The sequence below is a fragment of the Protopterus annectens genome, chromosome 2.part1 (genome assembly GCF_019279795.1).
Source record: "Protopterus annectens isolate FY-2018-M chromosome 2.part1, PAN1.0, whole genome shotgun sequence".
Lineage (NCBI taxonomy): Eukaryota > Metazoa > Chordata > Ceratodontiformes > Protopteridae > Protopterus > Protopterus annectens.
The window spans coordinates 292,103,409-292,175,497 of NC_056729.1; the positions used below are offsets into that span (position 1 = coordinate 292,103,409).

The following is a 72,089-nucleotide window of genomic DNA, read 5'->3' on the forward strand; positions in this document are numbered from 1 at the left end:
GTGCCATATATATGTCATGCACACAAGGCAACTAGCCAGCATTGTCCATACTGTCACATACAGGTATAGCAATGTCCCCCCTAACACCTCCTGCAGATATTACTGTGCCAGGACAGTGTGGGTGGTTACCCTCATAGAGTGTGGATGTATCATAATAGTTGCTCAAGTGTGTGCATGCATGCTCATGTCTTATCACTCCACATCATATATATTATATCAGCATGGGATAGTGGTGGTATTATTCTGATATTGTCTATGATTGTGGCTGGTTCTTGTGATGTTTTCCATGATCCTTTACCTGTGGCCACATTGCTGTAGACCTCTGTTGAGAGTATACTCATATTCAGGCATATCAGTTTACACAGCTTCACAATATGACCCTAAACCAATTGCGTATCAGATCCCTGATAGATATCCTCTTCTTTATTCATGTAAGGATGCTTATCTCACACAGACATCCTCCCTCATTGTTATGTCACCTTACAGACAACATAATTTCACTGCACAGTCCATACTGTACCATATAGATATTTGCTTGATATTGCTGCTAAAACTATCTTCTATTGACATATCCTCTTCTGCTGTACATGAGGAAGTTTCACCTGTAATCTTTCTCAGTGTTCATTCCTATGATTCATCTTTGTGTCCCTATTCAATACTTTACTTCCCCTGAGTCATCATTTTACATGGCAGTCCATATCCTATTACAGACCATTAACACAGCTTCAGTACAGAATGCCAGTAATGGGATATCACAATACTCTGCACTGTAGGTGTGCTGTTCTGTACTGTGTTTTGAATATGTGCTTCACTTCATACCTCTCAACTGTCCAGATATTCCCAGAATGTCTAAATATTTACCTTATCAAATTTGTGGCTTTCTATCATATCACTGGGATGATCTCTGGACTGATGTGTCTCACTATTACATACGTTTGAGTGGATACCTCTCAACTGTCTTGATTTGTGCATAATGTCACGTTTTGTCACATATTTGTGATCTTTTCCTCATAACATTTTTTTCTGGCAAATCATTGTCATGTCATTGCGGAGTGAAGTCAGAAAATGATGACTAATATTTGAGTTTCAAACGTCATGCTCTTCAGAAAGTTCATGCTAATGTACAACATATTTATTCTATCAACTTTCTAAGCATGCAAGTGCAATATTAAAAGCTGTCCCTATTTTGGGCCTTTGGCCCTCCATTATATATGCCTTTGTCCACATATATTGATCAAACAGGATGACAAGTATGTTTGAGTTTCATTCTACCACGTCTATGCCAAAATCTATGGCAAATATGTCCTTATTTCTGGTTAAATATCCCAACATCATGTTGATCTTTGTGGAAATATGTTGCAGTAACACATTGACAGCCATCTGTGAAGCCCTGGTGATCATTGTGACATTTCATGTAAATCCACGGACCGTAGGTGCTATGCTTTAAACAGAATCATATCCATGTTTGCTTATATGGTTTTCTGGCTGACAACACTGTTGCCAGCCACACAACCTAACTTAGACATGCCATGTGTTATTAATATGCATTGCACACTACCCCTTGCCAGGCACTGTTGCTCAAACAAGTAAACTCTGTGAAGGCTCTGTACAAAGCCTACACAGAGTTTTTTGAATCTTGGGGAATGACTTGCAATTAATATCAGACAGCATACAAAAGGAAAAGAAGTAAGTAACAGAATGGTATGATGGGGAATTCAATAAAGCCTACATGGAGTGATTTTCCATGTAGGCACAGTGGAACAGCCCCAACACGGACACCGGCCGGCGAGTGATCCAATAAAGAGAGCTGAGAGGTGTGCATGAGCGTGCGGACACAGAAGTGCTTGTGGAATGCAAATCACATCATAAGCTGGTAAAATCCATGTAAACGAGGGTGATTTGTGATCCAATAAGCAGAAAGGCACCCATGTAGGTGCCGTGTAGGTGTCAGAAATGTACATGGAAAACAAACATGTACCAACATGTAAAATTTAAGCAGGGGCTGAAAAACTCAAAAAGAAACTTGGATGTTGCACTGTAAGCATACAAACGGCCAAAACTGTGGCCAATGAGTCTAAAAACTAATGCAAATCAATAAGAAATACATTTTTAATATATATATATAATATAATATATATATACATATATATATATATAGATAGATATATATATTACATTTGTACAGCATGCAGCAATGCCCAAACATTTCATAATGCAAAAAAAAAAAAATAATAATAATAATAAAATGTTTAAAAAACAAAAATAAGACATTTGCAAAAATAATGCATTATATAGTGCCCTGCATGCAGTGTGTACAATAGTAGGTTGCAGTGGTTGCTAAGGAGGTAGGCCCTGGTGTAGTGAAGTATCCAGGGTATATTCAAGTAGGTGTATGCAAATGGGCTGGTGTTACTGAATAGCAAAAAAGGCCACTGTGTCCGCAGCACAACCCATGGTAGGGCTAGAACCATGTAGGTAGTAGTAGAACAGGCAGCTGACATCAAAAGGGGGTGTCTCATGCTATGTTTAACCAGATTGGAGCTCAGCAGCACCTATTTGCACTCAGCTAAGCACAGCTAAGCGGGGGGGTGTCCAATGCTACTGAGCTCTGTTTAGTCCCATGGCACAGTTTTAGCTGGTTTAAGAAAAGCTGAGCATGCCCGTGCACAAGGGAGTGTCCAAACTGCTGAGCACTGTTTATATTAATGCCACAGGTTTGCACACCATGCCCCAGTGCTTAGCAGTGAAAGAATATAAAAATACAGTCCCACAGTGCCGGTTCCAATAAAGACTATCCCTCCTGTGTAAAATCCCCTGTTTATTGGAACCGGCACTGTGGGACTGTGTTTTTTTTTTTTTTTTTTTTTTGGTGTTTTCTGCCTTTCATGTGAGGTTGTTGGTTATTAGAATATAAAAATAAAAAATAAAAAAAAAGAAAATAGCTAGGGGAAGCCAATCAAGTAGAAATGACTGATAAGCCCTGTTCAACAGACACTGGCCCATTCAACCCCCCCAGTGATATATCTGTCAGGTGAAATGCATCATAGTGAACCAATCATACAGGCTGTATCTGCAGCATACCACTATAACGTATGCATACACCCTACAATCTGATTTTTACCACATAATCTGCACCATTGGAGTACACACTTGGGAATTTTAACTGACAGAATGCTAGGGGCTGCTGCTGCTCTGCTACATTTGCATGTGCTAGATGCTGAGGTCAGTGCTGATGCTGCTGCAGACAATAGGCCTAGACTGAGAAGGAGAAGAGTGTTCAGGCCTAGGGTAACCTTCTAGGGACTATATGAGCTGGAGACTGTAGAGTACTACAGGTTGGACAGGGACATACTACAAGAACTCACGGATCTCTTTCACCCTCATTTCAGACCCAGAGCCATCAGAGGGGAACCCATCCCACTAGAAACAAAAGTATGTGTAGCCCTTAGAATATTAGCTACAGGTACTTTTCAAAGACCAACTGGGGACATAATGGAGGTGTCACAGGCATCTGCATCCAGAGTACTCCGCCAGTTCCTGGATGCCATGCAAGCCCATGCCAGTGAGCACATTTATTTACCCTGCAACCCTGAGGAGAGGGTCAGCAATATGCATCTCTTCCACTGTGTAGCACACTACACTGAGGTGCTGTTTGCCATGCCATCAAAACACCACCCAGTGAAGAGGGTAGAGCCTATGTCAACCACAAGGGGTATCACTCCATCAACTGCCAGGTCATGTGCAATGCCCAGGTCATTATCATGAATATGTGTGCTGGCAGTCCTGGCAGTTATCATGACTCTCATATCTGGCAAGCATCACAGCTGTACCAGATGTTTGCCGGGGGACATCCCATACAGCCATCTACTGGGGGATGCTGGCTATTCACTAGAACCATGGATGATGACACCCATCAGAAATGCACACACACCTACCGAAGAACGCCATAATGAGGCATATGCACAAACTAGGAACATCATAGAGCGTGCGTTTGGGCTGATCAAATCATGGTTCTGCTGCCTCAGTATATCTGGTAGAACCCTGCAATACTCTCCAGCAATATGTGAACACGTGTTCACGGTATGTCCCATGCTACACAATATGATCCTGTGGAAACAGCTGTGCCAGGAACATCACAGGGAAGGGAGACACAGTCCCTGCACAAGTGCCAAGGTCCACACAGTCACAGAGGGACACAGAGGAGGAACCCCCTGACCCTGTCCATACAGGCAGACATAGGAGTGCCTGGTATGCCCTGGTCTTGGCAAAGATGCAACGAATAGCACATGCACTGACATTCTAGGGACCTAGGACTGACACCTCACTCCAACTCACATACATACTAAAAGTATGCTAGCCACAACACACAACCTGTACCTTAACATGTATTGGCTGTGTACTGCATGCATCTCACAGAGTCAGCCCTGAAGCACCATTATATTTACTGTTGCAGGCACAAGGTAAGTCACTGTTTATTACAACAAATATATGGGATACTACATTATGGTAGCATAGGTATGGACCTGCTGCATGTATGCAAGGGAATAGAGTGGGCTACCAAGATATCTACAGACAACTGACAGCTATGTGGGACAACAGGAAGTCTCTGCTCAATACTGGCCACCCCATAATATGCAGTAGGCCCCAAGCCAGTAAAACCCACAGCAGTATGCGAGGGAATTACAAACAGTGGGATTATAGGACATCTGCTTGACTGTCAATGCTAGAGTAACCTATCCCCAACACACCCATGTTCCCATACAACAGCAGTAAGATTATGTTAGCAAGGTAATATCAGCAGACCACACAATTCCAGGGCTGTCCCATTCAACCTGGTGACATGTTCCATTTCCACAATATGCAGGGGGCGCTGTGCTATGTATGTCTGTGGTTGATAGTGTCAGGAATTAAACTGTACTGTCTGGTGGCTGTCATGGCTTAGTGGGATAAGTACATTACCATGGTTGATGGTGCTCATGGTTCAAGACTGGCTGCACCTACTGTTTTGCATGTGAGCTACACCTATGGTAGGTGCTCTACAGACTGTCCATATGTCACTATTTCTTACTGCAAGAAAGCTGGACAAAGCCAGAGGGAATGAAGGGACAGGGGGCCACAGATAGTTTTGAGTTACCTACATGGTGGCTATTAGAACAGCAGGTTGTAACAAGTCAGAGTAGCAGCAGGATGTCGAGGCCATCATGTAACTGTGTCAGTACTTACAAGTCAGTGGGTACCAGCATACCCCTCAAATGTAAGAGTGTCACAGAATGTCCACATTTTTGCCTCATATATATGGTCTATTTTTCATAACATTGCATTTTTTGGCAAACTAGTGGCAAATCAATAAAGGCTGACATGAGAAAATAATGACAGACAGTTGAGATGCACGCTTCATTCCCATTAGAACAATCATGCTAATACAAAATCTGAATTCTACCAGTTATCTAAGTTTGTAAGAGCAATATTAAACACTTGTCCCTATGTTTGTGCCTGTGTCTGTCCCACTTTTATACATGCATTTGTCCAGATCTCTGGCTGCAAAAAGTTGAGAGTCATGGGCACCATGTAGACTTATAATAACAGTACAATGCAAAACATCTGAGGACCAGAGCAGACATATGGGGTGCAAGGCTGGACATACTGCAAAACAGGTACAGTCAGAACTGTGAAGTCTGTAACCCTGTGTGTGGTGTTACATCACATGCCCCAGTCACAGCATACCTACAACTACACAGAGCAGCAACTGTGGAGAAAGCCAGGAACTGGAACAGGGCAGGACAAAGGCCCACATATAAGGAGAAGGAGGAACTACTGTCCAGACCAATGTAGAAAGTGCAGAACAGAACAGTTCATGGAGTAGCATGGGTTCCAGGCAGTGTATGGACTCAGTAACCCAAATGGCTGTCAGCAGTTCCTCATGTCAGTCTACAATGATCTGCCACTGATGTACCAGGAAATCACATTGCTATGTAAAATGTACCAGACGTATGATGCAAAACCCTGTTCAGTCTAATACACTCAGTACACATACTAGATATGAGACAGATATCATGCACAGCACACAGCCAGGAAATCCCTCGGTCATCATATCAGGGAGGTGCTGGACTATTTAATCAGGTGCAGCAGTCAGTTGTCTGTAGCACACAAACTACTGGACTAGAGTACCGGTAGGTCTGACCTGGAGTCCCGTTGTAAGTACCGTGGACACAATGGGCATACTCCTACACTTAGCTAATTTCAGCCCATGTCTGAAGGCACATCTGACTATAGACCTGAGATGTTCATTTATCTCTGTACATAAAGACAGCTATGTATAGCTAACTGTCTCTCCCTATCCCCATTAGACATAATTGCCCTTATCTATCAGTACGTGGCACACATAAGATATATATGGATTTGTAGAGTTTTATATAGATACACATTTTATACATATATATATATATAAATATATATATATATATATATATATATATATATATATATATATATAAAAGCACACATTATGTATATATATATATAGAGAGAGAGAGGGGGGGGGAGATACACACACACACACACACACACACACACATACACATATAGAGTGATGTCGTGCTGCACCCACTTGCATACCAAGTGTAACCAGTGGTGCGTGCAATTAGTACAGTGAGCTGAAGTGTGTAATAGTAGGTAGGTTGGGGTTCTAGTCTTACATCAGCCACTGTGTGTGTGTTGTGTGTGTGTGTGTGTGTGTGTGTGTGTGTGTGTGTGTGTGTGTGTGTCTGGGTGGGTTTGTGTAGATATTCCACATACAGCAGTAAACACATGCCCAACAGGCCTACGTCTGTGAAATGGTCACTATTTTTATGGTCCTGTGACCAGTGTCCTCCACAACAGTGGTCTCCCTGTCAACAGCTGCTGATGTCATCCACCTCAACAGCAGTGGCAGACACTCCAAATGCATAAGCTTCATGTTGCATGCATTAATGGCCCTGTTACCAGCGTCCTCCACAACAGTGGCCTCCCTGTCAACAGCTGCTGATGTCATCCACCCCAGCAGTAGCAGACACTCTCCAAATGCGTAAGCTCCATGGTGCATACAATAACTATGTAGCATTACAGTATATACAGCTAGATAGGTAGTGTGTCTAATCCCAGCAATGGCAACTCAGTGAGTGTGTAGTGTAAGTATATCCCCTTGTAGCAGAGTGTCTGTCTTGCCTATGTGTGTGCAAAGCCAATACATTTTAAGGTCTGTGCCTACCTGTTAACCCTCATTGGTTTACTTTACAGTGCCTGCTGTCATCCACCTTAGAAGCACAGTTAGACACTCTCCAGACACATAAGCACATGCAATAAGTATGTAACACTATAGTATATATAACTAGATGGGTAGGGTATCTAATCCCAGCAACGGCAACTCAGTGAGTGCATATGGGTGTGTGTGTAAGTATACCCCCTTGCAGCAGTGTGTATGTCTTGCCTATGTGTGTGCAATGCCAATAGATTTTAAGGGCTCTGCTTACCTGTTGACCCTCCCCAATGGCAGTAAGCAGAGCCCTATACAGGACCTGCTGATGTCATTCACCTTAGAAGCACAGTTAGACACCTTCCAGGCACATAAGCTCTATGGTGCATGCAATAAATACATACTACTATACTATATTCAACTAGATAGGTGGGGGCTCTTATCCCAGCAATGGCAGTGTGTGTGTGTGTGTGTGTGTGTGTGTGTGTGTGTGTGTGTGTGTGTGTGTGTGTGTGTGTGTGTGTGTACGTGTAAACCTGTTAACCCCCCCAGGGCCTTCTGATGTCATCCACCTTAGAAGCACAGTTAGACACACTCTAAACACAATAGCTGCGTGGCACATGCGATATGTATGCACTGCTATAGTATGTACAACTAAACGGGTAGGAGTTCTACTCCCAACATGGACAGTTCATGTGTGTATGTTCGTATATCCCCTTGCTGCAGCTTGACTGTGTTAGGGCTACCACCAGTCCCACTGTGCAGATTGCATTCCATGTTTGGACAGTTGTATCCTGTGAAAACATCTAAAACAATACATATATTTCCCAAGAGTGTGAGACAACAACCATGTCCTACATTTGTGTAATAGGTGCATAAAGCAGTCATTTTACATTAGAAACACATTAATGTTATGAGAAATGGCATATTCTAGACAAATGCTACAAAAATTAGCTGTCATAGTGGCAAAAAATGAGAGGTCCTGTCCTTTGCACTTGCTGTGGGTATAGTTTGTCCTGGCATCTCTAACGATACTACAAAAAGTGTCCCACATTGGCCATTTGATAAGGTGGCAACCTTAGTCTGTCTTGCCTATGTGTGTGCAATATGTATACATGTTGAGGTCCTGTGAGTAGTTTCTGCCCTTATATAACCCACATGTATCCAGGCATGAATGCTAACTGCCACCACCCACATTTGTAGGTACTGACCAAGGCTGTGGTGACTGTAAGTTGTGAGCTGTCTGTCATTGACACACCAAATGATGTTAACACACTGCAACAGGGTTGCACACCAAGTACGGACTGGTGCCAAGGTCCTGGCCTCAAGCTAAACACAGAAAACTGTACCGTCATACCCTCCTAAATACACAACCTGTGTTGAGAGACCTGGGTACTCAGGTTGATAACAATGTCGCACTCAACCATCATGTAGCGGCAGTGGTCAGAAAAGCCTTGTAAGTGGTTCACCTCATAGGTAAAGAGATTGCATCAAGAAAAAAGGTGGTCATTACCTCTGTATAGTCCGCAGTCAGTAGACCAATATTTACTACAATGATCTGTATGGCATGTACCTATCCAGACATCTGCACCAACTGGAAAGGTCATGTTAATACCCACAAAGATAATCCATGGCCTCCAACACCTGTTCCATGCAGATGGGCATGAATCAGTAGTGCTCCACTCGATATCGGACAGGTTGCCCAGAGGTGGGCTGTGTCACATCTACAAGGCAATGTTGGACCCTGCCCTTCAACAGCTGTCCCATATATGTGGACCTAATTCCTCACACATTACCTGCATGCTGGGTGTTGTCACCAAATTCCCTAGTGATGTGGACATCCTCCATCCGCCAAGAGGGTCTCATGAAGACACATGACAGATGCCAAAAACATGGACTCAGGCTGCATACCATCATCTCCTTTGGAGAGAGTGACATCCCCACATATTATCACGTACTGACAACATCCTAAGCATGCAATTGGTCGAGAGTGATTTGTGCACACAGGTTGATGGCAACATGACATTTGACCACCATGTTGCTTCCGTTGCAAGAATAGCCTTTTATGTGGCCCACCTCATACATAAAGGTATGTCATCCAGGGACATGGGGTTCATAACATCCCTGTATTCCCCCCAATAAGGCCCATTATTGAGTATAATGCCCCTTTCATCATGTACCTCAGAAAGCACATGCAGCAGCTGGGAGATCACAGAGATTTCTCACCAGGGAATACCAGGGCCTCAAATGTCTACCATACACAGATAGGCTATAAGCCCATCCCACTACCCACTTTCATACAGACTCCTCAGAGGTGACCTTTGTCTGGCATACAAGGTGATCATGGACTCCACCTTGATGGGACTGCTGCACAACTGCAAGACAAGCTCCACTCTATTAACCCATACACATTCCCTCAACCTAGTCTGTGACATCAACAGGACTTGTTGGCAGGTCAGATGTGTGTCCCACACACTCATCCAGCTGTGTAATGGACGACCTGTCCAAATCAGGCAGAGTACCTATTTACATCTTTTCAAGGGAAACCTGGATAAATTGATGGTTAACAAGACATACACCCTTGGGATACCATCTGCGTCCCTGTTGAACTATGGCATCAGGTGCTGGCTTGCATACACATGGGCTAAACTCTGACCTAGGCTTATGAGAGACTCATGGCCAATAGCCTAGTAACCTCGTATGATCCTAGGTATACCAGTCATGGCCCTGTGTGCTGTGATGGACTGTGTTGTTATCTGTCCACACCTATCACTGCCATTTACTGTAGTGTGTCCCCTATGGGCGACAGTCCAGTACCATGTCATACAGCCACCATCTGACAAATAGGTGAGTGGTACTACAGGTGTATGGCAACAGTTCAGCAACATCTGTGTGAAATAATTACAGACTGCACTGCAAATATGTTGTAGAGTCTCCTTCTTGTAGGTGTCCAACATCCGAAGTACACAAGAGTTTGCAGAATGTGTACATGTGCCTGATATATGTGGACCCTCTGCCAGACAAATGAGGATGTCTGGAAAACAGTTGGACAATATGTAATGGTTGTTTCCAGACTGTGGGGAATCTGGCTGTCACACTCCCGACACTTCAGAAAACAGTTATGGTACTTTAATATCTGGTACTGTATTCATTCCCTTTCATTGCATGCTCGATATGTACACAGTGTTGCTGAGGTGCAGCCTGTGTCCCCACTACTACTACTGGCTATAACATGCTGTCCTGCTGTAGGGGGTCTACAGGTATGCTAGCCATAGCTATCAGGCAATGAAATACAAGTGTTTTGTACACAGTGACCTAGCCAGAGTACATCAGGAACAGTCAGGGACACCTGGACAATGTTTGACCTGTGTGACATTCACAGACTGAGAGAAGTAGACTGACAGCACATTATGTGATATGCCAACTATATCCACCAGTACTGACTGTCACTATTGTTTAATACACAATCCAGTAGCATTCCTACATGAGCTGACCATTGCTGGGGGACTTGGGGGCCAGAACTGTGATCAATGTCACAGCAGACAATGGAAGCCTGTAGCTGCTGGACAGCTAACAGCAACATGTAATTCCAAGATATGTACCACAGACCGCTAGTGAGGTAATCCCTATTTCTCATGACTGCATTCATCCATCTGCATCCCATTACATGGGGAATTCTATTACTTACCTGGTGTAGTGCTGTATTCCTTTATGTGCAGAAATCCTGTGGTAGAATGCTAGGATAGCACAGTCTGTCTTCATAGAGGAAGTCACAGACCTGTGTACTATAGCCTGAAGCTTGCCTTTTGTAGGTAATGCTCATGAACAGCTGATTGCCTATGCACCAGTCTGTGTCTCAGACTTGCTAATTGCATTCAGAACAGCTGGGTTGCATTTTCATTAGCCAAAGGCATGGCAACACAGTGTTGTATTTGAGGCCTTCATGTAGGCTTTGGCCCTTTTCCTGTCCTGTGAGAAGGACATTATCAAGGTGTGGGAATATAGCATCACAGACGGTAGGTTGAAATACTATCCACTGTTTGGATTTATGTCATATGTCCACAGTTTTGCATGCTATGTTTGGCCATTGTGAACAGACTTTCTGATTATGTGTCAGTTTACTGTCTAACAATGTGGGTTGAGGTCAGTAAGGAGACAAACAGATATGAGTGCCATACGTCATTTGCATTAGAATATGCATGCTGTTGCAGTAACTGCTGGTCTATCAGCTGTGTATGTTTGTAGGGGAAGACTTTGACACATGTCCCTGCCCCTTGACCATTCCCCCAATCCCTTTATGTATGGGTGTTGTGTGGATTCCCTGTTCTAGGTGTTTGGAAGATATGGTAGGTCTGTAGCAGGTTGCTGAACATACTGATGGATATGTTGCAGGCTGCAACTGTTGCATTCTGCCCAGGAGTCATACTGGGGAGTGTGAACACACTGGGGGACAGCAAGCTGTATATGTGAGTGAGGTAGCAGTGTCAGCTCTGTTATCACAGCATAGCCAGGGTGAGGGTGCCCAAAACAGTCCAGGTGAGGCATGTGCCTCTGGTACATATGTTATGTAATAGCACCATCCAGAGGGTGGTAGACAACATTTGGGACACCTATACATATCTGTAAAGAGTGTCCCAACCTACAGGCCTTAGATGTGCTAATATGGGTGGCAGTGACTGCAGTTGCAGCAACCAATTATGCTTAAAATTGCACAGCTCAGTCATTTAATTATTTTGACAACTATGTACTTGGCATGCAACACACTGGAATGGAAGGCAGGACTGTGGGTGGGAAAATATTAAGCATGCCAGGAATGTAACAGGTTGAGCTACAGAGTCAATACTATAGCAGGCGTATTTGCAAGACATATGCGCATGCATATAGTCTGTTACACAGAATTTGCATGAACATGTGTGATCAGATGGGCATGATGTGTGACACTGAACTGTCTGTCATGCTTTTCTAACCTCAATGTGTACTGACTTGCCAGTACTTCAGCACACAGCATAGGTTTTGTGACAACCATGCTGTGGACATTCCACAACAGTCTGTGCAGTTGTCAGCTCTACCTGATATCCTAGGCCTCATGTACATCCATCAACATTTATTTGGCTGTGTACTGTTTGGTGTCTGTATCACAGTACCAAGTATGTCATTTTTACCATTATATGCACAAGCAATGTGTCACTGGCAATAAGGATATGTTTATGAAAACACCTTTTCTACCTTAGAGTTGAGGGGCCTAGTGGGCTAATGCACTGTGTTGTAATTGTCAAGGTGCTGGGTTTGAGACTTGTCAGGGGTGATATTTTTGCTGATGTGTGCTATGTTTATAGAAACACATACAATTCCTCAGAGCTGAATGGCCTAGTGAGTTAATGCACTGTATTATAGTTGACATGGTCCTGGGTTTGAGAATTGGTAAGGATTAATTTTTTTCTGATGCACATCACTGATACTCAGGATATGTTTAGAGAAACACCTGTTATTTCTCAAAGCTGAGTGGCCTAGTGGATTAATGCACTATGTCCTAGTTGGCAGGGTCCTGCATCCAAGACTTGGAAGAGGTCATCATTTTGTTGATGTGCAGAACAGTGTCAGAAAGAGAGAAGTTGATTAAAGCAGTTTTAAGCAGTTTTAAGTGGGTTTGCATGATGCAACATGATGCGGTGTGGTGCTTAGCCCCACTTAAACACACGCTATTTCCAAAAAAAGAAAAGAAAAAAGGGGTGATAGGAAAGTGGTGAAATGGGGACATGCAGGGGGGAAAACAATGTGAAAGGCAGGTAGGGATGTACAAGACGGGTGTAGGAAAGGACCATAGTTCTCCATTTCGTGTACAGCAATAGCTGTGCAGGTTATGGACAATTTGGAATTTGGAGCCTCACATCCCAGAGGGAGGGGTGTGGGTGACATAACTTTGTTGGTTACTTGCTGTAATGATTGATTGTGGGCAGTGTAGGTGTGGGCTAAATGGAGAGCTATGTATGGAGCAATATTTTTTTTTTTGTGGGACAGATGCCCATTTTTATTTTATTTTTTTTTTTTTTAAGGAGCGACTGTAATGTTGGGGAAGAGATATAGGGACATGTGGGGAGATAAGTTGGGTAGGAAAGGTAGCATTTGCAAACAGACAAGACAGACAAGACAGCAGACAGGGGTAATGTATGACACATTAGGGGGTAAACCCCTTGGATGGGGAGGATGTTGTTGAATCGGAGAACCAGGTGACCCCAGACTGCAGGAGTGGGACTGAACTTCTCTCCCATTGGCAGTCACCACTGCTCCTTCATGGCCCCAAAGGTGGCTGTGTTGCAGGCTGGGTGCCGGGGCAATCCTGCTCCTCCAGGTTGGCCAGTCTGCCCTCAATCTGGTGCAGTCACTTTTCCAAATCATGCTGGACAATCCTGCGCACTATCCCTGGTAGCTGTTGCTGGGTGACCACTCCCTCTCTGCACCCACTCCCAGGGAGGACGGGTCCCAAACCCTGGCAGTTCCACCACTAGGTGGTGCAGGACCAGCAGAGGGGGGCAGCTCCAGGTTGGGTCCCAGATGTGCTGGGACTATGTCCCATGGCTGGTTGAGGTAGGGTAGGTGGATTCACGAGAACTGGCCTACCCAGTCGAGCTATGGTGTTGAGGTTTTTCAAAGTGTATAGGTTAGTAATGAAGAGAACATGTGGTTAATTGTAACAGCATGCAGAACAAATCACATAACCCAGTAACGTAACATGCCATAGCATATAGAACACAACAATAATTGGGACAACAGTTAGTATTGTAACAGCATGCCAGTAACAGTTATGACATAAGGACAACAACATAGGTAATTCAACAAGGTATCTTAGTATGCAACCATTATAATACATAACAATAATGAAACACAAGGTCCAACATAACGTTTTATGAATAAAACAAGTCCAAAGTAAACCATACCCAATGTATAAGAATAATAATTTATGATGTAGATAAGGGGTGGGGGGAGAGAGAAAATCATGACATTACTACCAGTATCGGCTATATTGTTTGCAACAGAAATCTTCCATACTCTACAGGTCTGCCCTTACTTTATGTATACAAGTGCCCTGTAGCTTTCTGTAGTACCTACATAACTCTCAAGCTATCCGCATGGGACATTATGGGCCAAGCTTTAACACCTACAGGTACACAACTACAGGGACTATTACATATCAGGGGAACATATGTGACTACCAAGTAGTACTGTGGACTAATGTAGTGTGACTGTGCTATTGAGATAAATCAAGTGGCTGTTAAATCTGTGTCCCAGGGATTTGGCAACAGTGATCACAGTCCATGACAGCGTGATGCTTGATAGACATGTATTGTGCATTGTACAAAGAGTTAATGCTTATCATGCCATCTTTGGCAGCCATGGGGTTAGACTATCAACAGACATTTGCAGACACACCAGACATACAGCCGTACCAAGATTAAACACTTTTATGTGTTTTAATAACCTGTATTAGTATTGTAGTTGTTGACTTCATTTACTACAATCCTATCACCTTGCTGAGCATTGCTGTTAACACTCTGGCACTTCTGGACACACAAATTAGTAACCCTTTTAAACAAATAATACAGCCATTTATTTACCTATAATTAATGTGGGGAGAATGTCTGTTAACAATATATGTTGTTTGTCTTTTTGGCTTTTCCTGGTTAGGGGTCGCCACAGCGGAACTCTGGTCCACTAATGATCGGCAGTAGAGTTTCACGAACGCCGAGGTGCCAGCTCGATGTCCAACCTTCAACGAAGGCACGCCCATTTACGCATGTCTTTCGAACGCCACCCAACTGTGGGGAGGACATGAAGACTCCACACAGAAGGCACTCCCCGCACCCCAGCCGAGAATCAAATGGGAGAACCTCTTGCTGTGAGGCAACCATGTTACCACTGCACCACTGCAACAGTTTCTATTAATATTTAGTAGCACTTGTCCCTGGATTCAAACCCTAGTCTTTGTGTGACAAAATGTATATCACATCTAATGTTTATCACGCTGAGCTACTGAGCCATTGTTGGGTTTTCATTGAGTAATATATACCTAGAGCTCACCTGGTAAAATGTATGACCTGGTAATAGATGTAGAGTGTCATACAAGACTACAGTTACACTTGAACACACATGCATGAGATTTATGCCTGACAGAGATAGTAGGTGAACTGTGTATTAATACTTGGAATACAGGTGTACACATTTAACCCCTAGTGGATGGGAATATGTTTGATGTGTACTGACCATATTGGAGTGCTGGGTTGCCTACCTGACCCATATACAGTTGCAGATCGTATATTTGCAGTCTACAGCATACTTGCCTGCAGCAGCATAACTATGTTCAGGAATGTATATAGCTGAAATGCAATGGTTAACACAAGACAATCCTGAGATAAGCACACTATAATACTGTAGCCATTACTATTCTAGGTTAAGATCTTAGTGCAGAACAAATATAATAATGCATTACATTGTGAAGCACAGCTCTACATCTACAGTTTAGCAAAGCAATTCTTTATCCGCTAACCTTTAGTCACTTCATGGTATTATTCCCGTGTTTACTTCACAGCACTTGTAATACTAATTTCTTGTCCAACAGCCCAAAATGCACACAGCATTTGGCATAGCAGAGCTTTATTAGGGGGTGACATGAAACAAAGATTGGTATACATCTAACAGTTTTTATTGATGGACACTTTAAATAATGCAGGCATTGAAAGACAGCTGTTATTCCACAATGTATGCGGTATTAACTTTATTTCCTTAACAATTCTGAATGCAGTTGTACTTTATTTCCTTAAAAGTATTTTATGTACCTAAGCCTATATAGTAAACTCAGACCACTTCACTCATCCAATAGACTAAAGGAACAAACATTCAAATCCAACAACTCGTTTGGGGATGCCTTGTTTGCCAACATGGTTGGCAAAACCTGGGACCAACTCCCTGCTGAACTTACTCTAGAATCCTCACTTAGACTACTCAAAAAACATCTTAAAAAATAAATTTAAATTGTACTGGCTATGTCCTTACTCTAATCCTGACTGTCATCATCTCGAACTATACCACAATTGTATTATGCGTTCTAATTGTGGTAATGTCGGATTTTATAATTCTATCTTCTATCTTGTTGCCCTATACTTTTATAGTGTTCATTTCTGATTCAAAGATTGTATGAACAGTGTGTCTTATGTATTATATAAACAGTGTGTCTGCTGTACTGTATATATCACTTTTCTGTGCTTATGTGTGGTACTTTTCTCCCCGGGCCTCCGCTGAAAATGGACATGTATCCATTTGGACTATACCGGTCAAGAAATGTAAAATAAAATAAAATAAATAAGTATGAATGCAGTTGATTTATGCCCTTAACATTATGAATGCAGTTGTACTTTCTTACCATAACATTATTATTAATACAATATACACTTTTATTTCCTTAACATTATTAATGCAATAGTAACTTTCTTTCCTTAATGTTAACAGGTTTCATGCTTTCATCTGTATTGAACTGTACCTGGCATTACTCACTTTTATCAGTCCAGGTATATGACCACATTCATTGCAGTATACTCAACACAGAATATATCTACTGGCAGTTACTAATATACTCTTTCTTATTTATATTAGTATATATTTCAAAATATATCTGTACTCACCACATGCTCAGCGCAACCTAGCCAGATGCCCTGCATGGGCCTCGAGGTTGTGAGTTCTCTCCTCTGTAGCTGTGGGGAGAGAATAACACCATTATGTGTACCTGTCTATCACATATTCATGCTAGCATTTGGCAAAACAGTCTTACAATACTTACAAACTTGTGGGGCATTGTCTGCCCAACCATCTTTGATCCAAGTGCCCAAGAGAGCCCCCTTTCTACACTTAAGGTCATCATAGTGGTGACACACCTAGCTCATCTATGAGGAGGAAATCAGTTGCATCAGTGAGGTCACATGCCAGTTGGTCCCAGGCCTCTGCCTTGTACTCTGATCCCTGGAACTGATCCTGCAGCAGCTGGATGTCAGGGTTTTAACAAGGAGTCTAACCATGACCCTGGACTCCAAAATGCCCCACAGCTGCAACTGGAAGCATGCACCCTCTTCAACTCCTGCCATAGTTCCTGTACAGGTCAAAATCCAACATGTTCTGGCTGTATTCCCACCTGTTCAGCTTAAATAGGTGATTTTCCTGCCCTTTGCTGCCATTGGGCCATTTTTAAAAATGAGGTGCTTTGCTTAGCATCTCTCAAACCCACTAAGCTCAACTGAGCAGTGCTTAAACTGCCAATGCTTAGAAATGCTTAGTGGTACACATAACCAGCTTAGCTGAGTTGAGGACTACTTAAACTGAGATTGCTTAGCAGTTCTCAAACCAGCTTAGTGGAGCTGCACATTGCTAAGTACTGCTACTACAGATCCTGTTTAAGCACTGCTTAGCTTGGCTTAGCAGTGGTTTGCAGAGCTTAGCTATGGGCAAACAACATTTAAAAAGAAATAAATAAACAAAGACTAAAATTATATTATTTATTCATTACTACTACTTTATTATTCTGTGTATGTATTGCACTTCTATATTTCCTGATCTTCTATGTTTTAATTTTTTTATCTTAGAGTGTGTAGTTTAGGTATTGTGGAACTGTGTGTATCCGGATCCTTTCTTTTCGGGTCTCCACTAAAAATGGGTTTCTGGCCTAACTGGACCAACCCGGTTAACATATGTCAATGCATACATTATTAATAAAATAAAAAATGTTTAATATATTGCTATCAAATATAAAAGCTGAATGGTCTGTCTATGTATTCAAACCATGCAACTACTGCACACAGGGTCATAACTCTAACCATTCAGCTACAAGGATATGTTGCTAACTGCTATACATTTCTATATATTTCTCCACTACATTTAAGCACCACTAAGCACTGGGCTGTGCCATACAAACATATTTAGCTATGCTTAAACATGACTTTTGAAGTTAAAATTAAAAGTATCCGGTTTCCATTTTTAGATGTCTAGTATGTGTCCATTGCTAAGTGCTGTGCCACATCATGCAAACACGTGGAAAAAAAAGGGAAATAACTATTTTAATTTTATATTTCAGTGCCATCCAGTACTTTAAAAGTGCAGGGTGTGTGTTGCTTATATCAGGACACTGTAACACACCGGCTACACTGATTCTGTAACCGTATTACATAGCTGTCTCTCAGTAGTGTTCCTTCGTTGATAAGCAAGAAGGCATGCTGCCAAGGGGGACCTGCAGATGCAGCCACTATTCCTACATGGAGTTTATTAAATCCTCACCATAATGTTTTGTTAATTTTCCTGTTTGTCCTAATTTTCCTAATTGTCCTGCAGGGGACATGTTAACTGCTATCTGTCATTTGTTATTCATACTTTCATATCTAAGTTCCTAGTTTCATAATTTAGATTTACATGTTATTGAAAGGAATGCTGAGAAATGTCATGCAGGGGGGCAAATAATACTCTGTCAGTGCCCAAGCTTAATATACTGCACTGGAGATATTACTAGCCATTTGCTAATAATTCTGAAGATATGCAATATTTACATATGTAGAACAATATTTCCAAGGTCAAGTAACTTACATGCTTCTCTATGGCATCAAGTAAGAACTTAGATAATATTGAAGAAACTGTCATTGATAATGGCACTGTAAGTTGTACAGCTTAAGAGATAGTGCTATTTATATTATTTATACAAATAAGTATAGTGTTTCATTTACTGCTGTAAATATATCAATAAACTACAACTCAGAAAATAATTTCTTGCTGTCTAATGAAAGTTCAAGCCTATTTAAACAAAAGAAATCTGATGTTTTATATATATTTAGGTTTAACAGTTTCAAGATATGAAAAATTGTCTGTGAAACATTAGTGTGAAATAAAACTGTAGGTCTGTGTGCAGTATAACTTATTACAGTGCGGATGTAATGACTGTGAGTGCTGGATATTGCTATTGTAAATAAAACTTTTTACTGATAAAGTTGTTTGTACCTTTTTAATAATAGTGACTATTCACAGGATATTTATGTTTGTTTGCCTTATGCTCTTTAAGCTGACTTTTTAGAAATGCTCTGGAATGCAAAGGAAGTCTGTAGGTTGCTAGAGGTCTGAAATTCCACAGCACAGAGGACTTAATGAGGAAATCAAATTTTTGCAGATGGATGAATGTAAAATAAAAAAAATCAGAAAAGTGATACAAAAAATGTTTGCTTGATATACCTTTATTAATTCTAATGTATACACCAGATAGATTTAGGTAAAAATAAAAAAAAATCAGACAAAACATCAGATTTTAAAAAAAGAAGCAGGTTAGACTGTCAGGCAAACCTAAATTTAATATGGATGGAAAGTATACATCAAGATCAACAGAATACAGAAAAAAGACATACCAGCTCTTCACTTTTTGTAAATATTTGTACACAACCGATAAAACAACAATAGACAATAAGCTCATAGAAGCAACTAATCAATTACCCCCTCAGAAAATTCCTTGGAGATTACACACCATCTTACTACTTCCATCCTGTCACCATCCAAAATGTAAACAAATAGGTAAAAAGATCTCTCCCCCTCCAGTTATGGATCAACAGGTTCTGATAAACTATTACCAAAATTTATGAAAGCATACAGGCCCATCATCTTCCTGTTTCTTCAGCAATTATTAGTGTATTTTAACCAGTGGTAATTTTCCAGACCTCTGCTACACCTTTCCTCCTGCTCAAGGTCCTCCAAAATGGTTTAACTTCTTCCAGTCTGTTCCATTCTTATTTTCCCTATAAATTCTTAGAAATGTCTACTCAAAAAACAACTGGATGAATAAAGTTTATCGAACAGAACATTTCGTGAATCTGCGGGTGGGATACGTTTTGTGGTAGAGAATGACACTTTGCATTCTTCATATGGCTGACGTACCCCCAGTCCTCCTTATTGTATTCTGTGATTACACAACTGCAGGGAAAAGAGAGAAGCACTAAGCAAGGGAGAAATGGCTCACACGAGAGGTGATATACATTAAAGAGTAAGAAATAATACTGGAGGAAAAACTGTAGTAAGAGTGAAAGAGCAAAATAGTGATCATTGCGAAGTGAGTGGAGTACAATATAGAAAGACAGGGAAATGTATAAAGAATAAACAACAGAATAGTTATGAATGGAGTAGAAGAACATTTTCATGATTAACTGAAAAATATGGAAGAGCAAAAAAGGCAAGCAAGCAAAAGAAATGCGAGGTTAGAAGCATTACAAAAATGGGACTTTCCCCTTTGAATAATAAAGTCATATTTTGTAAAAAAAAAAAAAAAAAAAAAAAACCTTGATCACAACTAATCAAATGCATAACTTCCCCAAAATACACTTAATATAATTGCAAACAAACATTTTTACTGGGTGGCAATTTGGACACCAAATGAGGAGCTTCACCTTCTACCCATTTCTTATATATACCGACATCATGGTCAAGCACTATGAAAAGAGATAAATTCCCCACAGTGGTACATAGCAGGCTTGCAAAAACAGCAATTTGACAGTGCCTGCATTACAAGAAGAGGACCTACAGGCCAGTATAAATTTGTGAAAAATGACACAAGACACTTAAGACATGCTGAAATTGCCATCAATAGCTCATAGGGAAGGTGATATGAGAAGGCAATGAAAAGGGAAGAGTAATAAATGGAATAATCCAGGGATGAGATAGGCCATGCAGTGCTGGTAAATTCATTAACTTCTAGTGAGACAGTTTGTGATAAATATAGCAGTAAACGGTTAATTATAGTTACCACACCAGTTGCTTAGCAAGAATTAACAGTTTTCTCTGTTACATCATGTTACAGAAGAACTTTGTTTAGATGGCATACGGTATATGTTCCATTGATTGACTACATGAATGGAGAGCTGTGGTTTTTCACTGTTTATTTTTAGAAAATTTAACAGACCATTTGCAGACAACTACCTTTATTAACCTTCTAGACATTTTAAAACATATAGCTGCTCTTGATAATTATTTTTCCTTCTATTTAAGTTCTGACGTTAACAGGTGGTGTTTCTAATGAAGTAAATATTGTCAACCAATGCCATGGATTTTTATGGATATTGAACCAACAGTGTGGTTTCTTCTAGATTTTTTCATGTTTTTTCCTTTCATGTCCCTGCAAACCCTAAGGTGACATCTGCAGTAATTGACATCCACTTGTGCCCTTTATAAGTAAAAATGTTCTATGTCATGGCTGTCATCCAAGAAGCCATTACAAGGATTTTACTTAAACATTAACATTCCCTGTGTATGCGTAAGAAGGCCATAAAACAGTGCTATGTAAGGGTATACCACCCACTTCCAATGAATGATGTTATCCACAACTGCTCTGCCTCCTTATAAGCTGATGCATCTATTTCTATTCTCTAGTGAGAATGAAGGATGAGGTATGGTTCCAGGGAGGGTCAATATCAGTTTATCAAATGGCTATTCAGTAAATAGCCATTTGTCAAACCCCTATTTATCGAAGCCGATCTTTGTTGAATGTCAAATTCTAACTAGGGCAAATCAGCAGTTGGCCACCATCTGGAATTTGCCCTCTTCCCCACTGTAGTGCAATCTCTGAGCTGGTATATTAAGTTAGCGAGGTGTGGGGGGCATAGCCCCCCACCTTGTTAGGTTTTAAATTTTATGTTTTTTTTATGGTGTCTTGGTTGTCCAACTGCTAATTTGCTCTACTTAAAATCTGCCTTTCGATGAAGAGCAACTTTGATAAATAAGGGTTTGACAAATGGCTATTTGCTGAATAGCCATTTGATAAACTGATATAAACCCTTCCAGGGACACACACACTATAAAATCTCCTCCATGGGAGAGACAAGTTGGTTTTGCCTTATCTAATCTTCTCTCCCACAGTGTGACTCATCAGTGGCCCAGGTTGTCAATCCACTTATGTAATTGGTGGGTATCCTGTGCAATAAGGCTGGTATTGTTTGGACCATTTTGTTCTTCATCTGCTATTATTTTGAGTATAACACCTTTTTAATTATTTTGATAAGATGCTGAATTACAAAACCTAGCAACTCTGGTTGAAATTCCTGTTGAGACTGCACACAGAAGTGGATTACAAAGAAGGTAAGAAGGTTTTGCAGCCCAAGGATTGTCAAGTTATTCAAGAGACTAGGTCCTGTTATTTGTATGTTAAGTTTTATGTGTGTGAATGTGAGCATGTATATGTGTGTGTGTGTGTGTGTGTGTGTGTGTGTGTGTGTGTGTGTGTGTGTGTGTGTGTGTGTGTGTGTGTGTGCGTGTGTGCGTGTGTGTGCATGTATGTATGTGTGTGTGTGTCTGTGTGTTTGTGTGTGTGCAAGCATACGTTATTTAATTTAAATGGAAGTCAGGAAAGGGGTTGATGTAGCTTTCAACCTTTTTTCATTTCTGACTTGCACCATCAACAATATATAAGTAAACAGTGTAAACTGTAAAGGTAATCATACTATTACTGCACAAAGTAACTGAGTACTAAATAGTAAACCAAGTATGGAAAGAATATTCCAGTTAAAGTACAGTTGTCTATTCTTCAACTTCATATATTTCTCTGAGAAGATACAGTATTGCTTTCAATTTCGACCTGGTTGACCTGAGAAATAGAATCATTGTTGCCGGGATACATTCCAGATGAATTGCTGTCTAAAAAATGTTGAAAATATATGAAACTGTTATATTCTGACTTAAAAAGGATGATGTATATTTTAGGGGCAAAGTAGCCCCAGAATATACCATATGCAGCCATGAGTCCTGAGTATGCTTCTGCATACTGAACAGATATTCCATTTGCAGTGGCGTATATTGGGATAAAAAAAATCCAGGCAAGAAAGTATATTAATATAACAAAACGGATGCTGTTGGCCATATTGTATGTATTTTCTGAGTTTGCAACAAGGAAAACACATGCAGCACAGATGGTTGCTAAAATCCCACTATAACACAGCATCATAACAAATCCAAAGATACTACCTCTTGCACACATCAGACTAATGGCATCTGGGGACTCATAAACTTCGTTAACAAGGTCAGGGGATAAGTACCACCATATAGTACATATTCCAGTATGGATGATAATGTTTATAACCATTAGAATATAACCCTGATAATGCTGTACACATGCTCTTTGAAACATATATATATTAGCCAATTGGAAAGATTTAGCTAAGGGTACAGACATAGAGATTGTAAAACTGACAGAAAACACAACCTGTCTTAACAAACAAGAAAACTGAGTTGGCCTGGTAATGAAAAGACAGATACTGCAACAGCTGCAAACAAGAGAGAATAGCATAAGGAAAGACAAATATCCACCGCTGGCCTGGACAGCGGCAGTACTGTAATTTCTGGCAAAAATTAGTACTGCAGAGAGTATCACCACTAACAAAGCACCAGTGAATATCATCAGTATAATGCTTCTAACATCTGTCCATTGGAGGAAGTCAACGGTTTTATTATAGCAGGCTTTGCTGTTCACTAGTGACCACTCTTGCCACGAGCATGTTGCACATGTATCTACAAGAAAAAATAGAATATTTATAATGATAGAATACAATTATGATTAATTTCTTTTTATATTTAACATACTCGATAATAGCATGTGCAATCGTGATTAAAGAAAAGTAATTAAAAGATACAGGAAACTAGTTCACCCAATGGCATAACTACAGTATTGTTAAGGCTGCACTTGTCATGGAATTACAGAAATGTGGAAGACCATCATATTACAGTTACTTTGAATTTCTCTGAAAGCAACCAGAATGAAAAGCACTGTTAGAACGAAATATGAAATTTGTCTTTAACTTCCCCTTTTCTTGTTGAACTCAGTTGTAAAATCATCAGAGCTAGTGAACTGTAACGTTTCTGTTTCTAGTCTAGAACATTTAGGTAGGTTTTAGGAGTATAGTCTTGGTTTATAATATTCTAAATCTGGACTCACAGTTTTTAGTTGAACCATCTATAACAAAGGTTACCTAGAAAAATATATATAAAACAGAAACATTTGGTTCATAATGAAAATACAAAGAATGTACTGATAAAATTGAATCACTCCACTATAGAAATGCTACAGAGATATTTCTCTTTACTTGAATCTGTAAACCCTCTTTTGCTGATATCCTGATGGTCTGCTTTTACTCTCTACTTCCGAACAGACAATGACATTTACTCCTACTGCTCCTAATCAAACTATTTTTTTTAATATTTTCTTCTTTTCTTCTAGACTTGCTATTCCCATTATTTATATCCTCTTGTCTTTCTTTAGTGGAACTGCATGCCTTTAAGGTACTTATCCTTGGTCTTCCTTCTTCCTTGTTTTTCCTTGCTCAATACAGTTATTAAACCACTTTCAGCTCTGAGTTAGTATTCATGCACAGAAAACATTGATTCAGTGCATTCAACTGTCTCTTTAGTGTGTTTATTCTATAGAAGTATCCGTGAAAGCAAATAGATATTTATGTAACAGTGAAGTCTGCAGTTTGAACAGCAGTCTGTGGGGTGTATTTTTTATGTAAATTATAACTATTATGGAGCCTACAACAAAGAAGTTTGTCCACCACAATAGCTCCGTTTTCTTAGCTCACAGCAATCCTATTGGTACTTTCTCTTTTAAATGTGCTCAATTCATTGTTTTTATCAGTCCGCTGTCTCCCTTCTTTAAGTTTATTTCTCTTCTTAAAAACACAAAATGCACCCAAGTCTCAGCACAGTAGCCAGCAATTAGGGCTAGTAACCAGATATTCCAAACACCACAGAAACGTTTTCCAGATGCAACACAGTTTTAATATAATTATTTATCTTCTTGTGTTACCACCGAGTACTGAGCTAGTAACTTTCCACAGCTGCACTACTGCATTCTGGCTTACTTTTTCTCATTCTTTTTCTAATCTGTGGGGGTTGGGTTGGTCTTTGGACTTTGCATTTTAAAGTCCATAGAGACCTCCTTACATTATACAGTTGTTCAAACAGTCAAGTGCAATTTTTTACTGTTATCATTATTAGTCAGGTCAAGGTGATATTCAACTAACTCTCCTACAAAAACTGTGTCCTAGAGCAACAAAATTAAGACTTCCATCTACTAACTCAGAGGTTTTTTAAACTGCATTGTTTCTTTTAATTATCTTTCTCAGCAGATTTGTGGCTGTTTACGTTAAGTCACTGATTGTTTTTTTTTCTCTGTCTCTTTGCCAAGTTTCCAAGCCACTTTATTCACCCTCACTAATGCTTGGGCTCACTCCACTCCCTTATCCTACCCCCAATTCCTGCCCACCCCCTCATACTCTGCATTTATACTTCCATAGTATTACCCACATATTCCTCAAAACAATACCATCAGTTTCCCCAGAACAAAACAATTAATAAAATTTTTGCCAATAGTAACACCCACTTTTGTCCATCACCCAAGACTCTCTATCAAACTGTCTTAATCCTTGGACCCTATAACTATCAAATTACATCTCTACAACTAACCCAGTACACTCCTAATGTTTTGTAATCCTTATTTACAACAAATATATAATACAAATGAAACCAAAAGGAGCAACTAGGCTGATGCAGAGTCACAAGTAGAAATGAAAGGCAAAATCCTCAGGTTAAAATCCAAATGAAAGGCAAAATCCTCAGGTTAAAATCCAACTTTAATTCCACTGCAGGTCAGATAAGCGCTTTCACTCATTCATTTGAGCTTCATCAGATCATGTAACAAAGACCTTCAAGTACATAGGCTACATTTATACAGTTAAAACATCTCCTATTGGCTGCTTCTTGTTACATATTCATGAGTTAATCTAAGCTTAAAGATATATGCACATATAAACATGCTAAGATGTATAAAATGACAAAGTGAATATAAAAACATATAAAAACATATAAAAACTCTCCATGAACACTCAAGATGCTCTAATAAATATGTATATATAAATATATATATATATCAAAAGAAATCTATTTCAAGGGGTAAAACATATATGTTCCATCATGTATTATAAAATCTACAAACATTCCTCCGTTTGTTTAACATAGGTTTAATGGAGGCTCTCTCATTGAGACCTAAATCCTATCTGCTCTCAATCTAACTATCCACATACTCTCCTTACTCTCAGTATGGTTCCTGATGTCACCTCCTCGTATACTGGGTTTAATATTCTCAAGAGCTCTAAATAGGAAATAATGTTCAGGACCTGCTTGGGCTACGTGCTTAGCTGAGGCATTGTGAGGTGAAGCCTTCCTAATGTGGTAAAGATGTTCTCTTATCCTGTCTTTAAAGCGACGATTGGTTTTGCCAACATAAAATGCATCACATATTTGGCTCACTGCCAAATAAACTATATGAGTAGTATCACAGGTAGCTAAAGTTAGTGTGCATGTCAGGATGTTCAAAAAATGGACTGGGGTCAAGAGAATTACAATAATTACAGCGTCCACATGGTTTTGTGTGTTCAAGAGGCATTGACCATTCATCCCTTTTTGAATAACATAACATTCTCCTTAAATTTAATTTGTTCCTATATAAAAAGGAGGGTTTAGTCCCCACAAGTTTACCGATGGTGTCATCAGTACAGAGAATAGGCCAGTGTTTCGTAATAATATTCTTGATTGCTGGACAATCAGTACTATATGGTAAAGAAACCCTTACATGAGTTGATCTCTCATCTCTACCATTGTCTATTGTAATGGATCCACCAGTAATAACTGGTCCAAAATAAGGGGATGCTCTGTTCAGTCTAAGTTTATTGACATCTAAGAGGTTGGACTCAATCTCTTCTAGCCTTATCTTGAGGTCACTCACTTCATTTAGGAAGCCTTCTTCTGTGGCATTTAGCCTAGAGGTTCTCATCCCCTGGCCTCTAATGATATTCTTAAAAATATGCTGTGGGTGCATACTATCACGCTGTAATAGAGTATTAAAATAGCAAGGTTTCCTATAGACACCTGTATTAATCAAACCACATGCTAACTTTATAATACAAGTTAAGTTGCTCCTAACTCAGATTATTTTACTATTCCTCCTCACTCTAGAGCCTTCATCACCACTTATCAAATTCACCTCCTTCAAATACTTAGGACTTTCAAATAGTCTTCACAAAGAATATCAACATCTACCCAGTTTGCCTTTCTCCATAACACCCTATCTCTACTAATAAACTATGTCTGATGTATTTATCTATAAATATCTCAAAACAAAAGTATCTACATTTACAATTGCCAAGCCAAGAACAAAATATAACTGGCCACACTCTTCCCTCTGTAAAATATCAATTCAAAACAGCAGAGATATTCACCGCAGCCCAGGACCCACTGTTCATAAAACCATCACTTCCAACCCCCAAATAAAACAGTCACCTAATACATCTCAGCAAAAATCAAAACCCAAACTCACCTTACTAAATATGAAATTAAGAAATATTTACAATAGAATCCATTACATACAAGCCTACCTTGCTGCATACACACCTGATGTAGTCATAGCTACTCAAATCTTGTTAAAAAAAGGAATAAAGGATAATGAGATCCCCCCGAAACAACATACTCAGGCATGATAGACAAAACAAGCATGCAGGTGGTGTAGCAATCATCTATAAAAAATCCCTAACCATCACCTTACTTCCACAGGCAATACCCACATTTAACAATGCTGATCTTCTAATAACACTCCTAAAAATCAACAGTAGGAAAACTGTATGTTTAACAGCAATTTATATACCATGAGGGAATAACACTGATACTGCTGAAAGCATCTTGTATTAGATATCCATAAAATCACCCCAGGAGTTCCACCTGTGTCACTGTTGGACAGGAGCAATAGGTGCTGATTGTGGAATTAAGGGTAGAAGTGGCTAGGCTTTTATGGGCCCCAGGGCCATTAGCCTAGTAACTTCCTGTAATCCTATATCCAACAAATTAACCATGAAACTATAATAATTGGAGACTTAAATATAAACTGGCAACTCATAAATTCCACTGCCTCATTAAATCCATAAACTTGTTCAACTTCAGACATTTAATAAGCATACCTATGGAAGCAATAAACTTCAGGGAGATACTCTACATTAGACTGGATTGTTACAAACAAACCAGACAAGAAGATAAAAGTAGGCTGTCTGTCAGATAGAATAGGTGACTACATACCAACATATGCTATTAGAGCTTACCATAACCTAAATAAACATGTTATCTATAATCAAGTGTGAAATACAACCAATTTCAGAAAAGCTATTTTCAATGAAACAATAAAACCATATAATTGGAATGCACTTGGAACACTGCTTCTAGATACTGCTGTAGGACACTTTAATAACATATTCTTACACCTTAAATAATCTAGCACCAGTACGTAATAAAAGCATAAACACCAGCATTGCACAGTGGCTGTCAGTAGAAACACACCAAAAAAAAAAATGACAAAAAGGAATAAAACCTCGAAAAATTAGTATAAAAATAGAATTGAAAATGCCTTTTAGGCATTTAGACATCTTAAAAAACTTGCAAAATTACATGTCAAACAGGATAAGCAAAGATACTATGCCAGACTACAAGACAGACATAAAAACAATCCAAAACTTTCTTGGTCATCACTAAATAAACTCTTCCTCCCTGGCAAGACCACCACTCCCTCTCCAAAAACAGACAATATGACAGACTCTATCCCCACACAGTTTAATTCCAACTTTATACAATCAGTATTGTCTCTCTTAGACACTAATATATCTGCCTCTTCTCTCTACCCCTATCCAATCAAAACCACCCACAGCTCTTCAATTTTAGTCCAGTATCTACTTCTCTTATAAGGAAGTTGATCCTTAAACTAAATCCTACTTCCACAGCTGTAGACCAACTACCATCAGACTACCTAAAAGTGAGCACAGAAGTCATAGCCTTCCCAGTGCCAATACTAATCAATAGGTCCATAGCAGAAATATATGTCTCATGACTGGAAAAATCCTACATCGTACCACTGTACAAAGACAGCACATCTACAGAGTTTAAGAACTATGAAAGACCAATAGCTATTCTCTTCCCCCTCTTCAAAATATTAGAGAAATGCATTTATATGCAGCTGATGCCATACCTAACCTCAAATAGCCTGCTCTCAGAAACACAGCATGGCTTTAGGCCCCAGCACAGCAAAACTACTGCTCTACTACATTTTACCAATATAATAAACCCACATAGAAACAATGGCCTGCTTGTGTCCACCATGTTCTTAGACTTGTCAGAGACATTTGATACCAGCAACTGCCGATTTGAATCTCCTCAATAGAACTTTCACAGTATTCCTTGCTGTGCTTTCTTAGTTACCTATCTGGAAGGCAACAGGCAACAAGCTGTTAAATGGCAACAAACCTACTCATCCGTTCAACCAGTTACTGCAGGTGTCCCTCAGGGATCTATCCTGGGTCCTCTCCTATTTAATGTATTTATTAATGACCTCCACACCTCCACACACCATGATAGTTTAGTTCAGTTTGCAGATGACTCAACATTAATATATGCGGTCTCAACAATAAATAAACTCCACAACATTACCCAAAAATCGTTCTCCTCTGTAGAAACCTGGTTCAAAGGATCAAACCTCCTACTCACCCCCAAAAAAGTTGCCAGAATCAAAAGCAATTTTTTACCATAAAGTCAAATAATATTGTCATTAAAACTGTAATTCACAGTAGACTTCTAGGCATTGTAATAAATAATTTTAAATATGACCAGCAAATACTGCACACCTTTAAATCTACTCACTGGAAACTAGGCTTCCTTTATAGGATCAATGGATTCCTTACAGATACTGCAAGAAAAACTCTAGCCACCACCTTCTTATTGCCAGCTGTCTTATATGCTCCTCCAGTTATAACAAACTTAAACAATACTCAGCTTGGCTCCTGCTACAATAAAGTAGCTAAGTTTGACACCAATTTCCCTCATAGGACCCACCATTGTCATAACTTAAACCAATCAAACTGGCTTGAACTACACAACTAACTTCAGCACACAAACTCATTTATCATCCAGAGAAATGCCCTGCACTACATAACTTATTACTGGGACCTCCATTCATAGGTTCATAGATAGCTTCATAGATTAGCACTAGGCTAATTGCCTTTGTTGTCCATTTTAAGCCTAGCCAATTACCCCATGTGAGAATCAAACCCTGCACCTTTGGTTTATAAGGCAAATACCTTAACCATTATGCCAACCTCCCAACCAAATAAACAGCCTCTGCAAGGCTCAAACCAAAGACCCTGCACACCATAGACAATGTGATTTACCACTAAGCCATGCCAGATGTTATAGGAGACTCAGTCTACTCCCAATATATTGCTAAACCATGGAATAGTATCCCCACACAAAGCAGGGGATCAATTCTTCAGAAGTGGACAAAGGTGTAGAACTCCATTAAAGAATTGTTCACAAGCCTGTGATAAGTCACAGTTTGACATCCGGTAGTTTGTGGTGCACCAAAATAGTATATGTACGAACCTTGACAGTGACGTAACTGGGATACAGGTCTACAGCCATCTCTGAAAGGTAAAAATCCTGTGTTTGTGTTCAAAGTCTGTGACAGGAAGACATTCTCAGTCCAAAGGGAAAATCTCTTCCACTTAACAGGCTACATTATGTCTGGCAAATACAAGAATCTCTAGCAAGTTTGATCATACAAGAAATATCCACTGGAAAGTCTGGAAGAATCTAAACCTCTATTGTAGAAATCCAGATCCAGTGAGAAAAAACAGGCTACTCCTTTGCCTAAGGGTGACTCTTCTGGCTTGTGGTGGTATAGATTCCTGATGTGAGAGTCTTAAACCACACACTTTTCATTTGTAGTAGCACAATGTATGTGATTTGCTTTTGATACAGGTTGGCTAGGAGGAATCAGAGAATAAGGTTGAAAGGGGGAGAATTGTACAGAAATCACTTCTGCTAAGGCAGAGAGAGTTCCCAAATTGTTAACTTTCTCTTGCTACACTGCACCATGTAAAACTGAGAGGAACAACATTTTCCTAATATCTGAACAGGTCAATTTATGTGGCGTTCCAATCCAAGAAGGTCTTATATTAAACTGCACCCCATCATTAGGTCAACTGAGGGTCTAAAGCTATTGAGTGTAGGACACAACCAGCACATGTTCCTTAATGGTATGTAAATTGCCATGACAGCTATGCCCCAGTATTCAGCCTATTTCAGACATGCATTGCCAAACCTACATAGACACTAAGTTGACACCAAATACATCTCTTTATATATTACATTGTGGTTTTGTTGTTGGACATAAGCAGAAAATAATCTGGTTTTAGTGTCCCTTCTAAACTTGGGAAGGTTGCTATTGAGCCTTCTTTCCATGGGGCTTCATGTGCCCTATATCAGGAGTAGCCCATCTGAGCTACCCAACCTGTCAGTGAGTGGTCATCCAGTAAAGACTTCAGTAGGTTTATCTAGAAGAAGAACACTATAGTGAATTTCAAAGGGTGTGTCTATCATTCTAGAGCACAGTGACAAATGTCTAGCACTGTTAGAAAGACTATTACGGGTATTCAGATGATGTTACCTCATCACTTACTAAAGTACTCTCATCTCTGTTGTGGTGAATGATACCAAGAAGCTGGTAACCAATATAAGACACATGAGGAACAGAATAATGAGTGCTTTTTACCAACCACTAAATTCTTATTTAGTTGGCATGAGTCATGACCTCTAGTAATTTCTATGGGCAAGAATGACATGCCCTGGAGAGTAGTCACCTCTGCCCTACGAATGTAATCCTTTGAAATGGAGCTACAGATTACTATATAAGTTGATCATTATCAGGAGAACCTGAGACCATGAAAAGTCAGATGACCAGAACCTTGATAAAACTCTAGGTGGAAAGGATTAACCAGATTTCACTACCATGTACTAAAAGTGTTGCACTTCCATGGTGAATTGAAGGTGCTTCCTATGCAGTTTGCAACTATTGAGGCACTGGAAATGATCCACAATCTTTAGCACCATCATGCAGTCATCTTGTGGGAGCAAGCAGGGGTACAATCCTTGGCAGATCAAACTTCTACAGGCTGGCATACTAAGGTAGGTTTGATGAAGTTGCTGAAACACACCCTTTTTGAGAAACCTCCAATACTCTTCTGAATGGGGATGAGGCCGTAGCTGAAGCCTTTTCTTATTTCAAAAGAAGGTAGAGTTTATATCTCCTTTGTGTTGCAGAGAGGTGGCCTGTCCCAGGAGCCCAGTGATACCTTTTTTAAACACATCATAAGACCAACAAGAAGGGGACATTTATTATTAGATCCAGAAATGTTCAGTTTCTATTTATGCTTCTTCAACCAAAACAAACATGAGAACCAACTTCTGATATACAGTCTTGAAGGGGAAGATCCCAAAAGTGATACTACAACAAAATATAACCATATAGACAAAGAAACAGGGTTCTGGTAATATATGAATGCAAGTAAATCCTCTTTTGCATCAGCAACAGTAACTTTTAATTAAGAAAAAAAACAACTGATTAACTTCTTTTGCCTGTAATAGACTTCCTCAGAATTTTTCTGAAACAGCTGGGTGTTTCTGACAGCTGTGAGTCTATTGTCACTATATAGTATATGAAAGTATGCATATTTACAAGGCACTTAATTTGTTTTTTATTAAAGCTGTTTCTGGTGCTGATATATGAGTGGATTGGCTTGTGCTCCTATATTACCGCAACACTGGTTCTTAATCTTGAGGGAAGTCAGGACTGCTGTAGCATCATTTGGAAGCTTTTTTCAGAGACTTTGCAGGACAAGCTGGAGGAAGCAACATGGCTGGATGTTTGACCACCTTTCTCCTTCTACGGGAAGGATTTTTTCTTGGTACAATAACACCTCAAAAACAAGGAAAGACAGTGGAGGTTGGTGACAGCCTTCTTCCATGGACAAAGTCTTCCACTTCTTCAGGATGTCAGTCGAAACATAACAATCCTGGCCAAAAAGAATGACCCCCTCCCTCCCCACAAAAAAGGAACATCTAGACTAGACTGCTGGACCTAGTCCTTGAAGGAAGTCACTATCAAGTTATTTCAGTACAAACATGTACTAGATGGTGTTGTCCTGACCAGAGCATAACCTTTTCTCTTATTTGTTTGTTTATTCATTTATGTCAATTTGTTAAATGTGTTATTTGTGTGATTTTATTAAGGTTGTTATCTTTTAATAGGTAAAGCCCATTGGCAGAGGAAACTCGATAAGAAGCATTTTACAAATACTCTTAGAAATATGATCATAGTAAAACAAATAAATTGTAATAAAGCTATTATAATAAATGCACACCTCAACCAAAAAGTAAAAGGGTAGCATTCTGTTCTTTTCTTTCTTTATTTCTTCACAAGTGAATGAACTGAAACACTTGAGTCCCATTTTCAGGCATGACCTAATTACTATTATTAAAGTGTTAGGCTTAAGTTAATATAGAACAGAAATCCTTCAAATGCATGATATTGTTGAATTCAAACAGAATGATACTCCATTAATAGCTCTTGAAATGTACAGATCAGCTACCTTATAGTACGTTAGTACTAGACCTACAATGAATTACTTGTGCTACTGCTTCTGCATTCAGCTTTTATATAAGGAAGGACGTTGAGTGTGTGGAGTACATAGACAGCGTACTGAACTGTCTGACCATGGATATAAAGTCCTGACTACTGGAACTTTGATGAAATGGTACTGGCTGCACCTAGGGGAAACTAATGAGCCTAGTAAAAGTTCAGTTGGCCTCAGCTTTCTTGTGTTTGGTGGTGATGGTGCAGTTAAGACACGTGCAGAAATCAAGAATTAATAACTTGATCATCAGAGTGCTAATTAGGAGTGTAATTCTTATGGTAATAGATAACCAATTAGGCTCACTAATTGGGAAACAGTGATATAATCACATGTGCACATGTTATAAATCTACAAATATTGTTTTGTGTAGTTTGTATTCTCTGCAGGCTGCAAGAAGGAGAACATATATTGCCAGTGCATACTCAAGTTAGGTGGTAGCAACCCTTTACCACAAATTTGCTTGCCCATCCAATATGTTTTCATTTTATTAAGCAGCTAGCAGAGCTGAGCTCTACCTACAACTCAGAGAATATGATCCAGAAATGTAAATGCTGGACCAATCTAGACTTCTACATTTTTTGCCTACAAATTTTCATGTAGCCTTCTACCTTACTCATAAACAACCCAGTTTTCTTAGCACATGGTGAGACATGCCTTGGTGCTACATAGTACTCATTTCCTCTCACTTAGTTTGATTCTAAGTCCCAAAGCTTTCAGTCATTGTCTCTGTGGAGTTCTGTATATTTATCCAATGTCTGCTTAGTTTTGCTTTTTTGTAATGACCTTGCAAAGCTTTATAAATGCATGTATCTCTCAACCCCTCAATGCAAAAAAATCTGAACAAAGCAAAAATCAATGGAGGAACAAAGGCCCCAAGTCAAGGACAGATTTTAAATATTGCTCTTATACACTTAGAAAGTCTCTGGAGTAGCAGAGTTTGCATTAACATGTATTTTCTGAAGGATATTAAGTCATTATTTACAGAATTCATTCCTTAACAATTTACCAGAAAATTACAAATTTTATGAGGAACAGTCCAAAAAATAATAGGTAAAATTCTGGGCAGGTGAGGAGTATGCAAATACAACACTACTAAACTTGGTTATTATAACCATTTTTTTAAAGTTAGTTATCCACTAGGGTTACAAATGCTACATAAAGCACTCATAAAATTGTCTAAGGCCAGCTTTGAGAGAAAAATTGCACAGGACACTAAGGATAATCACAAGGCTTTCTTTAGTTATGTTAGGAACCTGGGTGGTAATTCCCAGATATGCTCAGAATTAGTCCAAAATGACAAAAAATACACTGAACCCACAGACATTGCCAACATCCTAGCTGACAGGTTCAGCGCAAACCCCCCACCCCTCCCCACCAAAAGGGCAAATATCTATCCCAGCAGAGTGCTGCCCCCCTGACATCTCAGATGCTCGGGCAAGCGCCTCCCTCTCCAAAGCAAAAAACACAGCATCAATGGGACCAGACGGTGTCCCGGGCTGCATCCTACATGAACTCCAAGAAGAGCTAAACCCAAACATAAAACTACTGCTCAATCTCAGCCTTACTGCAGGATATGTGCCCAAAGAGTGGCATACAGCAACAGTGATCCCTCTCCATAAAGGTGGTGCCTCAATGGATCCTGGAAACTATCGCCCCATAAGCCTGACTAGCTTGGTCTGCAAAGCTATGGAAAGGATCATCATGGACCTCATAAATAAAGATATTGGGGACCTACAGACACTGGATCCTACCCAGTTCGGCTTTGTTAAGGGCAGATCCTGCCTCTTAAACCTGGTTGATTTCTTTGAAACAGTCACCAAGGCCATTGACATGGGGAAGGTGGTCCACACAGCCTACCTGGACCTTGCAAAAGCCTTCGATACAATACCCCACTCCGGCATTATAAATAAGCTCACCAGCTTAAATATAAACCCCTATGTCACTAGATGGATTGCAAACTGGCTCAAGGACAGAACCCACATGGTTAGAATTGCTGGAGCATGTCAGACTCCAAACCAGTTACAAGTGGTGTCCCACAAGGCTCAGTCCTGGGACCTCTCTTGTTCGGTATATATTTCTCGGAGGTACAGGCCTACATGGAAGGACTGTGGCTGACCAAGTTTGCAGATGACTGCAAACTGGGCACCATAATCGACTCTCCAGCCGACACAAGCATCCTCCAAAAGGGCCTCATAGAAACAGACAACTGGTGCCAGAGCCATGGCCTCAAGCTAAATGCAAAAAGTGTATAGTCATCCCCTTTGGCAAAAACAAAGTGCCCACAAATTACCACATAGGTGGTAATCCATTAAGTACAGAAGAAGTAATTAGGGACCTGGGGACCCAAGTTGATGGCAATCTCTCATTTGACAACCACGTAGCCAAAGTAGTTAGAAAAACATTTTATATAGCCCACCTAATCATGAAGGGATTCACATCTAGATCAGGGGAGGTCATCGTGCCTCTTTACTCATCCCTCATCAGGCCCATAATTGAGTACAATGTCCCTTTTGGATTGTACCTTACCAGACACCTGCAGCAACTGGAAAGACCCCAAAAGTACCTCACCAAGAGGATCAAAGGGCTCATACAGATGCCATATGCTGCCCGGTTAAAGAAACTCCAGCTCTACTCATTGGCATACTGCCTGTTCAGAGGCGATCTGTGCCTGACGTATAAAGGCATGTCCAGCCCGGAATTAATGGACATGCTGGACCTCAGAAAATCCAAATCCCATCAAGCTACATGCTCAAGAGACTTGAACCTCAGCACTGAAATAAATAGGACATGCTGGAGGGACAGATTCATTACCCAGAGGCTCCCTTCACTCTGGAATAAAATCCCAGTCCAGGTAAGGCAGAGTTCCTCATTGACTCTTTTCAAGAGGAATCTTGATGAGTGGATGGGAGATTGTAGGTTTACCCCAGGTATCACTTCTGTGTCACTGTTAGACAGAGGCACAGTATACTAACCTCGAAAAAGGGCATAGCAAAATAAATTTAAAATGGGTGGCGAAAGTCAAACACATTCTGGCTAGGCTTATAAATGCCCTAGGGCAGATAGCCTAGTATGAACCTATGAACCTACAGTTGTGCAACTACCTTTGTCCTGAAGGCATGGTATATGTCATAGAGGAAGCTGTGTGACTTCATGTGTTTTTTTCATGGTATACATGCTCCCTTTTTGAGGATTTTGACTAGGGTAAAAGAACCATCCTGTAAACATCTGGTTGAAAGTTTAGATACTGTTTAGGATAGAAATGATACTGTCATTTTACAAAACTATAGAGGACACCTGGAATGAAAACAGAAGTGTTGCCAAAACAACTGTATGTCCTATGAAACTTAAGACAAACGTGTTCTGAGTCTGCTTTCTAAAAGTTAAGATTTTCTCTTATCCACTTCTCGGTCTCACCATTTAACAAGATGAACAAAACAATGAACCCTGAATGCATCAGAGATAGAGTGCATGGTTTAGAATATAAATATTTATATCACAGAGTAATATACACAGCTTATCACAATAGTTTAGATAATATAGCGATCATAAAACTGAGTAAGAGAACATTAAAAATTTAACTTTGCCAACATTAATATCCAAACATTTATAATTTGCAATGTAAGAGATATGGCAGTTTCATCAATGTTTTCATTCCAAAAGGTCTACTTTTAGAATATTCACCTTAATCTAGTAGCTTTTTGCATAAGTAATTTACAAAGATTAACAACATAAGTTGTTCTTCATTAGACAGTCAAATAATAAGGTAGTAATGCTATACATGAGTGTATAGCTTTAACTTTAATGAATTAGCTAGAATTTTTTGAATGACATGTAGTACCTAGTTCTTCCAAATAATTAAATTGAAATATGAACAAAAGGGAGGTTATACCACATTTATTCCATCTAGGTTTTATTTATTAAGTCTACTGATGTGGCTAAGTGTTAGATAATGTAGAAATATTTGCCAAAACTATATAAAATATAACTATATCTATCTGTATATATATATATATATATATATATATATAGGTCTACCTCTCTTGTTCAAAATTACACTTGTTTGAACAAGAGAAGATCAAGACCCACTTTAACGAAAGTGCACTTTCGCGAAACTCACTTTACCGATCTCGGACTGCATTCTTGCACTTAGCATATATAAATGGCTGGGGTCCAGTCCAGAAAACAAAAACACATTGTAGCAGGGGGGCAAGCCCCCCTGCACCCTGCATGTGAGGAGCTGTGTCCCCCACAACCCCGCTACTTATATATAGTAGCTCTGAGATCACACTGCAGTGGGGAAAGGTATATTTCCTTGTCCTCACTGTACTGTGGCTTGGTAAAGTGAGTTTTGTGAAAGTGTACTTTTGTTAAAGTGGGTCTCGATCTCTTGTTTGAAAAAGTATCATTTCAAACAAGAGAATTAGACCCATATATATATATATATATATATATATATATATATATATATATATATATATATATATATATATACACATACACATATACTTTTTTAATGCAGACCTGAAGAATTATACTTGCTGTCAAGAGTCTGTGTATTTGAAAGTGCAGTAGCATAACCATCAGTCATCAAATGGAGCTCAGCTATTCACTCCAGCCCAGAAAGAACTTGCCACATATTACTCTTTAGTTCTCTACATGAATAAAAGGTCCAACAGATACTATAGATGCATATGTTACTGAGATGAAAAAATAGACGTAGGAAATAATACCCTTCTAGTGCACCAATATAGCAAACCAATCATCCCCATAATATGTGTCTAGGTAGTTCTTCAAATATTTAGATTAATACTCCATTTAATGCAATTTGATAGTCCATTCTAGAAATCATCTACTCTCTCTCTCTCTGTCTCTCTTTGTCTCTCTATGAGAAAGTCAGGTAGTATAAGTAGGGTAACTAGAGTCGAGTGAGAGAGGCAACTGCCTCAGGAGCAAAGTGCTGGGGGGGTACTATCAGCAAATCCCAAATTCCCTTTAATGCAATACCATTATTGTATCTGTGGTCAAACCTGTAGCAACTGTTTACTACAGTTTAAAAGTAAAAAAAAAAAGATTACTGTTTTTTTAACTAAAACCTGAGTGCTGTAATACTCAATGCAGGCAGCGTATAAAGGGTCTATATTATATTAGCGAAAATCCAATTAAGTGAATATGAAAATACAGACACATATTGCGTGAACCGCGAATATACCGAATGCACTAAACCACGAAATTCAAAAAGTCGAATCCCCATAGTCGGCCAACTCCACCTCCCACTACATACTGCCTACCCAAACAAAATAAATAAACCACATACATACACTAACCAAAACCCTACTTCTAACCCTAAAGTAAAGCACCAAAACCCTACGTCTAACCCTACACTAAACCTTACAAAGATTACTATCTATGCACTTACCTTAACCCGCACCCTAACCCTAAGGTCCGTAACTATTGCACACTTACCCTACAGCGATATACCAAAACAAAACAATTAATCCACACATACATTTAACAAAACCCTAGTTCTAACCCTACACTAAACCTTACATACATTACCTATCTATACACTTACCTTAACCCGCACCCTAACCCTAAGGTCTGTAACTATCGTACACTTACCTTACGGAGCTATACCACAGATGGGCCAACCATGACACTTCGACATTTCGAATTTTGCATTTTTGGACATTCAGTGTTTCTGTGGTTCGCTCAATATGTGTCGCTCTTTTTGTATTCACGTAAAAGGACTTTCAAGCATCTAAATGAAACCCGGGTATAAACTGTAGTTGCTTGATTTGTAGCAAACAGTTTGCAACAGTTTAAAAGAAGAATTTTTTTTTTTTCTGAAATGTGTTGAAGGAGAGTTGGGGACAATGCACAGAAACAGGACCTGAATGGCTGGAGCAGGATGGGGAACATGTCATGCATCTGGCCACCTGGTTGGTGTGCCAGTAGAAGGAATGTGCTTTTTTCTTTTTTGGATCTTCAGTGGAAGAGCTGGAGGGAGGGGCATAGCTCTAACTTTAATAATCTGATCAACTACAATGAAGCAATCCGATTTTACAGTTACCTGCTTTTTGTTTTCTTATTTACTCTTTTTTCAAGTGCTGAGAGTTGGGGTGCTGGTTCATAATACAGGGAGCTGGTTGAACGAGCTATGCTTCTTATTAGTACATCTCTTATTCCTATATAATCTCATATGTGGGGCATCAAATGATTCTATACTAGTTTTTGATAACCTCCAAGCAATCCTAAAGGTAGTTATCCCTAAATGCATTATATATCTGAATAAGGTCTCATCTTATATATCTATATGAGACAGTATACAAGTTCACATAATAACTTAAACTTTCACATCCTTGGATGCTCTTGGCAGGTTTCTGCAGAACTTGTTTTCCAATTTACTCATGCTACGTTTCATATAAGTTTTCCTTGTAATTATTATTACATAATCTGTCTTGGGTCAAATGTAACTTACAAACAATTATTATAATTTATGATTTCCTAGACTTTATAAATCTTTCTTTATATAGTCTATAGTTCTATAATTTTAGATCAGTTGAGTAGAAAGAGTTGGGTGAAGGGAGCAACATCCATAGGTACAAAGTGTTGGGTTGGGGGGATGGAATTTAGAGTTCCTGCAGCAAACTTTTTCTAAGTACTGAAATGCCATTATAGAAAGGCACTTTAGCAGTTCATTATTTTCTTTTCTATTTTTTTTTGGATCATCAATTGAGGCTGGCATGCAGTATCTGTAGGAAAACAATTTTACTCTTCACTTAAAGAGAAGAGGGGGTGTGGCTAGACTACTATGGTAATCCAATGCACCAGCTAGCTTCCCACAGAAAACCAAAGTCCTTTACATTTTTTGTTTTTGCGGGGACATTCATTCGACAGATGCTTATGTCCTTTTTATTTGATTGTTGGTTTTTTGGCCATCACTCGAAGAGTCAAGGGGTTGGAGTGATACTTTGGAGACCATCACTGGGTTCTAGATGAGACAGATACAGCTCTGTCTTATAACTATCATTAACTAATTATTCACAATGACAAAGAAGCTCAAAGCTGGACTGACCCATACACCCAGGTGCTTAAATGAATCCAGTTTTAATCATTGTGTGCTGTATTAAATATTCACCTTTCATTCACTGTATCCTAAATCTTAAATGCTTTGTTTTTGATATACTTACTATCATATTATTTTCATGTGTCCAGCTGGTAAATTTAGTCAAATTGCTTTGGAGACTTGCCCTGTTTCAACAGATGTAATCAGCTTTTCAATTTTCATGTCATCTGTATACAGCCTATAATGCACTTCAGATGAACAAGATAAATCAAAAAAATATAGCCTAACTGTGACTGGCCCAGGATAGAGCCTGCACTGCTGTATGACACTTGCCATATCCTATTTGTAAGTCATGCAGCTGTCTGCCTTATTAAGATTACACTGATGCCTAGTCGCTCTATTTTCTTGAACAGTTTTTTTTGTATGACCCTATCAAAAGCTGTAGAGCGGTCTACATAAATTATGAAGAAATAAAACAGGTGGATTCAGCACAAAGATGGTCGTAGTTTTTACCAGATCGTTGCAATTACAAAGCAGTCCAAAAGAATAAATGTCCACGTATATTCCAAAAATATAAAGCCTTTATTCCAGAACACAGAACAGATGAGCGCTTTCACGTACACAATGTACGCTTCCTCAGATCTAACTTCTTATGTTTAAAACAAGCCTTTAAATACTCTTTCTTAATTCAATTAACTCATCAGATGACTCAAATAAATTGATTAATTAATTCATTGAGTTAATCAAACTCATAGCAGTCAAGACACTAGCTGCTTGAGTGAATGTTTACTAAGACTAATCTATTGCTCATTCAAAACTAAAATACATGAACAAAACGCTACGAATAGATAATGTAATAAATAGATAGACATATCTTATTTAAAACTGAACTGTTACTCATTCAAAACTAAAATGCTATATATAAACATTATAAATAGAGTATATGAATAGTCGTATCTTCAAACATCATTTATCATACGACTTATATATTCATGAGTATGAAATGCATGCGTTTATATATATATATATATATATATATATATATATATATATATAAATCTTCTTAAACATATGTTACATAGTAATAAAAACATTCTGTGAATAATAATCACTAACTGTGACTAAAAGGCATTGTATAAACATTTTTAAAAATCAAATTCATGCAAGACATATCAGCCTTTTAAACATAACTATAAATATGAATATAAATAAAAGGTTTGGGTGTTAAATAAACAACTGCATACTTTTAGTTAATATTCTATAGGAGACAGGCCTCAATCCCACTTGTATTATATTGTATTGTATTATTTCCATGTACTTCTTATTTTTGTCTTCTAATCGTGGGAAAATGTTATGAAGACTATCTCCTTGCTTTAAGTATAGATTTAATAGATACATATTGATTAATACCTGGGTATATGTGCGCTCTGAGCTTAAAAATCCATTCTAATTCCCTATTTTCCAATAGATTCACATGATCTCCCCCTCTACCATTAATATCCACTTTCTCTAAGACTCTAAATTTAAACTGATGATCTTTATAATCTATAATGTGCTTGGCTAGGGCATTCAGAGAGTTTTTACACTTTATATCGTATATGTGATTATATATTCTATTTTTTAATTTCCTTTTAGTTAATCCTACATAAAACACTGGACAAGTGTCACAGGTAGCTAAATATATGAGGCTCTCAGTTGCACATGTTGCCTCAAAATTGGGAGTAAATGTATACTTCAACACTGGATGCATGAAATTCTGTTCACTAGTAATATATATGCACATATTGCAACGCTTACAAGGAAATGTACCTTGCCTTATATTTCCTCTCAAATCCAAGCTGTCATTCATTCTAGGATTGGAGCATAGCAGCCTTTTTAGATTCTTGTTGTTCCTGTAGGCAAACCTGGGGTAGTTGCCCACAATTTTAGTGGTCTTATCATCTATAGCCAAAATTCTCCAATTATTTTGGATGATCTCACATATTGCTTTACTGTCATTGGTATATGTCATAACATATCTCACTATTGCAGTCTCATTATTTGCTGCTTCCATATTAGTACCTTTGTAACTTTTATAACTATACCTGCTAAAACTTCCTTTCTCAGCCAAATTGACGGCCTCATGAGAATGGGGTTCAAAGACTTCATCTCTGATCTGTTCTACCATCTTTTTATTATAGCCCCTTTCATGAAATAATTTTTCCATTTGTTGCATTTCTTTCAGTTTCACATCATCATCCCTGCATAATCTATTTATTCTGATAAATTGACTTCTAATAATTGCAGGAAAAACATGTCTCGGGTGCATGCTATCAAAACTTAGTAACGTGTTCTTCCAGCACGCTTTTCTATAAAGATTGGAAACTAGTGCCCGCTTTAATGCTTAGGTTTACATCCAGGAAATTTAGTGTTTCATGTGAAATTTCCATTGTGAACCTCAAAAAATCAATCGTACTTTCAAGATAGTGTAAAAATTCTTTAAATTCCTCTTCAGTACCCCTCCAAACAATGAGGACATCATCCACAAACCTTTTGTATAGTACTACTTTCTCAAATAGTGTATGTTTAAACAGGAATTCTTGTTCCCATTGAAAAAACACTAAATTTGCATATGTATTGGCGCATGGGGTGCCCATTGCCACACCCCATTTTTGATGGTAAACTGTTTCGCCATACAAAAAAACATTATAAGACAATACTAGGTCAAGTAGTTGGCAAATAAGTATCTGTTTGTTCCTACTGAATTCTCCTCTAGACTGAATAAGTTCTCTAATTGCTTGGATGCCATAATCATTTGGAATAGAAGTGAAGAGATTCCGTACATCCAATGTTATTAATAAATGTAAATCTTTAGATAATGTTTCTCCCAGTTGTTCAATACACTCTAAACGTTGGTATGTATCTTTAAGGATCGTAGGAATTTCATCTACTAATGGTCTCAATGTCTTCTCAAGAAAATTGGATATATTTTCAGTAACCCAAAACTCACCCGAGACTATAGGTCTCATAGGAGGTGGTTCTATACCGTTATGAATTTTAGGTAAGCCCTTAATTACTGGTATCCTAGGGTATTGTCTGTAAAAATAGTCATAAAGCTCCTTATCTATCTGCCTACACATAAGCATATCATAGAGACTATCTGCTACTTTCTTACATATATCATTAAGTGTTTCTTTAGAAATTTCAAGATAAGTATGTCTGTCACTTAACATGAGAAGCATGAGTTCATCATATTCTTCTATATTGAACAGAACAAATCCTCCCCCTTTATCTGCTGGTTTAAAGATAAGGGTCTGATTGCTAGATAGAATTTTAAGTGAGGAATATTCTCTCATACTCAAATTAAAATAGCAACACTTTTTCTTCCCATTAGAAAAATAATCATATATGTTGTTCTCACAAACCTTCATAAAACATTCAATGTGCATCGGTAGAGGAGGTGAGAAAGTACTTTTCATTTTAAAACAGGTCGAATTATTAGTTACACATGTAGCTAAAGGCTTATTGCCAAAATGCAATTTTAAAGCTACAGCTCTCACAAATACTCTTAAGATCAATAAGTACATCTTGCAATTGGCTACTTTGCGACGGGATAAAAGTCAATCCTTTGTTAAGTACATTGATATCATCTTGGGATAGCACAAACCTGGATCGATTCAGGAACAAGTTTTTTAGTTCTTTTGGCGTCTCCGCTGTTGGAAGCTCTCCCCTGAATACTTTCGTTTCCTCCGTTCCCAGCTGTTTGTGCGATCTCTCTGGTATACTTGCTTCCGAACTGGGTAGGGTAAAAAATGTGTGATAGTTTTTTGTGCATTGGACTTCGGAATCGCTCCCATTCTATTTGCTGATTTGTTGGCTTCCTGGTTAGGAAGCGGTGTATGAGGAGACAAACCAGTCTCTAAAAGTTGCAACTCCTCAGGTGGTGTAACGAATACTCCATCTGAAGCGACACTTGTTGCGTCAGCTTCCATTTGACCAATAGCAGACATAGTTGCTTCTACCTGGATATTTGAATTGTCTATATGAGGTGGATTACTGTTAGGTTCTCCATTACCCACAGTATAATTACGATTGTTATTTCTAGGCCAAATAAACACGTTCCCCGTGGAGAAATCTTTAAAGTCTCTATGTAACTTACGGTGTTTCACTTGCTGTAACTTCTGGCTATAAGAAAGCACTTGGATGTATATGTGATCTAATTTACTCAGACAGGACTCATAATTAAATGAGTCACGTATTTCTTTATTCAGCTTCTCAATCTTTATCAGTAGTTCTTGTTCAAGGGGAAAAAAATAGTCATTAATCAGCTGCATATATTTGTGACTTAAAATCAAGATTGAGTTCTTGCCATTTCTTTAATAGCTCTGGGTGATTGTCCCCATACGTAGGCATACATAAAACACGCATGCCTCTGGGGACAATTTTGAAATGCATACAGGCTTCTAAATGTTTACGTTGCCAAGTATAGCGCTGCAGTTTATACAGATCATTTTCCAGTTCATTACTCAGAGTACGAAAACGTTCTATATTATCAATCTGGTATAATACATCAGCGGTCGCTGATGGCATTAACTCCAGAGTCAATAAAGGGTTACTTGAATTCTTAGTTATGAAATGCCATTTGTCATCGCTTACCCTAGTCTCTGGGCGAAAATCCAGTTCTATAGGAACATTAGCCATCTCGCGGAGTAGTATAGGTAAAACACAGAAACAGTTACTTTGGAGAAAAATTACCTACTACTCAAATGAATCCACCGGTCACAAAAACCACTCAATGAAGAAATAAAACAGGTGGATTCAGCACAAAGATGGTCGTAGCTTTTACCAGATCGTTGCAATTACAAAGCAGTCCAAAAGAATAAATGTCCACGTATATTCCAAAAATATAAAGCCTTTATTCCAGAACACAGAACAGATGAGCGCTTTCACGTACACAATGTACGCTTCCTCAGATCTAACTTCTTATGTTTAAAACAAGGCTTTAAATACTCTTTCTTAATTCAATTAACTCATCAGATGACTCAAATAAATTGATTAATTCATTCATTGAGTTAATCAAACTCATAGCGGTCAAGACACTAGCTGCCTGAGTGAATGTTTACTAAGACTAATCTATTGCTCATTCAAAACTAAAATACATGATCAAAACGCTACGAATAGATAATGTAATAAATAGACATATCTTATTTAAAACTGTACTATTACTCATTCAAAACTAAAATGCTATATATAAACATTATAAGTAGAGTATATAAATAGTCGTATCTTCAAACATCATTTATCATACGACTTATATATTCATGAGTATGAAATGCATGCGTTTAAATATATATATATATATATATATATATATATAAAAATCTTTTTAAACATATGTTACATAGTAATAAAAACATTCTGTGAATAATAATCACTAACTGTGACTAAAAGGCATTGTATAAACATTTATTACATAAATTATATTACAACATGCTTTGTCATTTATAATTGTTACTATACTATTATTTAAAATAATATTACAGGTAGTTAAATACCTTTTATGAACATATGCATGCTGATAGGGATTTTAAAGTCCTAACCTTTCCATTATTTTTATTTTCAACAACAAAAAGGTAGACTTATGGGTCTGAATAACTTGTGTATGCCCTATTCTCTCATTTAAAGATAAGTTTAACAAGTGCATGTCTCCAATGTTGAAGAATCTCTCCATACTTAAATGTCCTAGTAAATAAACAATCCCTGGAATTCATTAACAATTATGTAGGCATTGCGCTATGCCTGCATGATTTGATCATGCTAGCTCGAAGAGCAGCAGCACAAACCAAATATATATGCTCCTCATCATACCTACCCTTTTTTAAGCATATTTTTGTGGCCAGAAATAGTGTTTGAAGCCATGGAAAAGTGGTTGTATATATGAGCACAGAATTCAAAGAAAATCGCTTGCCTGTAAGGAAACCTAAGATACCAGTACATGCTATAGAACTGAAATGTTAAGGGCATGTACTATGAACAAATTCTGAAGGAGGGGAAGTGAAACGGGGGAATTGCACACAAATAATAATGGTTTATACTGAATAAGTTAATAATATGGAGGGGAAATGGGTAAATTGTACTCATATAACTGCAGTCAAATGTACTAAAGTGTCAAAGAAACATGTCTAATATAAATCCTGCAATACTGATGTAATGATACTTAATGTCAATGACAATACTGAAGTTATGCAAATAAAAATGAACATGCTAAGAAAGGATGTGGTGGGGATATGAAGCTATAGTGTAGCAAAGGGGGAGATAAAATGTGATACAGGTGTTAACAAAATGCTGAGATAAGATAGCATCAGGGAGAGAAGTTACATTATGGGAAGAATGCATAGACTGCAGTTATTGCATATGAGGTATATACATATACATGGAATTTATATATGAAAAGCTGACACCACTGCTGTATTGTCTACCTCAGCATGTATACACAAGAATATTCTCTACCTCAGCATGTATACACAAGAACAAGTGAACCTTACCGCTGTCATGTCATACACATCAGAAAGGGACATGTCTTTTGTAAATAATTGTTATTAGCATGCATAGTAAAGGGATTTATCACCAATAAGCATGCAATAGACAAGCAAGCATTGTATAGTCATGCAAATGCTAAATGGTAACATTATAACACATAACATATGTAAGTGACAAATGATAACACAGATCAGATGAAATGTCATGATTTTATGTTTTCCACTGGTCATTTGCAAACAGCTCCAGACACCGTTATAATGAGCATTCTCACATGGAATTACAGGGCACCTACACACAATAAAGTGTCATAACAGTGGACAAATCATAGTTTGTGATGACCTGGCAACATGCAATACAAAAAGACATGTTGATGGAAGCCCTCATCTGTTATTAAGATGTGTAGTTTGACAAAAACACCTGCAGTAATAAAGAAATGTCTCAGGGAAGACATGAAATACAGATTATAAGTATTTTGGAAATAGGTAATGCCTGTGAGCAATGAATGACATAATAAACCTTTGCACCATGGCATTTGTGAGCCCATGCGAGGACATATAGAGCAATGCATATCAGGCATGGATACCACACAAATATGAATATTGTTAATGCCATGAAGAACACCCTTGAAGAGTTTAGGGCACTTTCACATCATAAGGGGTATGGATGCCCTACCTTGTAGGACAAGGCCTGAAAAAGTGGCCCTCTGACTGTACCATTATTACTGTCTTTGTGTAAGTCACTGCCATCTGACAAAGTTGTCTGACAGACAGATATTACCAGATTTGAACTCCCACCTATGATACTAGACTCCCTACAAACCTCTGTATTGACTGCATGAGCCACAACAGGAATCAATGGAGGCTGTCAGAAATAACTGAAATCAATGTGTTCTGTAAGAAATGAGTTATTAATAAGATATGAACCATCAGATTTAGTCAGAATGCTGAAAAGGAGCTACACATGTTGCTGTGCACACAAAAGAGAACAGAACAGTATTCATGCTTTTTTGACAAAGAAGCTGTTTCCACTGTGTAGAACACACACTGTCCCAGAACTGAACCATAGCCTATCCGAGTAGGCATGCCATACAAGTCATCATATTTACAATAGCCTGACATTCAGTTATATGCACTGTATATTATTAAATATAGAATTAACAGATCAGTTATCAGAGATACAATATTGATTATTGCAGAGTGTCCAACAAAGATTTAACTTTCTTCCACGGATTATTTACCAATGGCCTGGGATAGATTTGTAGTTCTTTGATTTTTATTTCCATCGATGCAGTTGTCTTCAGTAAAGTGTAGAATTCTTCCAAGGTTGGGGGTGTATTTGAATTCCACCTTCTGGATATGCATTTCCTAGATATAGCAAGTATTATCCATAACAAATACATATTTGCCTTATTCAGGTAGGGACATTCATTTACATTTAGTATAATCAATGCTTTAGTTAAGGTAAAGGATTCATTAAATAAAGCTTGTAAAAATGATTGATTCCATTCCAATATGATTTAATTTTATTACATTCATAGAAAATATGAATCTAGTCTGCTTTAGTTGACTTTTCACACCTCCAACAAAAAACATTTGTAGTAGTACTGATCTTTTTAATTCTGTCTGGTGTTAAAAATGCTCTGTGTAAGTATTCCCAGTTAAATATTTTCCAGTACTGTGCATTCGAGGTGTAATTAACTGATAGTAAGATGTTAGTTTTAATTTCTTCTGTTAACTGCAATGACTGACCTTTTGCTAAGAACTGCCAGTATGATGGTTTAGGAATTATTTTATATGTTATTAACTCTTTATATAGATTTGAAATTGAACTTTTCTTTTCACAACTATTATATATAAATTCATACAGAAAACGTATTAGATTTGGGATATCTTTAAATGAGGAATTATTAATTAATCTGCATAAATCTTGAGTGTACATTAAAATGCTTTGTAAGGTTAACCAGTCCTGTGTTGGAATATTGCAAACAGTTTTTATCATATGTATATCTGAAATGTTTAATTTATTTACACATTGAAACCAGCATAAGAATCCATTTTGTTCCCAGGAGGTTATTGTCTCCCTATATATTTTGTGAGTAAAAACAAAATGAAAACTCCAGCAAAGCTAGAACTTCCACTAAGTGACCTCACAAACCTCTTGTATCAGAGACACTATCCCATGTGCCTCTGATATAAGAGGTTTGGGAGGTCACTTAGTGGAAGTTCTAGCTTTGCTGGAGTTTTCATTTTGTTTTTACTGATTGCAAAAATATCCCAAACAACAAACTGAAACAATGAGTGAGGTCACTAAAAAAACAATGACCCTAATGGTAATGGACATCAGCTGAGTATAATAGTCTTGTGTTTCTAATGCTTAGTCAAACACTCTGCTTGTGCTGTGCTGATGAGGTCATAACAAGGCCGAAATATGCATATCCATAGCTAGTGGGGTTTGACTTTATTGGCTTGAAATTGTCCAGTAAAATGATGAAACAAGTCATGAGCATTCAGAATCACCAATTAGATGAAACACCTAATGTTCATAAGGATCATTTGCATATATCCCATGTGCCTCTGATGCAAGAGGTTTGGGAGGTCACTTAGTGGAAGTTCTAGCTTTTCTGGACTTTTCATTTTGTTTTCACTGATTGTTTTTTTAGTGACCTTCTCACTCACTATATATTTTGTGAGGAAAGTTCTTAGTGATGGTAAATGGGGTTAAAAGGTCAAACCAAAGTTTTAGATCTATGTTTGCATTGATAAGTTTCCTAAAGGAATTGATGTAATGATTAATCAGTGTTGTTTTAGAAGCTTTTGTTATATTATATTGTATTCTTATGTATAGTATGTACCAGGGCTTGTTTGATTTGTGTATTATTAAAAATGTTTTTAACAAATTAAATTCATTTGCTAATATAGCCATTGTTAATTCTTTCCAGTTGGCAAAATAATTTGGGTTTATCCATTCTATTGTAGTTTTAAGCACATATACTTTTATATATATTTCTATTTCTGGGAAGTTCAATCCTCCTTGTTTCCAAGGTCTAGTGTGATGAGTAAGAGCTACTCTATTCTTTTTGGGATACCATAAAAATTGTATTAAACATGAGTTTATTTCTTTAAGAATGCATTTTTCAGGAATTATCTGTATTGCTAATGCTACATGTAGTATTTTTGGCAATAAGACCATTTTTATTAATTGCAATCTGTCTTCAAAAGTTAATATAATTTTGTTCCACTTTTCTATATATATTTTTATTGTTTCAATTTTTTTTATAATTTATTAATATTGCTTCATTTATATTTTTGCATAACACTATTCCTAAATAATTTAGTGTAAATTCTTGTTTTCCTGTGATGGAATTATCTGTAACTTGTAGTTCTTTTTTCTTATTTAAAAATAGAAATTTTGATTTTGAGCTATTAAAGTGGAGACCTGAAATCTTATAAAATGTCTCCATTACTTCTTCTAGCTCTCCTAATGCCTCTCTGGAGTTTGATAGGGTTAATAAAATATCATCAGCAAAAAGCATTATTTTAGATATGTACTGGTCATAGACCTCTATTTCTTTTATTCTTGGATTATTGCATATTATTTCTGCAAGTATTTCTATAGCCAAAGCAAATAAAATAAGAGAAAGGGAGCATCCTTGTTTAGTACCTTTATGGATATATTCTGAGGTGAAAGGACCTAATTTAATGTAGGCTAAGTTATTAATATATATGTTTTTTAGTAGTAAGATGAAGGGAGGAGGGAATTCAAATAATGCTAACATTTTAAATAGATATTCCCAGTTGAGGGAATCGAAGACTTTTTCTATGTCTAATCCAATTACATGTGTTTCTCTATCTTCTTTATTCACATAATCTATAAGAATAAGTATCCTTTTAATATTATCATGTGTGTGCCTGTTATATAAAAATCCAGTTTGATCATTATTAATTGTCTTTGAAAGTGGGATTTTCATTCTGTTAGCTAGGATTGACATGAATATTTTGTAATCATTATTCAGTAATGATATAGGTCTGTATGAGGTGCAAAGGTCTGATGGTTTATTATCTTTTAGAATTGGTGTTATGAGAGAATATTTCCATGAGGGTGGTATTTTTGCTTCTGACTAGACTTCTAGCAAAGTTTTATGAAAAAGGGAGATTACTGTTGAAGGGAAAAGTTTGTAAATTTCCATAATTATACCATCTATCCCTGGAGCTTTGTTACATTTACTTTCTTTTATCATGTCAACAATTTCTTCGTAGGATATAAGTTTTTGTAGGTCTAGTTTTAAGTTTTCTGGAATTTTTGTTATATCGATAAGGTTTGTATCTAAGTTTATTTGGTTGTTATCTAAATCTTCTTTTTTGAAGTGTTCCATATAGTGGAACCGAAATGCTTCATAGGTTCATAGGTTCATACTAGGCTATCTGCCCTAGGGCATTTATAAGCCTAGCCCAAGTGTGTGTGGCTTTCACCACCCCTTGGAATGAGAATACTATGCCCATTTAGGGTTTAGTTTACTGTGCCTCTGTCTAGTAGTGACACAGAAATGATCCCCGGGGTAAACCTACGATCTCCCATCCACTCGTCAAGATTTCTCTTGAAGAGTCAGTGAGGGGCTCTGCCTAACATGGACTGGGATTCTGTTCCAGAGTGTAGGGAGCCTCTGTTTTATGAATCTGTTCCTCCAGCAGGTCCTATTTATGTCTGTGTTGAGGTTCAAATCTCTCGCTCTCGTGACTGTGGTGGATTTGGATTTTCTGAGGTGGAGCATGTCCATTAATTCTGGATTGGACATGGCCTTGTATGTCAGACATAGATTGCCTCTGAGTAGGCGGTATGCGACTGAATAGAGCTGGAGTTTCTTCAGCTGGGCAGCATATGACATATGTTTGAGACCCTTGATCCTCTTGGTGAGGTACTTTTGGGGTCTTTCTAACTGCTGCAAGTGTCGGGTAAGGTACATCCCAAATGGGGCATTGTACTCAATTATGGGCCTGATAAGGGAAGAGTATAGGGGCACAATGACCTCTCTTGATCTAGATGTGAATCCTTTCATGATAAGGTGGGTAATATAAAAGGTCTTCCTAACCACCTTGGCAACGTGAGTGTCAAATGAGAGGTTACTGTTACTTCAAGGATGTCTCCTATATCTGATACTTTTTCCCTTTCTTTTCATGATATATACTACTGATGTTATTTGCTTTAGATTGTATTTTTATTCTTGTTGATAAGTTATGTAGATATCTGGGGGAGGTGGCTAATGAGTTTATTTTTTTATTTTTCCAAGGCTAGATAAGTTTTGTGTGTTAGAATTTCATTATATTTTTTATTTAATTCCTCTATTTCTTTTTTGAATTCTGGACAATTCTGATTTTTTTTTAGATTTTGCTGTCAAGAGTCTGGTTTGCAAGTCTAATGATTCAGATTCCCACTCTCTAACTTTGTTTTTGTACTAACTAAGGGTCTTACCAAATAAATACACTTTTAATGAGTCCCAAACCATGACTCTACTGATCTCTGTTGTATTATTAATTTCAAGAAATAACTGTAGTTCTGACAACATCCAGGGTCTGAATTCTTTAATTTTCATGATTTATGATGGAATTCTAGTTGAGAGGATTAAACGTTTAAACTCTATTTGGAGCTTCATTATCAGAGTCATGATCTGAGAAGGAGAATGGAACTATTGAGAAGTTGAGGATTTTTGTTTGTAAATTCTTGAACTACAAATAATTTGTTTATTATGGTTTGTGTTCCAAATCTATGGTTTTTATGGGAAAATAAAAGTAATGTCTTTCAGCTTTTCCCATTTAGGGATCGCCACAGCAGAACACCGGTCCTCTTATGGTTGTCAGTAGATTTTTACAGTTCTGAGGTGCCAGCCCAATGCCCATCTTTCAATGAAGCCGCACCCATTCATGCACGCACCTACCTGCATGTCTTTAACATCACTCGACCGTGGGGAGGACATGCAGACTCCACACAAAAGGCACTCTAGCCGAGTATTGAACCGGAGAACCTCTTGCTGTGAGGCAACAATGCTAACCGCTGCATGGTTTTTATGGGAAAATAATAAGGATTTATCATTTTTTACTTTAAAAGTGTCTATTAAATGAAATGAATCAATCCATCTTTTTAAGTATTTTGAAAGAGCTGCTATGTGAAAAGACTTTTTGGTGGTTTCAGAAGCTTATAAGGTACAATTAAAGTCTCCTCTCAGTATAATATTTCCTTTATAATTGTTGGAAATAACATCTAGGTGTTTTGTTAACCATTCCTGCTCCAATTCATGGGAACCAATATAGATTAGCTAAGGTCCATATTCTGTTATTAAATTTAATTATAAGAAATGCTAGTAGAACTTCTTTGTCTTCATATTTATAAATAACTTTTGGAGTGATTATGTTTTTCTCCAGAGAATTGATACTCCTTTTGTCTTTGTTCTATAGGAGGATTGAGTAAGACTGTATAGTCCTTAGGGTTCCAAATAAAGCTTTCATTAGTCTTAATATGTCTTTCCTAGAGAAATACTACTTGTGCCTTATTTAGATTTAAATATTTTAGTAAGTTTGATCTTTTATTTGCATTATTTAAGCCATTAGTATTTAATGATAAGAATGTTAAATCCTTTTCAAGTTATTCTTGGAAGAAACATTTTGCTGCTTTTTTATTTTGATTATAGTAGTTATACCATATTCTCTGATAACATTAAATGTTATTTTTATGTGTGCAAACTTGAGAGTGTAATTTAACGTTCTTTCTTCTTTAAATACAAGTAGGGTAAAATTCTGGTCAGGCTTTAAAAAGCACTTCTATAAAACATTAACTCTAAAGTATCAAATGCAAGTAAATATGAATTTCCCATTAAACATGGAATGAAAGTCATTCCTAATCCAACAGATAAAGATAGATCTATTGGATTATCACTCTTACCTTTAACCAACAATATCAACTGAGCTCCATATGTTAAATTATTATATGGAACATTTTCTTAAAAGAGATATGAAATTCTATATTATTATACTATTTTTCTATAGTATTTTATATATCATAATGGAATGTTAGTAGTGTAAACAATTATTATGTTGATTTAGAAAATATCCAATATTTATCTACCCTTAAGAGATCCCAAACATGTCAGATATGTCATGTTGGATAAATTATATGCAACAGAGGAGAATACACTAAATAAGCCAACAACAAATAGATTATTACTAAAATAATTTGACTAGAAGGACTCTGCAGGAGACAATGAGTGATTACCAATGAAATATGAATTTACTGTAGGTGTACTGTCTTCTTTTACTTTCCCACTCTTCAGCTCACCAACTTCAACTTACACTTACGAAAAGACATGGCTTATCAGTGGTATCCTGACTCTGAGTAGAGGCACCCTACAGTCTAGTGTGCAGTGCTTTTACATATATATAGATTTACAAAGCAGAGTCTACGAATGAACCATGATCACTCTGACAATTCCCCCCTGCAAAGGGCACCTCCTGCTTCCAGAATGGGTAATCACATCAGGTCTAGAATGAATGTGTAGGTACCCATATTGTAATCAAGACTTAGCTTAGGTAAGTATTAATCAAATAGTGTTTAGAGCATCTTAGAGAGTTCTCAGGGCAGTTAGAATACTCTTAAGCCTCTCCTCCCTTGACCAAAAACAGAGATTTCCCTTCCCTTTCTTTCCCTTGTTTTAAATCAGTACTAATAAAAGAACTTCAGCAAACATAGGTAAACAGAAATAACATTCAGTAGTCCATCTTGTACATGACTCACAATCCATTAAACAAGTCAGTGACTAACATCACTTTAGTAAACATTATAAAGACAAATTAGAAATAGTTTCCTAGCTCTTTACATTTTCTGATAAAGCAAAAAGTTAACAATAAGCTATTTTAACTAAAAGTATAAAGCATTTCAATTTTTCCTTGCATGTATACATTTCTACTTATATTGTAGTGTCAATAGCTGTCTGAAATCTATACATTACTTCACTTCTTCAAATCATTCCTTTTTCAGTTCAGGTTTTGTTTTGTCAAAATGGCAGCAATATTTCAAGGGCACAGTTAATATTTAGACTGATGTTTCAAATAACTTGTCAGTTGCCAATTGAGTTAGTTTAGAATGTATGGTTAGTGCAAATATAACGTGTTGCAAAAATATATATTTTTTCATGTGCTCTAGAGACTATCATGCAAGTGGCATATATAATGCAGCATATATAGGGCAGATAGCTTATGGATTCAGGTTGTTAAAGTAAGTTATGCTTATTAATCAAGCAGTTTCATTTAAGTTCACAAGTAATTTGGAGACATTTCAGTTGAGTTTCCAGGAATGTGTAGTCCAATGTGAGTAATTTATAAAGTATTTACAAGTTGTTCTATTAAGTTATCTAATTTACCTTTCCTTAGATTGTAATTCAATTTAATAGCTAAACAACATTACTTTTTTATTTGTTATCTGCAAGGCTAAATGCACTATGCAGATTCACAAAGTCCATAGAAACTGCCACAGTTGTTTTATGTTGCCATGACAATGCTAATATAGCGGTTCCTAATCAATGAGTATTAAAAAAAAAAAAAAAAAAACTGAAATAGTTCACGAGGCTGATAGAATGTAAAGAAAGCTTCACTTCTCACAAGCAACAGTACATTTTCCCTCCTTTTATATATTATGTTAATATTATAGGAAATAATTCAACTCGCAGTATATATATAAACAAAACATTTCAGAGTTAATCGCTAACATGCACTGTAACCCATTAAGCATATCAGTGTCCACCATTAATCTAATAACTATTGTAATAACATCTAATTGAGTCCATTTTTCCTCACAAACATGTCACAATTCATTAAACAAAGCAGAGTCTAACATCTGTCTAATAATCATTATAAAGACAAACAATAGTACTTTCCTAGCTCTTCAAACTTTCTGATATTACAAAATGTTGACAGTAAGCTGTTTTAACTGGAAGACTAAAACATTTCAATACTTCCTTGTGAATATACATTTTTACTTATAGTGTAGTGTCAAGAACTGTCTTTTAAATCTATGCATTACTTCACTTCTTTCAAGTCATTCATTTTACAGTTCAGATTACATTTTGTCAAAATGTCAATTACATTTCAAGGGCACATTTAATATTTAAACTGATATTTTAAATGAATAGCTATAATTTGCCAAGTGAGTTTGTGCAGAGTATGAGGTAACTGTAAAGATAACATGTTGCAAAAAGTAACATGTATCTTTTCATTTGCTCTAGAGACTGTCAGTTTCAAGTAACATATAAAATGTAACTTTTACAGTGCAGATAGCTTGTGGAATCAGCATGTTAAACTGAGTTGTTGTTGTTGTTTGTCTTTCAGCTTTTCCCGGTTAGGGGTCACCACAGCGGAACTCCGGTCTGCTAATGATTGGCAGTAGATTTTCATGGTGCAGAGTTGCCAGCTCGACGCCCAACCTTCAACAAAGGCACACCCATTTACACATGTCTTTCGGAACACCACTCAACCTGTGGGGAGGACATGCAGACTCCACTCAGAAGGCACTCCCCACACTCCAGCCGAGAATCGAACGGGAGAACCTCGTGCTGTGAGGCAACAACGCTGCCGCTGCACCACCGTGGACATGCATGTTAAACTGAGTAATACTTTTTAATCAAGCAGCTACATTTAAGTGCACATGTAGTTTGGAAACATTTCAGTTGTGTTTCCAGGAATATGTAATCCTATGAGGATAAATCATAAAATATTTACAAATAGTCCTATTATGTATTTATTTTACCTTGCTTACATTGTTTTTCAGTTTAATAACTAAGCATTACTTTTTCTTATTATTTGTTATCTGTGAGGCTAAATGCACTTTGGAGTTTCACAATGTCCTTAGAAACTGCAACAGTTGTTTACTGTTGCTATGGCAACACAAATAGAATGTGAATAAAGCTTCAGTTCTCTTAACCAACAGTACATTTTTCCCTCCTTTTCTTTTTCATATATTGGTACTTACGTATTATCGCAACCACATTTTAGCGGCCACAAAATGCAGATACTGCAAGTGACAGCAGTGCATGTAACACTGATAACTGATGTTCAAAGTTTTTTCAACTGTTGGATTACACTGTTTAAGTCTAAGGAACACAGTAAGCTGTAATCAGAGGCAGCTACTTTCTGTCAGCAGCTACACACTGCTTTCCTTTACCATGTAGCACTGATGCCCTTGCCTTTTCTTGCAAACAGCTGCCAAAACTGCCATCATTCTTGCCGTGTGTTCCCTGTCATGTTCATTGCCTCAATCAAGCAACAATGAGCACTACCCAGATGGCAGGAACTTAATGCAACATAGCAGAAATCATAAACAGCTGGAGAAGAAGCATGCATTTGGAAAGTAAAAATAACATACACTTTCCTTGTGGAAGTCTGTGCTGTGTTCCAGGCTGATGAGGTCTGAAAAGAAACGCACACCATTATTTACTGACAGTAAGAGGGTAGGGTGAATCAGATACCAATGAGTTTGCAAGGGCTACTTTAAAAAGATGAGGCAGAAATGGGACACTGCAGAGGTTAACATGTGCCTAGGTGCGTGAAAGGGACTGGGGACACACAGACATGTTAAAAAAAAAAAAATGTTACATGTGAAATGCAGGAAGCAACTGTAGCTCACCCTAAGCCCATTCATCTCTTCTGCTTTGCGTGTTCTTAATACATCACATCTGTGAACTGTAACTCACACAAGATAGGGACACAATTTAATTTCAAAGTTGTTGTTAGACCCTTTGTAGAAACTGGAGCCTCAAACCGCTACTTACACTTTCCATTTGTCAGCACGATAGCAGCCATGACAATGAAAGCATGCATCTGTAATGCACGCAAATCAGGAAGGAGATTTCTTACAATTTCTCTCTTCCTGAAAGTAATGCAACCTTTTCCCTCAACAATAAGGACTTTCTGTAGCACTTTTCAGTGTTTCCTGCACTTGTAACAGTTGACGTATGTCAATTTTGCGACCACTAAAATGTAGTTGCGATAATACATAAGTACCCATATATTTGTTAATACTAAAAGGAAATAATTCAAAGGACATATGTACATGAATGGAACATTTAAAAGTTAATCACGAACATGTCCCCAATCCCAATAAGCATAACAGTGAGTATCATTAATCTAATAAATATTGTAATAACAATTAATTAAGTTCACTATTCCAATTAGTCTACCTTAAAACTAGATTATTTTAGACTATTATTTATCTACGTATATTTTTATTTTTATTTATTTTTATTTATTTTACATTTGTTGATGGGACTAGTCTAACTGGATATATGTCCATTTTCAGTAGAGGCCCGGGGATAAAAGCTCCACATAAGCAATTTTAACAACTACAGGTACAGATAAGTAAAAATGTAACAAATTTAGGTGCAATACTATTTTAAGGTGAAGAATACAAATGTTTTAAAGACAAAAATTAGTATTAAAGTAGCAGATAATAAGAAAAGAGATTGAACAATGGACAAATTTAAAGTGGTGCACCATTAAGAAAGAGAAATGAAAAAACACACTAGCAAATATAGCAGCTCCAGGTACAGTGTTTAGCAGTGAGTCATTCCATTATCCTATAGTAGCATAGCAACTTTAAGGCAGCATGTAATAATAAATATGAAGAATGTCTATATAGATATTTATATGTGATAGCAAGTTAATGCTGCAAGCAGAAATCTATGCCAGTATATAGTTAGTAGAGGATCAAGTGTAAGAGAGAGTTGTAAAGACGAAAATTAGTATAGGTAGGTCTACTCTCTAAGGCATAGAGAGAGCTGGAATTAAATAGCAAAAGGTTATGTAGGTAGGGTTCAGAGAAAGTGGTGGAAGGATTAGTCTGGGTTACTACATGGGCATAACCAGTGGTTAATAAGGTTTTCTCTGAGTTGTTTTTTGAACAGTTTTGCTGAGGAGAGGGATGAGAGTCCCTTGGGAAGCAGGTTCCAGGACTTGCCAACAGTGTTGGTGAACAGAGAATCACCGGCCTTGTTTTTGGATTTGACTGTAGATATTAGTACTTTACTGGCTGAGCGAAGGGCTGTCAAATACTGTAGGAGTATTTTTAGGAAGATAGAGGATCTTCTGGGCAATAATAAGTTGTTGAAACTGAAGGTGATTATGAAGTTCTAGCCAACCTAGTTGCTTAAGGTTTTGACAGTGGTCAGTTCTATATGAGGAACCAGTAGCAAATCTGGCAATATTGTTGTAGGAGGTAGCTAGTTTGTTAAGGTTATTTTTTGATAGGTTGGTATAGACGGGAGAGGCGTAGAGAAGGGTGGAAGTTAGATGGGTGTGGGCAATAGTGGTTCTAGCTGTTGGAGGTAGGAAGTATTTAATCCTATAGAGGGAGCCTAATTTTCTGTTTACTGTTTTTATTATTGTGTTAATATGTGTGTCAAAGCTAAGACTATGGTCTATTGTTACCCCTAAGAGCTTGGTAGTTGGGTTGGGAGATATAACAATGCCATAATTGGATAAAACTGTGAAGTCAATTGGGGGGGGGCTTGAGTGGGAGTAAAGAGTAGTAGTTTTGTCTTTTTACGATTCAGGAGGAGGCTATGCTGTAAGAACCATTTTTCTACTGTGTTAAGCACTGTTTTGGTAATGGCCTGAAGTTGAGGTGCAGAGGTAGCTGAGCATATTAGTGTGGAGTCATCAGCATATTGGATACATGTAGCTTGAGGAATGATTAGGTTAAGATCATTGATGAAAATTGAGAAAAGGAGAGGGCCCAGGATAGAACCTTGGGGTACTCCCAGGGTAATAGGAAGGTGAGAGGATAGATTATTTTCCCAAAACACAGCCTGTTGCCTATTTTCAAGGTAGGATTTAAACCATTGTAAAGCCCGTGTATCTAATGAGAGAGACTTAAGTATGGTCAAAAGAAGTTGATGGCTGACCATATCAAAGGCTTTTGATAGGTCAATAAAGAGTGCTGATGGTAGAGTATTGTTGTTTCGGTTATTGTTAATACAGTTGGAAAAGGATAAGAGGGCTGTGGTGGTACTATGGTGAGGCCTAAAGCCATGCTGACAGTTAGCTAGTAAGTTATTTTGCAGTAGGTGGTCTGGTAGTTGGTGGTGGATACATTTTTCCATAATTTTAGCTAAAGGAGAGAGTAGAGCTATTGGGCGGTAGTTAGAGAGTTCATGTGAGATTCCCACTTTGTGCAGTGGGATAATGTGGGAGACTTTCCAACTATATGGAATCATTCCTTCAGTAATGGTTCTATTTATAAGGATGGAAATAGGAAAGGCTACTACTGCTGCAGCTTTCTGTAGATATTCTGCTGGTAAATGGTCAGCTGAAGGGGTACAAGGTTTTAGTTTAAGAAGAAGAGTGCAGATGAGGGATGTAGGGACTGGTTGTAAATGAAATGAGGGGGGTTAAAGTAGTCAAGGAGGATGACAAACTTGAACTAACAGGAGGTAGTGACTTGGCAAGACTTTGGACTGCATCAGTAAAGAAGGTATTAAAAGCATTTGCAATATGCTTTGGAGTTTCATAGGTGGATCCTGTTGGGGTGGAAATTTTGGACTGACCTGGGTGGAGGAGTCTGTTTATGCCTGCCCAGAACTTTTGAGATTTGTATTGGTGGGTTTGCTGGTTGTTGTGGCAGAAGTTTCTTTTCTCTAGAAGTATGGATTTTTTGGTAGCATTTCTGAGCTATCTAAATGTTAGATGATCAGCTGGGTGTTTAGTTGCTCTCCATTTGGTCCAGATTTTATTTCTTAGTATAATTTTGTGCCTTATTTCTTTTGTTAGCCATGGAGCAGTTTTGGTCCTATTTCTCATTGAGCGGGATGGGGCATGACAGTCCAGGATTTCTAAGAATTTGGTATTAAAGTAGGATACTACCTCGTCTAATTAGAGGTGTCTTAGGGGTGACCAGTCACATGCTTTCAGTTCAGTTTGGAAGTTAATAGGGTTAAAGTTTTTGTTGGTTTGAATGGTTTTATATAAGGTTGGTTTATGAGCATTGATCTTTTGCCTGGTTATGTAGGTCAGTGAGTGGTCACTGACAACATCAGGAAGGATTCCTGCTTCATAAGAGAGGGGGTGACTATTTATCAGTATCCAGTCAAGAGTAGTTTCTTTGTTATTAGGTTTATGGATCCTGGTGGGGGGGTTATAGTTTGGGAAAAAACGTAGAGGTTTATGTGGGTATTCTAGTTTGCTGAGATGCAGGTATTCCAGTCAATATTAAAGTCAGCCAGGACAATGGTTTATTGTGAGTAGTTAGTTGAAAGCCAGGAAAGAATATTTTCAGGGGTGTTTATATTGTTACCTGGAGGAAGGTAGGTGCATATTATATAGATGGATTTATAGGTGTTGATTTGGAGTTCAGAGATAAGGATTTCAGCGCTGTTAATAGAAGGTGGTTGAACATTTATTGGTGTTACTTGCAACTCTGCCTTATATAATATTGCTACACCCCCACCCTTTTTGGTTGTTCGATCTAATCTCAGGATATTGTATCCTGGTGGGTGATTTCATTGTCCTGTGTTGCAGGTTTTAACCAGGTTTCCATTAGGCAAAGGATGTCAAAGGAGTGAACATCTAAGACGGCATGGAGGTGGGCAACTTTGTTGTTTAGGCTCTGTATGTTGAGATGAGCTATAAGGAGAGAGTTTGATGCTTTAGTGATGGTTCGAGGAATACAGGGATTTGGTTTAGGTGGGTTAGAGGTGGTTGTGGCATTGGAGCCAGGGTTGTGATGGATGTCACCAAAGTTTAGCATTTTTAATCTTGTGTATGATATTTAGGAATTTACAGGGTGAGTATTTTGGTTTCTTGGGTTGGTTATAGTTGATGTGGACTAAACTATGAAACCTTGGCACTAAATAGGAGTGTGTAGAAGTAATATTAATGTAGTTTAGGTAAGGTGGTATGTCTGTCAGGGTTCATTGTTTAAGGGACTGGTTGAATTTAGTTAAGGTTAGATGTTCATGTTTAGTAAGGGCATAGGTTATAGATAGTAAAGGTAGGAGGGCAATTAAGAGGAATAGTATTGGGTATTTGGATCTGGGTGTAATGGTCATAGTGGATGGTTAGGTACATAAGTAATTGGGGATGGTATATTAAAGAGGATGATAGTAGGTAGGTTTTTGCAAGGTATTTTAGTAAGATAGGATACTGAGTTTGTAAAATGATTAAGAACTTACTGATGCAATGAGTATCTATAAGTGGTAAGCTAGGGTAGTTAGCACTTAGTGAGTAGAAGGGTGGGATCGGTTGTATAGGAATGGGGGTGTGACCACTGGAGGTTTATGGTTAGGACCCCTCGGGGTGTGTGGGATTTGAGGGTAGGGTAGGGGAGCAGAGTGAGCCTGCAGAGCGAACGGAGCGGGTAGACCCAAGGAAAGAAGGCTGCAGGGCAGTGAGAAAAAACAATCAGTATAGTGAAGGTAAGTATGGGGGAAGGTAAGCAGGGTGGTTAGAGGGATGCTTAGGGGGTGTTATAAGGGAAAGGATTTGAGTGATTTCAGAGGTAGGCAGAATTATTAACAAACAGTTAAAGAATAACAGTAGGAATAGATATATAAAAGTGAGTGAGAAATAGAGAGGGAAAGGAGATTAATGGTGGTTGAAGACTGCTATCTAGTGGTCAAATCCTATAACAGTAGAGAGTAGAGCAACTAAGGGAGGTAGAAAGGTGTAGGGCAGAAAATAAGGCTCAAGAATAGGGAATAGGAGGCAGTGATAAGGCAGGTATGGAGGGGGGTTCACAGTAAGAAGGGTATGGCTGATGGCTATTCTGGTCAGGATCCTACACTAGCTCCTAGTAATGAAGTACAGCAATGTCACTTATAAATTAAAGGTGTATCTTCATATAACATACTTTCTTTAATTTCTTTGAGGTCACTTCTGAGAGAAGTTATGATTTTTCCTGTTGGGAAATGTGGCAAAACAAGGTGAGATTGGTGTCTTTTGACTGGTCTTGGAATGTCCAGGAAGGCAGGTCTGGTAAGCAAAACAAAATAGGTAGAGAAGGCTGGAGTGCTGGAGAAAATACAAAGAGAGAGAGATTTGTGAGTATAAAAAAGGAACAATAATAAGAGGTATGATGATTAAGCAGCAGGTGTGGGTAACATACAAATTAACAGGTTAAGCAGCAGAAAAACATAACAAAAGTTAGCTCAAATGATTCAAGTACAAGACCCTTCAGAATTAGGCACTACAAGCAATGTATCAGTGTCAGTTTCCAATTACTCTATTTTGCTGTGAAGCTTAAGCTGTATATCATTACTCAAAGATAGATACTACCCAATGTGCATTAAATTCACATATACAGATAGTGAGTTATTAAATATATACAGACTATATTAGTACAGTAAATAGGAGAGAATTTAGAAAGGGAGATAAGTTAAAATAAATAATGAGAAAAGAGAGAAGAGAGAGAAAGAAAAGAGAAAGTTAAGAGGAAAAGACACATATACTATGTATGTTGATTTACAGTATAAATATTTTATGTGCTATAAAACCCTCCTTCTGTGAAAGAAAAGTACCCTGTTTTACATACGTGAGGTAATGTGAAAACTCTCATGTGTCATCTATTTTCAAATTTTATCATTAGCCACACGTTTTTCCTTTGTTCCATTATTCTAGATGAATAGTCATTATCAAATCTTATCAGGCTCTGTTTATATTTTAGAGGTGTCTTCCTCCAAGCAGATCTTAAAATCAGTTCCTTGTCCAAGTATGAAAGAAATTTGATAATTAGTGACCTAGACAGAGAGTTTGAATTAGTGGCAGGTTTCCCAAGAGCTCTGTCCGCCCTTTCAATGCCAAAGGAAAGTCCTTCTTTTAAATTTAAAAAGTCAGGAGTCCAGCTTGATAAAAAGGAAATAATATCCTCACCTTCTGTGTTTTCAGGTACTTAGAAAATCCTGATGTTATTTCTCCTCTCCCTATTTTCCAAGTCATCTACTTTATTAACCAACCAAGTGTTTTATTTAAGAAGCAGTTCTTTCTGTGTTTCCTCTTCCTTAAGTTCATAGGTTCATATATTAGTACTAGGCTAACTGCCCCTGTGGGCCATTTTTTTAAGTCTAGTCAATTACCCCACGTGAGAATCGAACCCTGCACCTTGTGTCTGTAAGGTGAACACTTTAACCATTATGCCAGCCCCCTCCCCTAAAAAAAAAACAGCCACTGCAAGGCTCAAACCCAGGACCCTGTACACTATAGTCACAGTAGTTAACCACTAAGCCATCATAGCAAAGTCTGCTTTCTAAGTCATTTAGAGAAACCTCTATTCCTGTTATCCTTGTCTGGTATTGTTGTAACATTTCCTTGAGGGTGTCAGCCTGTTTTTGACTGCTTGTTTTAAGATTTTCTAGGTTCTCTTTAAAATCATCCATCTTCAAAGACAACTCCTGCAGGGTAGATGTCATCTATTGTAGTTCCTTCTTTAAGGCAGCATCCTGGTGAGAATTCCTTGAGTTGCTCATTTTAACAAGTGAATATATCTCCAAACTTTTTGACAGGCAATTATTTGTAAAACTTCACCAAAGTTTCTAATTATGTAAATTAGTCTTTTATCTATAATATTTTATACTTTGAATAAATAAATATTTTTTTCTGTCTTATTTAGCTAGTTATATGGAGCTCTAAAATGCTGCTGCTTTCAGTTAGCCATTCAGGCTCTGTCCCCTCAGTCAGTCAGGCTCTGTCCCCTCATTTTCTGAAGGGTATGTAGCCTGAGACTCAAATGTTTGTTCTCATTTTTTGACTTCATCCCTAAATGGTTTACCAGTGATTTGCCAGAAAACCACAATTTTAAGAGAAACAGACCAAAAGTATAAGGCAAAAATCTGAACATTCTGCAAAAACCTGTACAGTCTTTGACATAAAATGGATGGCAATGCCTCTCCCACTATAAATTAACACATTACAACTGTGGTGATTGCCATTCATGCATTAAAGTATAAGGCCACACAATGTTAACAGTCACTGAATATATGTGTCAGCATTTGACTAGAGAAAATACATAGAGGATGAATGAACCATGGTAGAAGTGTTCCCACAATTGTGAAATACATTGGTATGTCAAGGTCTTACATCATGTTGTTGCTGCAAGGCATATGCATGCCTGTAGTTGTTGTACCAAAGCAATAACATGCAATATTGTCTCATTTCTTCATGCCAGATAATGTTTACTACATATGCTTTGCAAGGAAAATTAAATCACATGTCATTATTACTCTGAATAAAGCCATCACTATGTGAACAATTATCATAGCTTTTTGTAAGAGGAAACAACATCTATAGGTGTACACATCCTATCTGTTAGACAACATTATTAGTGACATGTATGGTCACAATAAGACTGGCATAACATAGCCTTAGAAATAATGGTTGAATTTGAGCTACCTATGATCACAAGCTACAGATTAGTGCATAAATTGCAAGATTCAGATGACATGTTGTGATGCACTTGGGACAGTGCACAGTTCAATGGGTGATATTATCACTGATTACTAGCTAAATGTTTATGCTAAGAAGTGGTTAAAATGCACAATAACACTATGCTACTACACATCATATATATATTTGAAGAGTCGTCTACATGGTATGAGGGTGAATGACATACTCACAGCTGGCCTCAAACATCCTGCATATGTAGTTACACAATGTACACAGTACAGCACCAACATCATGCAACACGGGATAATTTGCACTCCAGCTGTGAGATACTGCAGTTATGGTCACATTATGTAATGATTGTGTGGCCAAAATGTTATCTTCCTTCGGGATGCCAGAATTTGCTAGTGTAAAACTGTGCCACTATAAATACATATCATAAGTGAAAACATATATAAAAGTAGTTGTGAGGTAGCCAAGGTTATATGACAGTAATCACAGTCACATTATTTAATGAGGAATGGACTTGAAGAAGGGATGACATCAACAGTCTATTGCTAGGGAAATGTGTCTGATAAAATAACATTTACAGTCAACTGGAGTTGTAAAAGTTGGTTTTTCAAGTGTCTGTAAACCAGTCCTGAATTAATTTACAGTTACACACAGACTTGAAGAAGTTAATCACTGTTGTATTCATACCACATACCCATCTATTAACACATTCTAGAGAAAAGTGTAAGAATGCAAGCACCACAGAAAAAGTCTAACATTTAAAGTGTAACAGTTCACTTTAGTAAGAATGACCTAAATACCTGCGTTGTACCAGGGGTATAGCCAGAGAATATAATTTCATAATTATGTGCACTTATTGCTGCCTCCATCTCATCTGTCATTAAAAAAAAATGAAACCTTCCTCCCCTCAGCACTTAAATGTTTGCATTACTTTCCTTCTGTTCTTCTTTTGGCTTTTCCAGGTTAGGGGTCGCCACAGCAGTACTCTGGTCCACTAATGATTGTCCGTAGATTTTTTACAGGTGATGAAGTGCCAGCTCGATGCCCAACCTTCACAAGGCACTCCAAATCACACCACACTCTTTCTTCAAATGCCCACACTGGACTGGCAGGACATGCAGACTCACACAGAAGCACACCCCACTGAGATTGAACGAGAGAACCTCTTGCTAGAACATAGAGTGCACATAATTAGTTACAAAAGACACAGGAGAAGTCTGACACCTAAGTGGAGAGAGTTCATTTTTGTCAAGATGACCTCAGCAGTGTATTTCAGAGAGGATGTGTCTGCAAACAAATGGCATAAGGGATCTGTAAATAAAGGTAAAAGTATGAGGAAGTGGATACAGCAACAAGCATTACACACACACACACACACACACACACACACACACACACACACACACACACACACACACACACACACACATATACTCATGTTATATTTTCCATGATGAGCATCAAATCTCTTACTTATCTAATTACACAATCTAAAGAACACAGTGTTAGTTGCAAGCACCACAGAAGAAGTCTGACACTTAAGGGGAGAGAGTGCAATTTTGCCAGAATGAACTCATCAGTGTGTTGCACAGAGGATATTTTTGTAAAACGTGGGGATAAGAGAGATGTGTGCTAATTTAAATGCATTCTCCTGAGGGCAAGTGGATACCAAATGTTATGAACAGAAACACTCCCAAGTTTCCTATGTTGACCACTGAACTTCCTATCTATCTAGTTACACAATCTGCAAAGTGCAGTATTAGTTTCAAGCATCACAGGAGAAGTCCATTTCTAATTAGCAGAGAGTGAGCTTTTGCCAGGATGACCTCATCAGTGTGTTGCAGAGAGGATGATTCTGTAAAAAGTGGGCTTAAGGAGTTGCTCATAAATTTAAAATGCATTCTCCTCAAGGGAAATGGATTTTGCACCAAGTGTTATATGCACAGAGACACAGACAAGTTTCCTCTGTTGAGCATTTAATCTCCTACTTATCTAGTTGCACAATATACAGAGCATAGTACTACTTACAAGTACCACAGGAGAAGTCTGACTCTAATGAAGACAGAGTGCACTTTTGTCAAGATGACTTAATCCGAGTGTTATAGAGAGGATGTTTCTGTAAAAAGTTGGATAAGGGAATTGTGTGCATGCTTAAATGCATTCTCCTCAGGGGATGTGGATACAGCACCAAGTAGTACACACACAGAAATTTCCCATGGCACGGAACCTCCTACTTATGTTGTCACATAATTTACAGAGCAAAGTATTACTCTCGACTGCCAGAGAAGAAGATTGACTTAAAGGATTTGAAAAAGCACATTTTTACTTCTTGAAAATACAGTGCTTGGAACAGATGACACTGTGCATCATAGGTTGTTCAACAAATGCATATGTATGCACAAGCAATATAACATCACAATGATTGTCCTATGTAACTACATACTTCTCTAACATTTAGATACTGTCCTTTACACACATTGTGTTACTGTGAGGGACATTAGCATGTTTCACAGTATGGGATGCCAGATAAATTCAGAGTTGTGGTTTATCAAACATTCCTGTTTCTTCTTGCCAGGATGACTGCACACTTGTGTTATCTCATAATTGCACAATGTGCATTGAAAGGATAAACATTGAAGTCATACATAGGACAGTGCAATGCAGAATAGCAGTGATGGATTATATGATAATCCACACATAATCAGAGGTTGACATAATGGTTAAGGTCCTTACCTCACAGAGAAGTGTAAACATTGTAGTGCAGACATATCTTAACTGACTGAAATAATTGAACCAGCACCAGTTTGAAATCAAGGTAACCTGCTAACAAAATTAATACAAACATAGAAATGCTGTGCAACTTAACAATTATTTAATTTTCTTATTTTTGCAACTCTTTGAATGCAGCATTGCCAAGTTGATTTGTGCTGCTGATGGCAAATATTAACACGTGTAATTATATTATGAAATGTTAAACTTAGAATGAGAATCAGCAGTATTGTATGTTCTTCTGTACCTACTTTTGCACAGAGATCTGTACTAGACAGGCTGCACAATAGGGAGCTGACTCTTTAATATAGCAGCAGGATAATGATGTGTTAAGGAAATGTGTAGCCAACATTTACAGTCATAGAGATCAGACAAAATATTCTGAAACATTTTTTTCATCCATCTGGATTAGAGCCTTTACAACATTCCCAGAAAAAACATTTATGCCAGAGTATTATCTAAATGCACCACTTAGGAATTCAGACTTCTGATATTTAACATTTGACAGCACATTTCAAAAAATGTGAACATATGTATTTGTCTTCATTACCCTATTGGCCACTGTAATCTGTACATCCAACTGTTCAGCTTGCTGAAAAGTACATTAAAATGAATAAACATAGCTAACCACAACAGCATGGAGCACAACAGATTAATGTGGCCAAAGACATTAAAATCACAAGCTATCACCATAAGCTGTGTACTTCCATTTAGCCTTAGTTACATATGTTGCCTCGCACTAAACATTGTGCAAATGCAGCCATGGAAGAACAATGATACAGAAGGGAGAAAATACAGTAACAGGGTGAGATGGAGGTAGGGTATAGTAGCTTATGACAGAAGAAGAATAATGCTGTCTGATAACAATATGCAGCTAACAGGTACACATAAAATAGAATACCAAAACAATCAGTAACACTTAGATTAGAACCTTTGAAAGTAGTGAAAAATCTAGCTATATTTGTAATTATTATTTCATCACACCACAAAGGAAATATTACTTTACAATGTTTAAATAACACTGCTGAAGCATAGTGACAACTTAATGAAGCAGAAGGGGAGAACAGAGAGAGACTGCAACAATATGTTTTGTGGGATGTATAGGAACATCTGCATGTTGTGTTACCCTTACTTATTAAATCATCAATAGTGTTTCCTGTTCTGTACAATAAAGTGCATGCCTTATGGAGAAAGAAGGAGTGAGAGCATGCAGCAAACATGAGGATATGAGCAGGATAAAGTTGGCTTAATAAGTCACCTTGTTGGAGCTGCAATGTTTTTGCAAATTATGTTTTGCTACACTATTCAAGTGGTATGTTAATGATATGGTATATATGGACAGAAATACACATTTTTTTGTTAAATATATGAAGGAAATAAAAGAATGTCATGAAATAATACATTGACCTACAGCTGTAATTGAACCCATGACACTATGCAAATACTTCAGTCTCCAAACAGGGTAATTATCAGAAATTGCCACATAGGAACTTAAAATGTATTAATCCAACAGCATAAGAACCATTACAGTAACTGTTTCACAGTACTGCCTTTAGCCTGCATTTACTTTGCATTCCCACAGTACAGTAAATTTAAGCACATTTGTGCAAAAATAACTGATCTACTGTGGATTAAATTGAAATCATCAGCTTTTGCAATAAGAAGTTAAACAGCATGTACCATCACTCGTGTTGTGCTATGCCAACCTACATGCAAATGCTGAAGGCATAAATTGAACCCTTTTCCATGGGCCATTCTGGCCATGTGTGGTATGTGTGAATCTATTTTTGACCAGCTTAAATTTGTGAAAAAGGGGTGGATAGGAGAGGTTTAAAATGGGGTTGATAAGCAGAGGATAGGACACAGGGGAAAGAATACACTAATTTGCAGGAGGATGGTCAGAGCACACTATTGCTGTCGACATCTTCACTTCATAAATGTACAATTGTACACACAATTTCATGAGTTTGGAGAGTCACTACACCAGTCATGGGTTGCAGCAACATAATAATGTTGTTTGGCCAACTGGATCAAATTAAGTGTGTTAAGATGATACATAGGCAAAGTTGAGAGCTATGTATGACGCATAGTTTTTTTTCTGTAGGATGGGTGCCCATTTGTTGGTGAGGAGAGAAATTTCATGGGAGATGCTAATGAATGACAGGGTCACTTAGTCAGGGTAGGTTAAAAAGCTTGCACAGACATACAGGATATACAAGACAGACAAGGATGGTGATGGAAACAAAAGATTGGGGTATACCACGATTGGGGATAGGTAGGGCCATCAGAGGCACATACACATCCAGCTTTAGAACAGTGACAATATAGGTAATACCCAAAGAATTGTCATCACTGTCTTCTGCAGCAGCTCCCTGGGGCAGTACTAGACATGGCATCATCTTTGGAATCCTATGTAGGACCTTTTCCACCCTGCTGATACATGCACTGAGCCCCCTCTCCGTGATATCCTGCACCAGCCCTGTCAGCTCTTGCCAAGTGACAAGATCACCACCTCTAGTGGTACTGCTCCCAGAGGATAGAACTGTGCCTGCAGCCAGGGCAGAGCTACCTGACACAGGTGGTGAAGGTAGGGCAGGAGTTGCGGAGGCAACATTAACAGGTGGGAATGACAAAAAAGATGAGATTTGTGGTATGATACATACATTTATTTATTAGATATAATTTTGGGGGCAATAGATAATCAATTATAATTTCATATTGTACACCTTTGGCACATCCATATATGATGTTAAGGTATGAATGCATCATAAAAAAGAGAAATCTCACTGCTAGGATATAAGAAAAAGCAGACTTTATTTCCCTATGATGGATATGATATATGCATTCAAAAGTTTGTTTGTGTCTTTTGGCTTTTCCCGGTTAGGGGTCGCCACAGCGGAACTCCGGTCCACTAATGATTGGTAGTGGATTTTTACATACCAGGTTACCAGCCCTGATGAACAACCTTCAACGAAGGCACACCCCATTCACGTATGCCTCCACACAGAAGACGCTCTAGCTGAGAATCGAACGGGACAACGTCTTGCTATGAGGCGACAACGCTACCGCAGCACCACCACCGCAATATGCATTCAAAAATAATAATTGCAATTACCATATTTCAATTGTCCCTGGCATATTATTTCTGTTAATCATTTAGAAATACTATCTTGTAATAAAAACTAATTGCTGCTTCTGGGTATTGACCACACACACAGTTAAAATGGTGTCCTCATTGCCTAATGCAGGCAGCAAGAGTTATTGGAGAAGGGATTCACAGTTGATTCCAAGGTTGAAGTATGCTTGCACAAGGTACTAGTAATTGATTGACTGAAAATAATTTTCTGGCTTGGATTAGGACCCGAGTCATACCTACCGCATGCCTTACTGAGCCAATTGAATCTCTCCTGGTGTGACCCACAGTTTACAGCTATTTCCTTTGCAGATGCCCAGTACAAAAAGAAAATTAGTATATATTA

At 38.0% G+C, this 72,089-nt stretch overlaps 1 protein-coding gene across 1 annotated transcript; it reads right to left on the minus strand.

Moving 5' to 3' along the window:
* Positions 1–22,817: 22,817 nt before the first annotated feature.
* On the minus strand, positions 22,818–45,586 carry LOC122794840 (G-protein coupled receptor family C group 6 member A-like). Its single transcript, XM_044063446.1, has 3 exons — positions 45,361–45,586; positions 44,799–45,179; positions 22,818–23,791 (listed from the first exon to the last, which is right to left on the minus strand). Exons 1-3 carry the CDS (start codon positions 45,584–45,586, stop codon positions 22,818–22,820), a joined length of 1,581 nt encoding a protein of 526 aa, XP_043919381.1.
* Positions 45,587–72,089: the final 26,503 nt, after the last annotated feature.

Excerpts from the sequence above, each read along its gene's own strand:
- LOC122794840 (XM_044063446.1), bottom strand. The coding sequence starts at position 45,586 with ATGGCTAATGTTCCTATAGAACTGGATTTTCGCCCAGAGACTAGGGTA. Across the intron at positions 45,180-45,360 it reads GCAGCGCTATACTTGGCAAC|AACTACTGATAAAGATTGAG; the intron begins GTAAACATTTAG and ends CCCTTGAACAAG. Across the intron at positions 23,792-44,798 it reads GTTGCAACTTTTAGAGACTG|ATACATGTGCAACATGCTCG; the intron begins GTTTGTCTCCTC and ends TTTTTCTTGTAG.